Raw genomic sequence first — 72,089 nt, 5'->3', positions numbered from 1 at the left:
AGTTCGACAATCACTTGTAATATGTGAAAAATATTGGAGATAGCTCTATATTGTATACATATACATTCATTTGACGAATGTTTCTCCCTCTTAAGGCTCCACATCGAGCAAAGCTACGAAACGAGGCCCGACTAGAAAGTTGGATGCACGGACGCATTACACCTTTGAGGTGATATTGCCTACGGGCGAACCCAAGCTTCCTAAGAATGTTGCAGGCATATTCAAAAAGCAATGCGGAGTTCTCGTTAGGGATCACGTCCCGATTAGCGTTTGGGAGTGGAACAAGCGCAAAGGGGCAGCCGATAGTGACTATGTCGCCGAAAGGTACAAAGATAATCTTTGGAATGATCTCATGTCACATTTCAACCTGCCAGAATGTGAGAATGAAGACGCCGCAGACAAACTGAGGGCCAAAGTCAAGCAGTGGACTCTAAAGAAGATGGCCGAACTGTTCCGTAGCTGGAAGAAGAAGCTATGGAAAAACTATCTGAAGACAAAGAAAGTGCCAGTATTCGAGGGGTATCTAGCCAAGCAGGCGAATCACTGGAAGGCATTTCAAGAGTACAAGGAGTCAGAAGATGCCCAGGCATTATTAGAAAAGAACAAGATAAATGCCGACAAGAAGAAATATCACCACAAGCTGGGGCCAGGGGGCTATGAGACTGCCATCCCAAAGTGGGATAAGAAAGAGCATGATCTGCTAGCTAAAGGCATCGTACCTGAACCACTCCGTGATGAGTGGGAATTGAGACCAAGAAATTGGTTCCTTGCGCATGGTGGTTCGTACGATGAAGAAACAGGGGACCTCATCTGCAGTGACGGTCTTAGGATACCCAGGGAGAATTGGAAAAAGATAGTGAAAGAAATTAAGGAGGGAAAAAGAAAGTTCAGTGCAGATAGAGAGAAAGATTTGCTCACACTCGTCCTCGGCAATGACGAACATGGAGGACGAACGCGAGGCTTCGGTCCTTCTTACCCGTGGTGGCTTGGGTTTGCCAGAGACCAAGACACTTACAGAAGTCGAGCGAGAGCAAAGAAGCGGCAGCAGGATGAGGAGAATGACAAGTTCAACCAGTTGCTTGCCAGGATTAACGAGCAACAGAAGCAGATTGATGAGCTTAGAGGAGTAGCGCGCCAGGAAGATCCTACATTTGATATTACCGGCGCCCCATCTAAGCGGAAAAGCAGCGTGGCTGAATCTGAGGCCCCGCCCGACGATGCACGAAGAATGATAGAGGACGGTCCCGGCTACCCCGTGGATGGAATCAAGGAGTCAACATCATGTGAACTTTATCAGAAATCCAAGAACATATCCATGAAGGTGGCCGTCGGACAAGCTTTACCTTCTGGCCCTGATGCACGCTGGCATGGCCGTGAGATTCCAGTTGGCTTTGCTAAAGTCGGGGTGGATGAAATCATGGCGGGGTTTCATGATATGGAGCTCGACATAGCTGACCCGAAGATGAGAGGACACTCGGAGAAGTACTGGGTGGAGTCATCCTATGGGACAAGAACTACATCAAGCTTCCAGGCTCGGCCCCAAGGTCAACACCGCTTCCGAATCGTCGCAGGTCACCTACACCTCCATTACCTCCAAGCCCTCCACATGACGTCAGCCAGCACAACACGAGTCCATCTCAATCACCGCCGCCGGACTTGGGTCGTCCGTCTCCACCGCCGCCCGCTCCGGATACTAAGCGGAAGCGTGCCAGCAAGAATGCTCCGCCGATGATTTCTTAGCGATGGAGCCCCCCAAAGCGCAAACTGTCGCCCCTCACAAAGGTACTTCATGCTAATCTTCCTATCAGACCTTATGATCGTACCCCCGAGGAAAACGCCAGGATAGCAAAGGAACATCATGATGCGCAGATGAAAAAGAAGGAACCCGAGCCCCGCCCGGAATACACCGAGAAGCAAATAGCATTTGCAAAATACTTCACGACCCTTCCATCACAGTATGACTTACACCATAAGCCTGATGACTATACACGCACATTGCAGAAGGAAGTGAAAAAGAGCAGATCACGTGCAAGTGCAAGTGGGAGCAAATCAAGTTCAACTACAAGCAAAAAAAATCAAACGTTCCTCAGCTTGGACAACAGGCCAAACAATCGATCCCACCCCTTAGGGTGTTACCCGAGAATGTCCCCCCTCCGATGCAGGGGCAAGATTTGGAATTAGCAAAGAAGTGGGCGGATGAATGGGGTATCCCGGTTGAAGACATTCTGGCTTCCCAAGACGACAGGTTACCCAAGGCTCTGGTAGCCCCTAAGCCATAGTTTGTCATGGGAGCGCCTTTGGTCAGCAAAGATGATCTCCCAACAAATATGTGTTACTTGCATACATGGTACTTAAGTGAATCAAAGAATGGGAGAACGATGATCGTGGTGAGTGTCCCACGGGAGTACTACGGCCGCCCCGAAGAAATCCATATCGACTTTGATGAACTCTTCCAGATGTACAATGCCGACGCCCTCGACAAATCGCTTATGAGTTGCTATTGTGTGTAAGTTTTTCAATTCGTTGTCTACATATAACTTGTTTAGTTATTTCAATTCATTGTCTATATATAACTTGTACTCTATTATGCAGAATGAAGATTCTGGATTGTAAAAGTAGGAACATCCTAAATATTGGGTTTATTGACCCAGGTAAAATACATATAGCGACGCTAACTGATAAACCCAATGAGACGGATGAAAACCTTCTAAGGTTTCTAACAGATAAAAATTTCTGTGACCACATACTGTTTCCATACAACTTCAGGTGAGGGTCTTTACTTTGTTGTGTCCATTCACTTATAAGTGTAATTCATAAGTTACTGACACATATATATATATATATACATGTGCAGCTTCCATTGGATTCTGTTGGACATTCAAATTGATAAGGGAAGAGTTGATGCCTTCGACCCATTATCGAGACCCTTGGAACAGTTCGAAAGCCTGCAGGACATGCTCCAAGGGTAATTTCAATCATTCTTGCGCTCTATCGGTCTCTTTCGATGATTTTCTGATATATCAACTAATGAAAAACTTAGCAAATCATTATCCTTGTCGGGCAGGGTTTGGAAGCGGCTCAAGTGCGTGACTCCCGGTATCGAGCCTGAGAAGCTGACCTTTAGAGCGGCTCAGGTAAGTAGTAGTATGATATACTTCTATTTTCAATACATTTATGATGCTAGATTATTATTTTGATTATATATATTCTATTCTCGTAAAGTGCGACCAGCAGCCACGGGGGACGCATCTATGCGGATACTATGTTTGCGAGACCATTCGCACGTTTACCTCTGAGCACAAGGATCACAGATTCGACGTAAGCAATGAACATTCACACCTCTATTTTTACCCGTCATTCTTTGTTATCATGATTGATATTCATATTCATCTCCTGTTCTTATATAGCACACGGCCATGAGGACGAAGGTCCTGTTGGGGAACGTCGCATGGGAAACAAAAATTTTCCTACGCGCACGAAGACCTATCATGATGATGTCCATCTACGAGAGGGGATGAGTGATCTACGTACCCTTGTAGACCGTACAGCAGAAGCGTTAGAGAATGCGGTTGATATAGTGGAACGTCCTCACGTCCCTCGATCCGGCCCGCGAACAATCCCGCGATCAATCCCACGATCTAGTACCGAACGGACGGCACCTCCGCGTTCAGCACACGTACAGCTCGACGATGATCTCGGCCTTCTTCATCCAGCAAGAGAGACGGAGAGGTAGAAGAGTTCTCCGGCAGCGTGACGGCGCTCCGGAGGTTGGTGATGACCTTGTCTCAGCAGGGCTCCGCCCGAGCTCCGCAGAAACGCGATCTAGAGGAAAAACCGTGGAGGTATGTGGTCGGGCTGCCGTGGAAAAGTCGTCTCAAATCAGCCCTAAAACCTCCGTATATATAGGTGGGAGGGAGGGGGCCTTGCCTTGGGGCTCAAGGAGCCCCAAGGGGGTCGGCCGAGTCCAAGGGGGAGGACTCTCCCCCCCCCCCAAACCGAGTTGGACTAGGTTTGGTGGGAGGGAGTCCCCCTTCCTTCCCACCTCCTCCTTTTTTTTTCTTTCTCTCTTGATTTTCTTCTCCTTGGCGCATAGGGCACTTGTGGGCTGTCCCACCAGCCCACTAAGGGCTGGTGTGTCTCCCCCAAGGCCTATGGGCTTCCCCGGGGTGGGTTGCCCCCCCCCCCCTCGGTGAACTCCCGGAACCCATTCGTCATTCCCGATACATTCCCGGTAACTCCGAAAACCTTCCGGTAATCAAATGAGGTCATCCTATATATCAATCTTCGTTTCCGGACCATTCCGGAAACCCTCGTGACGTCCGTGATCTTATCCGGGACTCCGAACAACATTCGGTAACCGACCATATAACTCTAATACGCATAAAACAACGTCGAACCTTAAGTGTGCAGACCCTGCGGGTTCGAGAACTATGTAGACATGACCCGAGAGACTTCTCGGTCAATATCCAATAGCGGGACCTGGATGCCCATATTGGATCCTACATATTCTACAAAGATCTTATCGTTTGAACCTCAGTGCCAAGGATTCGTATAATCCCGTATGTCATTCCCTTTGTCCTTCGGTATGTTACTTGCCCGAGATTCGATCGTCAGTATCCGCATACCTATTTCAATCTCGTTTACCGGCAAGTCTCTTTACTCGTTCCGTAATACAAGATCCCGCAACTTACACTAAGTTACATTGCTTGCAAGGCTTGTGTGTGATGTTGTATTACCGAGTGGGCCCCGAGATACCTCTCCGTTACACGGAGTGACAAATCCCAATCTTGATCCATACTAACTCAACTAACACCTTCGGAGATACCTGTAGAGCACCTTTATAGTCACCCAGTTACGTTGCGACGTTTGATACACACAAAGCATTCCTCCGGTGTCAGTGAGTTATATGATCTCATGGTCATAGGAACAAATACTTGACACGCAGAAAACAGTAGCAACAAAATGACACGATCAACATGCTACGTCTATTAGTTTGGGTCTAGTCCATCACGTGATTCTCCCAATGACGTGATCCAGTTATCAAGCAACAACACCTTGTTCATAATCAGAAGACACTGACTATCATCGATCAACTGGCTAGCCAACTAGAGGCATGCTAGGGACGGTGTTTTGTCTATGTATCCACACATGTAAATGAGTCTTCATTCAATACAATTATAGCATGGATAATAAACGATTATCTTGATACAGGAATTATAATAATAACTATATTTATTATTGCCTCTAGGGCATAATTCCAACAGTATCCCACTTGCACTAGAGTCAATAATCTAGCCCTCACATCACCATGTGAATTACATTGTAATGAATCTAACACCCATACAGTTCTGGTGTCGATCATGTTTTGGCCGTGGAAGAGGTTTAGTCAGCGGGTCTGCTACATTCAGATCCGTGTGCACTTTGCATATATTTACGTCCTCCTCCTCGACGTAGTCGCGGATGAGGTTGAAGCGTCGTTTGATGTGTCTGGTCTTCTTGTGAAACCGTGGTTCCTTTGCTAAGGCAATGGCACCAGTGTTGTCACAGAACAAGGTTATTGGATTCAGTGCGCTTGGCACCACTCCAAGATCCGTCATGAACTGCTTCATCCAGACACCCTCCTTAGCCGCCTCCGAGGCAGCCATGTACTCCGCTTCACATGTAGAATCTGCTACGACGCTTTGCTTGGAACTGCACCAGCTTATTGCACCCCCATTAAGAATAAATACGTATCCGGTTTGCGACTTAGAGTCGTCCGGATCTGTGTCAAAGCTTGCATCGACGTAACCTTTTACGGCGAGCTCTTCGTCACCTCCATACACGAGAAACATCTCCTTAGTCCTTTTCAGATACTTCAGGATATTCTTGACCGCTGTCCAGTGATCCACTCCTGGATTACTCTGGAACCTACCTGCCATACTTATGGCCAGGCTAACATCCGGTCTAGTGCACAGCATCGCATACATGATAGAACCTATGGCTGAAGCATAGGGGACGGAGCGCATATGCTCTCTATCTTTATCAGTTGCTGGGCACTGAGTCTTACTCAATCTCGTACCTTGTAAAACTGGCAAGAACCCTTTCTTGGACTGTTCCATTTTGAACCTCTTCAAAACTTTATCAAGGTATGTGCTTTGTGAAAGTCCTATCAGGCGTTTTGATCTATCCCTATAGATCTTAATGCCTAGAATGTAAGCAGCTTCTCCTAGGTCCTTCATAGAGAAACTTTTATTCAAGTAACCTTTTATGCTCTCCAAAATCTCTACGTTGTTTCCAATCAGTAATATGTCATCCACATATAATATTAGAAACGCCACACAACTCCCACTCACTTTCTTGTAAATACAAGATTCTCCAACCATTTGTATAAACCCAAATGCTTTGATCACCTCATCAAAGCGTTTGTTCCAACTCCGAGATGCTTGCACCAGTCCATAAATGGATCGCTGGAGCTTGCACACCTTGTTAGGATTCTTAGGATTGACAAAACCTTCGGGTTGCATCATATACAACTCTTCCTTAAGGAAACCGTTAAGGAACGCCGTTTTGACATCCATCTGCCAGATTTCATAATCGAAAAATGCAGCTATTTTTAACATGATTCTGACGGACTTAAGCATCGCTACGGGTGAGAAAGTCTCATCATAGTCAACTCCTGGAACTTGTGAAAAACCCTTTGCCACAAGTCGAGCTTTATAAACGGTCACATTGCCGTCAGCGTCCGTCTTCTTCTTAAAAATCCATTTGTTCTGAATAGCCTTGCGGCCCTCAGGTAGTATCTCCAAAGTCCACACTTTGTTCTCATACATGGATCCTATCTCGGACTTCATGGCTTCTAGCCATTTGTTGGAATCTGGGCCCACCATTGCTTCTTCATAATTTGCAGGTTCATTGTTGTCTAACAACATGATTGATAAGACGGGATTACCGTACCACTCTGGAGCAGCACGTGATCTCGTCGACCTGCGTGGTTCAACAGAAACTTGAACTGGAGTTTCATGATCATCATCATTAACTTCCTCCTCAACCGGTGTCGCAACGACAGAGGTTTCCCCTTGCCCTGCGCCACCATCCAGAGGGATGAGAGGTTCGACAACCTCGTCAAGTTCTATCTTCCTCCCACTCAATTCTCTCGAGAGAAACTCCTTCTCGAGAAAAGCTCCGTTTTAGCAACAAACACTTTGCCCTCGGATTTGAGATAGAAGGTATACCCAACTATCTCTTTTGGGTAACCTATGAAGACGCACTTTTCCGCTTTGGGTTCCAGCTTTTCAGGCTGAAGCTTTTTGACATAAGCATCACATCCCCAAACTTTAAGAAACGACAACTTTGGCCTTTTGCCATACCACAGTTCGTATGGTGTCTTCTCAACGGATTTTGATGGTGCCCTATTTAAAGTGAATGCAGCTGTTTCTAATGCATAACCCCAAAATGATAACGGCAAATCAGTAAGAGACATCATAGATCGCACCATCTCTAACAAAGTACGATTACGACGTTCGGACACACCATTACGCTGTGGTGTTCCGGGCGGTGTCAACTGTGAAACAATTCCACATTTTCTTAAGTGATCACCAAACTCGAAACTCAGATATTCACCCCCACGATCAGACCGTAGGAGCTTGATCTTCTTGTTACGATGATTTTCCACTTCACTCTGAAATTGCTTGAACTTTTCAAATGTTTCAGACTTGTGCTTCATCAAGTAGACATAACCATACCTACTCAAATTGTCAGTGAAGGTGAGAAAATAACGATATCCGCCGCGTGCCTCCACGCTCATTGGACCACACACATCGGTATGTATGATTTCCAATAAGTCACTTGCACGCTCCATTGTTCCGGAGAACGGAGTCTTAGTCATCTTGCCCATGAGGCATGGTTCGCACGTGTCAAGTGAATCAAAGTCAAGTGACTCCAAAAGTCCATCTGCATGGAGTTTCTTCATGCGCTTTACACCAATATGACCCAAGCGGTAGTGCCACAAAAATATGGCGCTATCATTGTTTACTCTAACTCTTTTGGTCTCAATGTTATGTATATGCGTATCGCTATCAAGATTCAATATGAACAATCCTCTCACATTCGGTGCATGACCATAAAAGATGTTACTCATAGAAATAGAACAACCATTATTCTCTGACTTAAAAGAGTAACCGTCTCGCAATAAACAAGATCCAAATATAATGTTCATGCTCAACGCAGGCACTAAATAACAATGATTTAAGTTCATCACTAATCCCGACGGTAGCTGAAGTGACATTGTGCCGACGGCGATTGCATCAACCTTGGAACCATTTCCTACGCGCATCGTCACTTCATCTTTCGCCAGCCTTCGTCTATTCCGCAGTTCCTGTTTCGAGTTGCAAATATGAGCAACAGAACCGGTATCGAATACCCAGGCACTACTACGAGAGCCGGTTAAGTACACATCAATAACATGTATATCGAATATACCTGATTTTTCTTTGCCCGCCTTCTTATCTGCCAGATACTTGGGGCAATTGCGCTTCCAGTGACCCATACCCTTGCAATAGTAGCACTCCGTTTCAGGCTTAGGTCCAGCCTTGGGTTTCTTCGGCGGATTGGCAACAGGCTTGCCGCTCTTCTTCGAATTGCCCTTCTTGCCTTTGCCGTTTCTCTTGAAACTAGTGGTCTTATTCACCATCAACACTTGATGCTCTTTACGGAGTTCAGACTCTGCGACTTTCAACATCGCAAACAACTCACCGGGAGACTTGTTCATCCCTTGCATGTTGTAATTCAACACAAAGCCTTTGTAGCTTGGCGGCAGTGATTGAAGGATTCTGTCAGTGATAGCTTCTTGCGGGAGTTCAATCCCCAGCTCACCTAGACGGTTTGAGTACCCAGACATTTTGAGCACATGTTCACTGACAGATGAGTTTTCCTCCATCTTGCAAGCATAGAATTTATCGGAGGTCTCATACCTCTCGATCCGGGCGTTCTTCTGAAAGATAAACTCCAACTCCTGGAACATTTCAAATGCTCCATGACGCTCAAAGCGACGTTGAAGTCCCGGTTCTAAGCCATACAAGACTGCACATTGAACTATTGAGTAGTCCTCCTTACGTGCTAACCAAGCGTTCTTAACATCCTGATCAGCCGTAGCGGGTGGTTCATCTCCTAGCGCAGCATTAAGGACATAATCCTTCTTCCCAGCTTGTAAGATTAGCTTAAGATTACGAGCCCAGTCTACAAAGTTGCTTCCATCATCTTTCAACTTAGCTTTCTCTAGGAACGTATTAAAATTCAGGATGACTGTTGCGTGAGCCATGATCTACAACACAAATATATTCAAAGTGGACTTAGACTATGTTCAAGATAAATAGAGTTCAACTTAATCAAATTATATGCTAAACTCCCACTCAAAAAGTACATCTCTCTAGTCATTTGAGTGGTTCATGATCCACTTACACTATCCCAAGTCCGATCATCACGTGAGTTGAGTATAGTTTCAGTGGTAAGCATCCCTATGCTAATCATATCAACTATATGATTCATGATCGACCTTTCGGTCTCATGTGTTCCGAGGCCATGTCTGCACATGCTAGGCTCGTCAAGCTTAACCCGAGTGTTCCGCGTGCGCAACTGTTTTGCACCCGTTGTATGTGAACGTTGAGTCTATCACACCCGATCATCACGTGGTGTCTCGAAACGACGAACTGTAGCAACGGTGCACAGTCGGGGAGAACACAATTTCGTCTTGAAATTTTAGTGAGAGATCACCTCATAATGCTACCGTCGTTCTAAGCAAAATAAGGTGCATAAAAGGATTAACATCACATGCAATTCATAAGTGACATGATATGGCCATCATCACGTGCTTCTTTATCTCCATCACCAAAGCACCGGCACGATCTTCTTGTCACCGGCGCCACACCATGATCATCCATCAACGTGTTGCCATCGGGGTTGTCGTGCTACTCATGCTATTACTACCAAAGCTACATCCTAGCAAAATAGTAAACGCATCTGCAAGCACAAACGTTAGTATAAAGACAACCCTATGGCTCCTGCCGGTTGCCGTACCATCGACGTGCAAGTCGATATTTCTATTACAACATGATCATCTCATACATCCAATATATCACATCACATCGTTGGCCATATCACATCACAAGCATACCCTGCAAAAACAAGTTAGACGTCCTCTAATTTTGTTGTTGCATGTTTTACGTGGTGACCAAGGGCATCTAGTAGGATCGCATCTTACTTACGCAAACACCACAACGGAGATATATGAGTTGCTATTTAACCTCATCCAAGGACCTCCTCGGTCAAATCCGATTCAACTAAAGTTGGAGAAACCGTCACTTGCCAGTCATCTTTGAGCAAAGGGGGTTACTCGTAACGATGAAACCAGTCTCTCGTAAGCGTACGAGTAATGTCGGTCCAAGCCGCTTCAATCCAACAATACCGCGGAATCAAGAAAAGACTAAGGAGGGCAGCAAAACGCACATCACCGCCCACAAAAACTTTTGTGTTCTACTCGAGAAGACATCTACGCATGAACCTAGCTCATGATGCCACTGTTGGGGAACGTCGCATGGGAAACAAAAAATTTCCTACGCGCACGAAGACCTATCATGGTGATGTCCATCTACGAGAGGGGATGAGTGATCTACGTACCCTTGTAGACCGTACAGCAGAAGCGTTAGAGAACGCGGTTGATATAGTGGAACGTCCTCACGTCCCTCGATCCGTCCCGCGGACAATCCCGCGATCAGTCCCACGATCTAGTACCGAACGGACGGCACCTCCGCGTTCAGCACACGTACAGCTCGACGATGATCTCGGCCTTCTTGATCCAGCAAGAGAGACGGAGAGGTAGAAGAGTTCTCCGGCAGCGTGACGGCGCTCCAGAGGTTGGTGATGACCTTGTCTCAGCAGGGCTCCGCCCGAGCTCCGCAGAAACGCGATCTAGAGGAAAAACCGTGGAGGTATGTGGTCGGGCTGCCGTGGAAAAGTCGTCTCAAATCAGCCCTAAAACCTCTGTATATATAGGTGGGAGGGAGGGGGCCTTGCCTTGGGGCTCAAGGAGCCCCAAGGGGGTCGTCCGAGTCCAAGGGGGAGGACTCTCCCCCCCCCCCCCCAAACCGAGTTGGACTAGGTTTGGTGGGAGGGAGTCCCCCTTCCTTCCCACCTCCTCCTTTTTTTTCTTTCTCTCTTGATTTTCTTCTCCTTGGCGCATAGGGCACTTGTGGGCTGTCCCACCAGCCCACTAAGGGCTGGTGTGTCTCCCCCAAGGCCTATGGGCTTCCCCGGGGTGGGTTGCCCCCCCCCCCCCCGGTGAACTCCCGGAACCCATTCGTCATTCCCGGTACATTCCCGGTAACTCCGAAAACCTTCCGGTAATCAAATGAGGTCATCCTATATATCAATCTTTGTTTCCGGACCATTCCGGAAACCCTCGTGACGTCCGTGATCTTATCCGGGACTCCGAACAACATTCGGTAACCAACCATATAACTCTAATACGCATAAAACAACGTTGAACCTTAAGTGTGCAGACCCTGCGGGTTCGAGAACTATGTAGACATGACCCGAGAGACTTCTCGGTCAATATCCAATAGCGGGACCTGGATGCCCATATTGGATCCTACATATTCTACGAAGATATTATCGTTTGAACCTCAGTGCCAAGGATTCGTATAATCCCGTATGTCATTCCCTTTGTCCTTCGGTATGTTACTTGCCCGAGATTCGATCGTCAGTATCCGCATACCTATTTCAATCTCGTTTACCGGCAAGTCTCTTTACTCGTTCCGTAATACAAGATCCCGCAACTTACACTAAGTTACATTGCTTGCAAGGCTTGTGTGTGATGTTGTATTACCGAGTGGGCCCCGAGATACCTCTCCGTTACACGGAGTGACAAATCCCAGTCTTGATCCATACTAACTCAACTAACACCTTTGGAGATACCTGTAGAGCACCTTTATAGTCACCCAGTTACGTTGCGACGTTTGATACACACAAAGCATTCCTCCGGTGTCAGTGAGTTATATGATCTCATGGTCATAGGAACAAATACTTGACACGCAGAAAACAGTAGCAACAAAATGACACGATCAACATGCTACGTCTATTAGTTTGGGTCTAGTCCATCACGTGATTCTCCCAATGACGTGATCCATTTATCAAGCAACAACACCTTGTTCATAATCAGAAGACACTGACTATCATCGATCAACTGGCTAGCCAACTAGAGGCATGCTAGGGACGGTGTTTTGTCTATGTATCCACACATTCAATACAATTATAGCATGGATAATAAACGATTATCTTGATACAGGAATTATAATAATAACTATATTTATTATTGCCTCTAGGGCATAATTCCAACAGGTCCTACCAGAGCAACGCGCGATTGCTGTTGCAGAGGAGCTTGCGGGATTTCTGAGGACGGAAGCTATAGAAGACAAAGGACGATTTAGTGTAGCTAAGGGTCATTACTGATGTTCGTCCATGTAATCGAATAGACGGGCTATAGACCCGATAATTCAGATCTCCATATAATTGTATATATATGATCGCTTGTAAGATAAGTTAATCTTATATATGTATGCATAATTATTTCTATTTAAACTATATAAAAACTAATTCCCGAACACCAAACGAGGCATCACGTTAATCTCCCGAACACCTAAACCCTAAAACCCTAAAACCCAAAAATAAACAAAATCTAAAACTCTTTAGTCCCGGTCCGTGTAAAGAACCGGGACTAAAGGACCTGCCCCTGAGGGCGCTACGAGGCGTCCACGTGAAGCACCTTTAGTCCCGACTTGGAACAGGGCCGGGACTAAAGGTTAGGCCTTTAGTCCCGCCCCTTTAGTCCCGGTTGGTGAACCGGGACTAAAGCCCCTTACGGGCCGGGGCTATAGGCCCCGTCCCCACTAGTGAGCGGCAACCAAACCAAAGCTACGATCCAAATCAAATACACCATCACTCTCACTTCACACCTTTGGAGTGGCTAGGGATCACGTGACTGATTTGTTTTTTTCTTCGAAATGAAAAAGCTATATTTTTGAGAAGTTTGACGAAAATGAAAACGTTGGATTATGACAGACAAGGATGATTTTTTTTTATTGGCATGACATGGATGCTTGAAGGTGGTTCGAAAAGTTATGTCAGCTATGATGAACTTATCATGTGATGGATGAAAATTTGCGGAAGATGATTTGCGAGCCTGGAGCATGTCATGCAGTTTGAGAAGTTCGGCTGGCTTGGACTGGAGAGTCTGAATGATCGACGCGAGTCGGTTGATACAAAAGACGATGGGATCGGCGCCAACAACATAGGAGCACGTGATGTCGATGGTGACTTCTGGGACGTGGAAACACGTGGTGCAAACCTACTCGCTTGTGTGGCTTCGACGGGACTATGACGCGGGGTTGATTCAAGGTGGTGTACACATTGAGCTTGAAATCGACGGAGCGGAGGGTGGAGTGATCATCTACCATGGAGTCATGTTAAAGGTGAAGCTGGAGTGTGAAGGACTTCACTCGAGAAAAGCAGCGAGTGACACGTAGTTTGGACTGGAGCCCGGTTGTCCAATGGAAACGTGAGACTCGTCATTTGGTCGACGATGATCGATGATACTCTGCAGTGGGGGTTGAGCAGTGTGGGTTCGCGATCCTTGAGACTCGACCAGAACAACGGAGACTTGACGCGGTAACAGTGACGAGGCGTGCGGTATGCAGTGGACATGAAGACGGGCCAGGACTCTGGTGGTCATACATGTGGTGAGACAACAGCGAATTTGACTCGGGGTGATTATAAGATATGATGAAATTCCTTCAAGTTTCAGACAAGCAATCAAGGAAGAGCGATGATGTTGTGTTCAGTTAACTCTTATGTGTGACATCAATATGTGAGTTGTTTACTTTCACTCAGGTCAGAGATCGATGTGTGATGGCATTGACCGGATACTCTGAAAGTTCAGAGTGCAAAGTAGAGTAATAGAGTGCAAAGTAGAGTAATATGAAACTTAATTTCGTTCGATCATTGATTATGGTCAAGAAAAAAAAAGGACTACAAGTGACAGATGGAGTCATATCGAGTCTTGGAGTAGCGGGGATGCTCATGGGATAAACTCAAGTTCAATGTACATGAAAGTTCAACGCCTGAACGAATTCAAGATGATGGAGAATATTCGTCGAGGTAAAGTTTTTTAGAGTTGTGTCGAATATTGAGTACAAGGTAAGTTACAGTTGAACTGTAAGTAGTATTATGAGTCATGTTCTATTAAAACACTTGTATCCTTGATCTCTTATATATATAAGAGGATAGCCACACAATATAACCTATGGCAACATAACATAATAGTACAAGGGAAGCCAGTGATGTGTCTCGATGCCCAGGACGACCAAGGTGCGGTATTCTGACGGTGTCACGAAGAGGAGTGCGGTATTGCGATAGTGTCACGAAGAGGAGCCTCCGTAGTTAGGTCCACGGGTGAAGGCATGTTCATGTGATTGCTTGATCCTTAAATGATCAACTACATGTTTTGGATGTCGTACTCGTGTGATTGTTTGATATTCTGATCCTTGAATGATCAACTACATGTTTTGGATGTCGTACTCGTGTGATTGTTTGATATTCGGATGATCGACTACCTGCCTCCGATTTATGCTCAAAGATCACCTAATTTCCGCTTGTCAGGCAGCCATTTTGCCATTTTCAGCTACTCCAATGAGTCTTTACTTCAAAAATGAATCTTTCCAGCGAAAACGAGAAGAGCGCTTTATTATCGGAGAGAGGAATGCCATTTTTCTCTTGATCATGTCCATCCGGACCACAAATATGTCAAGTTTTGTGTATGCAAAATCTGCACTGCACTCAAAATCAGAACATTTTATTTTCTCATCTCTTCATCGCCAATGCTATTGGCGGTTACACAAGTACAGAAACGGCTGCGGATATAGAAACATACGTTTAGGCTGCAGAACTCGCACACACATCAACCAGAATGGCTCCGACTCGAATACTCAGCCGGAGATCTCGATGGCCTTCACCTCGGGCTTCTTCACCTCGGCCTTGGGTACGGTGACCGTCAGCACACCGTTCTCCAGTCCGGCCTTCACCTCCTCCACCTTGGCGTCCTCCGGCAGGCGGAAGCGCCTCACGAACTTGCCGCTGCTACGCTCCATACGGTGCCACTTGTCGTTCTTGTCCTCCTTCTCCTTAGTGCGTTCGCCGCTGACGACGAGCACGTTGCCGTCCTCCACCTCCACCTTGACCTCCTCCTTCTTCACGCCAGGAAGATCAGCCTTGAAGACGTGCGCCTCGGGCGTCTCCTTCCAGTCCATCCGGGCGTTCGCGAACGCAGCTGTCTCGCTGTTGCTGCCTGAGATCGCCGGGACGATGGAGCGGAAGGTGTCGAAGGGGTCCGCCCAGAGGTCGGCGAAGGGGTCGAACACGTTGCTACGCCTCACGATCGACATTGTAGGTGTTGCTTTCGATTTTGTACCTGAGGGAAAATTCAGTATCTCGGATCGTAGGTAGGATGCTGTCTGCTTTTGCTTGGCACTCGGTTGAGTTGGGAACTTGGGATGGAGGACGACGAGACGGACGCTGGGTAATTATAGTGTCGCCGGGTGATGCTCTTGAGGCGTCTCGAGGTCTCTCCAGTCCAGTGGACGAGCGTTCGTTGGCACTTTATTATCGCGCGCTTTCCAGCTTGGTTGTGAGCTTCCTTTTCCTTCTATTTTCAGCCCATGAATGTCCTACCGTGTTCTAGACTGCTCTCCTGCTTTGGTGTTGGTGGGTCTTTCAAATTACTTTTCGTTGTACTTCAGCTCCCGCACCCCGGCGAGTACTCTAGAATGCAGTGGGGCCTTTTCTAAGAAGACATGGCGAACCGAATATATGACTCTAATAAAAAAATTAAACATAAAGAGTTACTTACACGCTGATTAGGATTCTTTCTTCCTAACTAACCTCTCTCCTCTGATTTTCAAGGGGGTGGGGCCTCATCCCTCTTAACCTTCAATCAAAATCTACCTGCCTATAAAACCCCAATAAACTTATATACGTATAGCATTACTGCTCTAATAAACACATGCGCCAAACGAGAGTCTATCACCGGAGCTACTATTCGGGAGTGAATAACATATAACTACTAGTTTACAGGTCATGACTCCAAATAATTATCGGATTTTATTTTTTCTCAAAAAACTACAAACGCGTGGTCCGCTGTTTCAAAAAACCCAAAACCATGGTGACTAGTGATTTAACCCTTTTCCTGAAGGGTTGGGCCCACCGGTCAGGCCAGCTGGCCCAGCGCGGGGACGGCGTGGCCGTTAACGGCCTTTATGATGATGCGGTCCGGTCGGGACGAAACGAGCCAGCCGCTCGCCCTCTCTCTCACTCTCCCCCTCCTCTCTTCCTCCTCTCGCCCGCTCTCTGACCTAGGTGCGATGGCGGCGCCGCAGCGAGATGTCGGCGGCGGCGTGCCGCAGCTAGTAGGCATCACCGGCGAGGAGTGTGGTAGGCATTCAGAGATAGACAAATGGCTAGGTAGCTCGAGCTTCCCGCCGCAGCGGTCGCCGCAGCCATCACCATCGGAGATCCAGCTTGATCCGGCATACCGCGCGGCAATGGGAGTGCCGAGGTGCATCCACACGGATCCAGAGGGGGGCACAGGTATGCATCGTCGTTTGGTGGAGTTAGGTAAATAATTTCAGTTTCATTCATTCATACATTTAGTGTAGTATAGGTTTGGTGGAGTTAGGTAAATAATTTCAGTTCCATTCATTCATACATTTAGTGTAGTATACGAAGGTGAGGCTGGGAGGTGAGGGTGGGAGGTTTAGATTAATTTTTTTGTTAGCATGTTCATAATATTTCTATTTAATCTCATATAGCTTAGATGATGAGGTTTGGGAGGTGAGGATGCATTTTCTAGGCACAGACAATATGGAGAGAAAGTTTTCAGTTTCAGATATCAGTCATTTGACCTTATTACGACTGGTTGAGTTGGAGGGGTATGGACTGGATGCATATTTGACTTATGTTTAGGAAGAGGGAAAGGGCTTGGAGGGGTGGAGGTCCTGGATAGTGAGGAGAAAGTAGTGGAAATGGTGAAATTATTTGTTGATAAGAAGGTCCTCAACATCAGTGTAAGAAAAACCATTGATCCAATCCCAACAGATATTAATATGGATCACATCTTGCTTGAGGAGCAGATTCCCATTAGTAATGTTGGTGAGCCAGTTGTTTATAGTGTTTCTCCACAAGGTGTGCTTCATCCTTCTTCTAATTCATCTTTGCCACCGATAATCCCTGAGGAGCCCTATCTTAACACACAACATAGTTGTAATTTCAACAAGGGGAAAATGCAGTGGAAGAAGAAGAATAAGATGAAGATGAGATGGACAAATCTTCTTCAGATTTTGATTTTTTTCAATGGTGATTATAGAGGGCAGAAAATGTCATACAAGTCTTGGTCCAGGGATGAAGATGAGGCTAGCACAGGGACAAGCCATAAGCAAAGGGAAGAGGAAAATACTGCAGAGCACTATTTTGGTGGTAACTCAGAACCTTCTGAGTTTTGGGAGGAAGAACAAATCATTTCTGAACATGAAGAACCTTCAGTTGTACCAAAGGAAGGAGCAATGAAGCTTAAGCCTGTCAGAAAACCAGGCCCAACAAGCAACTCACATAGTGAGCCTGAACACCAGAAGTTTGAAGATTTTGTGCCAGAACCTAATGAATACTGCTTTCCAGGTGATTTTGGAATTAGTGATGAAGAAGATTTTCCAAGGTTGCCTTCTGATAGGAAGAGAAGGTTGAAGAAGAAGAAGAAGGAGAGAATATGGTATGATCCATCATTACCTGATGCACATGAGCAGTTTGCAATGCGTTTGTGCTTCCAAAATGTTGTGGAGTTTAGTGAAGCACTTAGAAATTTCCATGTAAGGACACTTAGGAATTTTGAGTATCACAGAAATGAACCAGCTAGGGTTATTGTTTGGTGCTCTGATAGAAAGCAAGGATGTGAGTTTTACATAGTGGCTTCTAAAATATCTAATGAGGCAACTTTCAGCATCAAGAAGATGAACTTGGATCACACTTGTGGAGCAAGTGGAGAGAGAACCAAGGTTACAGTCAATTGGGTTGCGAGGGTTTGTGAGGTACAATTAGAACAAACACTGGAGCTGGTGTTGAGACAATTATGACATACACAAAGAAAACATTTGGGGTTCATGTGCCTAAAAGCTTGGCATATAGGGCAAGGAGGCAAGCAGTTGAAGTTGTGCAAGGAGATCACAAACTCCAATATCACAGACTTAGGGACTATCTTCAGTGTGTGCTGGATACTAACCCAGGCAGCAGATGCATAGTGACAACGCAAGAGGACACAGAAAATCCAGCTCCTACCCCCAGGTTTCACTACATGTTCTACTGCCTGTTTGAATGCAAGGAGGGCTTCCTAAATGGATGTAGGCCATTTATAGGCCTAGATGGTTGCTTCATCAAGCTCAGCACCAGACAACAAATATTGGCAGGTACAAGGAGGGATGGGAACAACAACATCTTCCCCATAGCCTTTGGTGTTGTTAACAAGGAAGAGACAGATAGTTGGACATAGTTTCTCACACAACTGAGAACTGTTATTGGAACTGGGAACAAGTTTGGCAAATACAAAATTATGTCTGATGTGCAAAAGAGATTGTTGAATGCAATCAATGATGTATTCCCTGACTCTCCACACAGGTTTTGTCTTAGACATATATATGCCAACTTCCTATCAGCTCGTTTTAGAGGGGAGGAACTCAAGAAGCACTTAGATCAGGCTGTCAATTCCTTCACTAACCATGGTCATGATAAAGGCATGGAAAATGTAAAGAAAGAAAGTTATGAGGCTTGGCGCAGTGGTTGTCTCAGATACCACACCATACATGGGCAAGATACAAAATGGATGTTGTTTGCAAAACTGACCTAGTTGTAAACAACCTTAGTGAAGTTTTCAACAGGATGATATTGGATGTTAGGAACAAGCCAATGAGGACTATGTTGGAGGGCATAAGAACAAAGTTGATGACCAAGTTTCAGAAAATCAGAGAGAAAACACAGACTTGTAGATGGGAGATCACACCAACATACTCAAAAATCTTAGAAGAAGGCAAGAAATGGGCTCAGTACTGTGAAGCATATATGGAAGGTCCAGACATCTGGCAAGTTACTAGTAGTTCTGATAACACATATTGTGTTAACTTGAACAACCATTCCTGTGGCTGTAGGACGTGGGACATGACAGTTGTGCCTTGCAGGCATGCCATTACTGCAATGCAGAAAGTGAAGCTACATCCTGAAGACTTTGTCAATGATTTCTTCAAAAAGTCCATGTATTATGAAACGTACAAGCATATAATTTTCCCGGTTACAGGTCCTGACCACTGGCCTCATACACCTCGAGATGGCATATCTCCAAGAGTGTTTCATGCCATTGTGTAGGAGAATAGAACCAATTACTCTGAAGCTAGTTCTTCTATGGCTACAAATGTTCAGAGGCCTTCTTCTGCACCTGCACCAGCTCAGGTGCCTTCTTCTAGGGCAAATAAAAGGGTTGCTTCAACTTGCCCAGCAACAGCAGCAGCAGGAGCACTAGCTATGAGGATTAGGTCTAACACTTCTACAACAGCACCACCAACAGCAGCAGCACCATCACCAGCTAAAAAGAAAATAACCAACACTTCTTCTCCTGCTAAGAACACCAGGTCATCTACAACTTCTCCAGCAAAGAACACCAGGTCTGCAAGTGCCCACAGGGATGCTTCAATGAGAACAACTTTCATTGCACCAAGGCAGTCAACTTTAAATGTTGTCTAGGATGGGTCAAAAAGGATCAGGAAGCCAATTGGGAGGCTGAAAGGCTATTTTTATGCAAGTGGTAACTAGCATGCATGTGTTTGAACTATAGTTGAACTGCTATGGTCTGTAATAACTATACTATTTTGTGTGGTTTCAGTCGGTTAATGTCAGTGAACTACTATGTGGATTCAGACAGTTTATGTATGTTTATTCAATCAGTTTATGTGTGCTTATTCAATAAGATTATGTGTGTTTATTCAGTCAGTTTATGTGTGTTTATAACATGTTGATTCAGTCAGTTGGAGAGTAGTATAAATATAGAATCTCATACTTAGGAACAAAGCATTGGAGATCCATTACAACATACTTAAGAACATATCATTGGAGATCCATTACAACATACTTAGGAACATATCAAATATGGTTCTTACATAAGACACTAAAGTTCAAATGCAGTGCCAAACCCTAGGTTAACTTCACATTCCTCCAAAATGTACACCCTAATGATCACTTGAGAGTTGAGACAGTTAGGCCACATCCTTATATAGGCCTTGGATGTACTTCACCACCATTTCACACCACTTCATGACTCAAGGATGGCCTTGATTTTCTCTAACTTTTCCTTGCTGTCATGCCCATCTTTCAACAGCTCACCAACAACTTGCTCAAGCTTTGCCTACTCCTTCTTAAGAAGACCTCTGTCCAGTTCAACATCCTTCATAGCCTTTTTGGTGTTCTTGATAATGTCAGCTTGGCTTTACAAAATGCACCAATGCTCCTTTGCAAGTTTAAGCTTTTCCATCTGCACCTCCAACATAGCTTTCGCCTCCACCTCCTCCTCCTTCTTCTCAAAGTCCTCTTCCATCTGCACTTCAACATCATCCATTTGCTTCTGGTTCATCTTTCTATCTACCTTACTATCCTGCCAATCAAACATTTTTTATACATCTTCAACAAGTTTGAAGTACTCCATGGAAAGCTTGTCATTTTCAGTCTTGAACTTTGCCAACTCCTTCTCAAACTTCTCCGTGTCAAGTACCCTTCCACAGTTCTGCTCATGGAACATTTTCCATAGCTTGTCCAAACACCTCTGAAGAACAGGAGGCCAAGGCCCATCAACACACTCTACAACACCACAATTCACACCATTTTCCACCATTTGTAAATAATATTAGTTATTACAATGCCATCATTAACTTCAAATTTTGTCTCCTACTTATAGCGTCGTAGGTACTGATCTGCTTTTGCTTGGCACTCGGTTGAGTTGGGATGGAGGGCGATGGAAGGTGAGCTCCTACTTAGAGCATCTCCAGCAGGCGCCCAAAAACTGCTCCGCGTGCTAAAAGATCCGTTTTTTGGGCGTCGGACTGCTCCAGCAGAAGCTGCAAAACACTGCGCGCGCTAAAAACATTTTGGGCGCGCGTTCAAAAACGCTATCGCGCGCAGCATATTTGGTGCACCGGCTTGCGCGCGCAGCAAACTCTGAGGTGCTGCAGATGGGACCGCTGGATCGGACTGGATTGGGCGCCGCACTAGCGTGCGTCTGTTGGAGATGTTCCGGTCCCCGCGCTTCAAAACTACTACAGTGGCGCGCTAAAAAAATATTGGACGCGGATTTTTTACGCTGCGGTTGGAGATGCTCTTATAGCGTCGTAGGTACTCATCTCGAAGCATCCCGAGGACTCTCCAATCGACCAGCGTTTGCTTCTCTTTCGCTTTCCAGCTAGGCTGTGAGCCATTCGTTCTTTCCTGTTCCCAGCCCTTGAAGGGTCTACCGTCTTCCAGGGGACTCACCTACCTGCCGTTAGGGCGCCTTCTCCCTTTTTTTTGTTAAATAATATTTTTATGGGATTTTGTTGTTAATAATTGTACAATTCCAGCACGCGGCGACTAGTCCAGATTCTAGAGTGGGTCGTGGGGTCGTTTCAGAATAGCATGATTAAAGTATAGTGGTTATATAATATTGTCACGTCATATGTTGTTAAAGTTATGACCAGTGCTCTGTGCCGGCGCGTCGGCCGAAACTTTCGGCCGACCGCGAGCGGGTCGCACGATCCGTCAACTGCCGCGCGTCCGCACCGTTAGATCTTCATGCAATATTTTTTTCCCGATGCAACAAAATTTCGACGCGATGCAGCAATTTTTTCAGCTGTTGCAACAAAAATAAAATTTGTAGCAAAAAAATATCTACGTGATCATAGCAAAAAAACGAAGCTGATGGTGCGTGGTAGCAAAAGTCAAACACCGGTTGTAACAAATATCTACTGAACGTGTATACAACTTTTTTAGTGAACGGTTACAACAAAAAGTGATGTCGGTTGTAGCAAAAATTAACACGGTTGTAGCAAAAGTAAAAAAACACCGATTGTAACGAAAAATCCGACGAACTGAAGTTGCAACCAAATGTATATGCAGTTTTTTTACTGAACAAATGTAGCAAAAAACACTTGTGGCAAATATGACGATGGTTGCAACAATTTAGACGAAAAAATGTTGCATGGCTAATCAGCGGGGTCACGCGGGTCGTGTGCGGCCGGCCGAACGATTCGGCCGGCGCACCGGCCAGAAACGTTTTCCTAAAGTTATAGCCTAAGGGCATGTTTGGTTCCCAGCCACACTTTGCCAAGCCAAAATTTGACAGCCACAGTTTAGTTAGCATATGTTTGGTTTTTGACACACTTTGGCTTGTCACACTTTATTGTCTCTCTGGCCCATTTGTCATAGAGTCAAAAAAATTGCCAACTTTTGCCAAAGTTTGGCATTCGTTTTTTCAGCCACTCTTTGTGGCTTGCCACACTTTGACGGCTTGCCACACTTTGGCTTGGCAAAATTAGTCTCCAACCAAACAGACCCTAAATAAATTATGTTATATTGATACATGATCCACCTTTATCTCTCACCAAGTCTTTAAAAGCATGTGTTATAGTTAGCTATTAGTTTGTAGCTCATGTTTCTTCTTGCTTAACAAACTAAACGAAAATATGGTATTTAAAGTCTTATAGTTCACTTTTTTTTGAAAAGGAGGTTAAAACCACGGGCCTCTGCATCAATCGATACATATAATTTTTTAATTATTATTTAACATAGGTCTAACAAGAACATACATTAAGTCATTCGGTCGAAGCCACCACTCACACCTATAAAATTTAATAATTTATTATTATTTAACATAGGTCTAACAAAAACATACATTAAGTCATCCGGTCAAAGCCACCACTCACACCTATAAAACTTAATAATGTGGAGTGCTCTCACTTTCCATATCTAAAATCGGTGTCGTCGCTGATCCATCCACATAACGTATCAGAACCACAGCCGGTGCAACAGACCTAAAGCATAGACCACATACACACGTTTTAGACGTCGTCATCATCATCGAACCGATGATCCATCTTCAGGAGAGAGATCTGCATCATCCTTGCCAGTCCGTCCATCCGTCGACACCACCACGACGCCCAACGGCGTCACCGCTCCGCGCTCATCCGTCTAGACGCGAAGATTCTGAAAGAACTGTCGTGCGTAGCACCTGCCGACCAGGCATGACATAACATAGCACTTGTCGGCGAGGCATGTCTTGACATCTCCATCGAAAGCTGCGTGCAAGACAAAGTTGCTCCACCTCCTTCCTCTATCTTCCAACTCTGCTCCACAAACGATGCTCCCAAGAGAGAAAATGAGACCGCAGTACCGCCATCGTCCGATCTGGAAGACCAGATCCTAGGGTTTCCCGAGTAGCAGCACGACCGGGTCGAGTCGAAAGTAGTTACACGACGATGCCTTCATCAAGGTAACGACGCAGAACGCCGCCATCGGCTCGGTTTTCACCGACAACTATTGTTGGAAATATGCCCTAGAGGCAATGATAAATAGTTATTATTATATTTCTTGTTTAAAGATAATCGTTTATTATCCATGCTATAATTGTATTGAATGAAAACATAGATACATGTGTGGATACATAGACAAAACAATGTCCCTAGCAAGCCTCTAGTTGGCTAGCTAGTTGATCAAGGATAGTCAAGGTTTTCTGACTATGTGCAAGTGTTGTTGCTTGATAACTGGACCACATCATTAGAGAATCATGTGATGGACTAGACCCAAACTATGAACGTAGCATATTGATCGTGTCATTTTATTGCTATTGTTTTCTGCGTGTCAAGTATTTATTCCTATGACCATGAGATCATATAACTCACTGGCACCGGAGGAATACCTTGTGTGCATCAAACGTCGCAACGTAACTGGGTGACTATAAAGGTGCTCTACAGGTATCTCCGAAGGTGTTAGTTGAGTTAGTATGGATCAAGACTGGGATTTGTCACTCCGTGTAACGGAGAGGTATCTCGGGGCCCACTCGGTAATACAACATCACACACAAGCCTTGCAAGCAATGTAACTTAGTGTAAGTTGCGGGATCTTGTATTACGGAACGAGTAAAGAGACTTGCCGGTAAACGAGATTGAAATAGGTATGCGGATACTGACGATCGAATCTCGGGCAAGTAACATACCGAAGGACAAAGGGAATGACATACGGGATTATACGAATCCTTGGCACTGAGGTTCAAACGATAATATCTTCGTAGAATATGTAGGATCCAATATGGGCATCCAGGTCCCGCTATTGGATATTGACCGAGAAGTCTCTCGGGTCATGTCTACATAGTTCTCGAACCCGCAGGGTCTGCACACTTAAGGTTCAACGTTGTTTTATGCGTATTAGAGTTATATGGTTGGTTACCGAATGTTGTTCGGAGTCCCGGATAAGATCACGGACGTCACGAGGGTTTCCGGAATGGTCCGGAAACAAAGATTGATATATAGGATGACCTCATTTGATTACCGGAAGGTTTTCGGAATTACCGGGAATGTACCGGGAATGACGAATGGGTTCCGGGAGTTCACCGGGGGGGGCAACCCACCCCGGGGAAGCCCATAGGCCTTGGGGGAGACACACCAGCCCTTAGTGGGCTGGTGGGACAGCCCACAAGTGCCCTATGCGCCAAGGAGAAGAAAATCAAGAGAGAAAGAAAAAAAAAAGGAGGAGGTGGGAAGGAAGGGGGACTCCCTCCCACCAAACCTAGTCCAACTCGGTTTGGGGGGGGGAGTCCTCCCCCTTGGACTCGGCCGACCCCCTTGGGGCTCCTTGAGCCCCAAGGCAAGGCCCCCTCCCTCCCACCTATATATACAGAGGTTTTAGGGCTGATTTGAGACGACTTTTCCACGGCAGCCCGACCACATACCTCCACGGTTTTTCCTCTAGATCGCGTTTCTGCGGAGCTCGGGCGGAGCCCTGCTGAGACAAGGTCATCACCAACCTCCGGAGCGCCGTCACGCTGCCGGAGAACTCTTCTACCTCTCCGTCTCTCTTGCTGGATCAAGAAGGCCGAGATCATCGTCGAGCTGTACGTGTGCTGAACGCGGAGGTGCCGTCCGTTCGGTACTAGATCGTGGGACTGATCGCGGGATTGTCATTCCGTGTGACATTCCAAAGGTGCTCTGCATGTATCTCCAAAGGTGTCTGTTGAGTTAGTATGGATCAAGACTGGGATTTGTCATTCCGTGTGACGGAGAGGTATCTCGGGGCCCATTCGGTAATACAACATCACACACAAGCCTTGCAAGCAATGTGACTAAGTGTAAGTCATGGGATCTTGTATTACGGAACGATTAAAGAGACTTGCCGGTAACGAGATTGAAATAGGTATGCGGATACCGACGATCGAATCTCGGGCAAGTAACATACCGAAGGACAAAGGGAATGACATACGAGATTATATGAATCCTTGACACTGAGGTTCAACCGATAAGTTTTTCGGAGAATATGTAGGATCCAATATGGGCATCCAGGTCCCGCTACTAGATATTGACCGAGGAGGGCCTCGGGGCATGTCTACATAGTTCTCAAACCCGCGGGTCTGCACACTTAAGGTTCGGCGATGTTTTAGTATAGTTGAGTTATATGTGTGGTTACGAATGTTGTTCTGAGTCCCGGATGAGATCACGGACGTCACGAGGGTTTCCGGAATGGTCCGGAAACGAAGATTGATATATAGGATGGTTTCATTTGGTCATCGAAAAGTTTCAGTCAATTCCGACAGTGTACCGGGAGTGACGAATGGGTTCTGGGAGTTCACCGTGAGGGGTCCACCCACTCGGAAGTGAGCCCAAGGCACTAGGGTGGCGTCACAAGTCCTTAGTGGGCTGGTGGAGTCAGCCCAAGGGGTCCATGACGCCACATAAGAAAATACCAAAGGAAAATAAAAGAAAAAGGGAAAGAGGGAGGTGGGAAGGAAGGGGAGGACTCCTTCTTCCCAAACCGAATTGGAGGAGTCCTCCTCCTCCCTTGGCCGGCGCACCCTTGAGGCCTTGTGACTCAAGCTCAAGGCTAGCCCTCCCCCTCCCTCCTATATATATTGGTGGTTTAGGGCTGATTTGAGACACAACTTTGCCACGTGCAACTCAAACCTATACCATGTAGTTTTACCTCTAGATCGGATTTCTGCGAAACTCGGATGGAGCCCTGCAGGAATAGATCATCACCACTTTACGGTTTAGTATTTCGCCTGCAGAGCCTCCAGCCGCAAAGCACGGCTCTGCAGCATTTATTTTCCCGATTTATGTACATTGTGTTCTGTGTATGTATCAAAGCTCTTGATTCCACTTGATCCATTTTCAATTCAATTAAAGATGCTCACATAAATGAACGCCTCATAGTCGACAAGAACATCTAGTCCCACTGAACGAACATCACCGGAAAATCTAAAATAAATCCAAAAAAATACGAGCATCAATGCCAAGTATAGAACTTGGGCTCTGGTGGGTTGATTCCAAACCTAACCATCTAAGCTAGGCTCAGTTGGCCACACTTACATAGAGTTGAACATCAGTTAGCAGATCAAGGCTATGAATGGAGCTTGGTTTGCTACCAGACAGGGTGACACTCCAACATCGGCGCGTGAAGAAATCACGCACTGGATTCATGATTATCTTCGGGCTTAAAATAGAACAAAAGACCAAAAACGCGACGCCCACGGCACAATATCCCCAAGGGCACATTAATAATGAAGCTTTGTCTAAAAAACCACATAAATAATGAAGCTGCTAACAACATAGTTCGTGAATCGAGATACGGGATAGAATCGCAAAGCTCAGAGCACTGAACCTTGGTCTCTGAAGAGCGAATCCTGAGATAAACGAATCGACAGTTCCTGATATGTATGCTTGCTGCTCCCTGCTCAGGATGAGCGACGCCAGCCTTCCTAAATCTCACTGTCCCACAGCTCCTCGTGGGTCTTGTAAACGCTCTGTGGATTAACGGCGAAGTTGCCTCTGAGCAGCCTAGCCTGAATATCACGAGATAAAAATCGTCAGATCGCTCAATCTGCTATAGCTATATGAAACAGTCTTAAAGTATTGCTAAGGTTACTTGGTGCATACATGATGATTGATGAATACCTGCTTAATTTCCGAGAACTTTGCAAGCACGTCATCTGGAATTGACCAATCATGAACATCAAGGTTTTGCTTTATCCTTTCCTGATTCGTGCTCTTTGGTAGCACGCTGTGACCCGTCTGAATGTTCCAGCGCAGAGCCACTTGTGCAGGTGTCTTGCCGAGTTTCTCGGATATTGAGATGATTATTGGTTCTTTAAGGACGTTACCGTTCATCCAAGTAGTACCAGGTGAACCTAGAGGCGAGTAAGCCTGCAAAACGTATACAGATGAAAAAAGAACAACAACAAAATATTCAGCAAAAGCAATCCAGCTTCTTGAGTACTCCCTCCGTTCCTAAATATAAGTCTTTTTACAGGTTTTCATAGGGGACTACATATGGATGTATATAGACATACTTTAGAATATAGATTCACTAATTTTGCTCCGTATGTAGTCCCGTAGTGAAATATCTAAAAAGACTTATATTTAAGAACGGAGGGAGTACTAAATAAGGCACAAGGCGCATCAAAAAAATAGATAATCACACTAATATAGAAATAGCTGAGGTAATCAGACTTACACTAAGATGAACACCAGCTGACTGACAAAAGTTGTGGAGCTTAGTTTGCTGCCAGCAAGGATGGCATTCCACCTGATCAACAGCTGGAGGTACACGAGCTACGGCAAGCAAGTCACCCAACTTCTTTGATGAAAAGTTACTCACACCAATCGCGCGAGCTTTGCCAGCATCATGTAACTTCTCCATTGCCCCCCAAGTAGCAGGTATGTCAGGTGTAACGAAGTTTTCAGGGTTGTTGTTTGTTCCCTTCTTGACTCTAAACGGCCAATGGATCTACAAAATACACTGACTTCTGTCAGAGATTGTGATCAAATTATTTGTAAAAAATCATGCCAAACAGTTTCAACACGTGCCCATCTAACGCTAAGCTGAAGGTACCAGAAAAACAACACAAAAGATAAAAGTCATTGAACAATACATAATATTTTCTGCAATGTATTCAAGAAGCCAAGAAACAAACAGCAGAACTGATCTTGAAACAAAAGATAATTTGACACGAGAAATCAGTAACACCCATGTTAATTCATACGTACCAAATAAGATGGAAAAACGTCCACTGGTGTAATATCACTATATGAATAGACAGAACTAAGGGAATAGGAACACATTTATTCAATAAATGACACAGAACCATATGACTAGTTTCAAGATTATATACCATGGAAATAGCACAACAATAGACTAGCACGGATACATAATTTTGTCAGTAAGTATGATTAACATTTAAGTATGATATAGACCAGACAAGTGATCCTTTCCTGCTGAGGAGACCTAATAAAATAGAATAAAACGGTAATACACAAAAGTAGCGATATCAGTACAAGCAAAGCGAGATGTTAATATATATAGAGGCCATAATCATAAATAGGAGATGCTCACAAGATAAAGATCCAAGTAATCAAGCTGTAAATCATTCAGGCTTTCATTTAGTGCCTCTGGCACATCTTCAGGAGCATGATGATCATTCCTGAAACCACAAGACATCCAAGATCAGTAGGACGTGAACAATTAAAAACTTCAAACAGACATGTATATACTTGATCTGAGCTGCAGAGACATAACTACTAAGAAACCACCAGAGATTTGGGCTTACCATAGCTTCGAGGTGATAAACAGATCGTCACGCTTCACTACGCCCTCTTCAAATAGCTTCTTCAGCGCCAAACCAATCTGGATAATGTAAACAATGGATATATATCACGATCTGTATAAAAGAAGGAGCTCTGCTTTTGCATTGAGAATGTGGACAACTGTACATCAGCTTAGACAGCTTCCAGAAAATATAAAAGGAAAAGCAACAACTCTATAACCCTCCAAATCAGAACTTCCAAACACACTTGCTCCTGGCAATCCGGAGCATATCAATGTCGTCCTTCAAGAGGGAAATCAGTCTTCACATTTGCCAATTTATCCTGAAAAATTCTATTGTTTCTATCTTCCCAGATATGCCACACTGCATATATGCGAAGTCCAATTGCTTCTTGCCATTCTCCTTAGGTGCCCTGGAAAAGACCTTCCCACCACCCTCTCGGCAAAATGGTCTGCAAACTTGCAGTGGCAATTCCCGGAGATGAGCAGGATATCTTCCTCCAAAGCTCCTTCACAAACAAGCAGTGCAAAAAAAGATCGCCCACGGATTTGGGTGAAGGTCGCACATCATGCATGTAGGAGAATGGGGCCAGTCCATAACCTGTTCTGAATCATGAGCCATATGTGAAACTTAACCCTGATCTCAGCTTTAGTGCACCAAATCCTCTGAAGCTCTGGCTGCAAAATGCGACCCTGAAACTGGGCCTAATCGTTTACATAAATACTTCTTCTATTGGCCCTCCTGAGCAGAGCAATGGAGCAGCCATCTTGAGGGAAAACCCATGCAACCAAGAATGATGCCAAAACTGGGTCTTAGCGCAATCGCCAAGCATAATCTTAGTGCAAGCTCTGAACAAATTCCGTGTCACCATCATCACACGGCGCTGATGTACCGATCGCCACTCGATCCACGGCCATCTCAGTGATATCAGGCTTCCATTACTCCAACTGTTCTGCAACATGAATCGAGACGATACCGCAGGCAGCACATGTCTTAACGTAAGAGGGGGCAAACGTTGCCTTGTCAGGCCTGTGGATGACATGTCAATCTAGCCAACCGAGCTTCAAAAATAGTCCTGACTATATGAACCCTTTATTTCAAATCCTAAGCAGGTTCACTATGAGACCATGTCACATCAGTACCAGTATTCTGCGCATAGGTGGACAGAAGAAATTCCTAGTAGTATAACGATATGGTGCTCGGATGATGGATGGATATCGCTTGCTAATTGCAGTGAATGTATCACTACGCTTTCCTAGTTGTATTGCAAGGTTATCAGATCATGCACACATTAAGGAGAGAAAAAAGACAGGGCTGAAAAAGGAAAAGGTTTTATAGGATTATTATCTTGTGCTCAGTTGATAGTTAATACCTCCTTTTCGTTGCCGTAGACTCTGGCGCAATCGATGTGCCGGTACCCCGCCTGCATCGCAGAAGAGAAGAAGGATCTGGTGTGAATCAGGAAACAAGACTGTACGAAGAGAGGGGGGGAAACATGCCGTCCATCTGGATGGCGAGGCGAGTGGGGATCAGGAGGGGTTTGCGCGGCGGACCTTGACGGCGGCGTAGACGGCGTCGCCGACGACGCCGGGGTCGGCCTGCCAGGTGCCGAGCCCCACCGAGGGGATCTTGGCTCCGGTGTTGAGCAGGAAGTGCCTCGCCATCGCCGCCTCCCTCTCCCTCTCTCTCTCTCCCGGACGGGCACGGCACCAGAAAGGGATTGGGGAAGAACGTAGGTGGGGAAGGGGGCAGGAGACGGCTGTGGCCGGCGGGCAGGGGCAAACGGTGGCTCGCTCCAAGTGTGTCCTGGCTGGGTTTCCTGTTCCCGCGGCCGTGACAAGACCGGCCTATTTTTGGCCTCTACGGATGGAAGCGAAATGGAGAAACCTTTTTTGTCCACGTCGAACATATACACATCCGTTTTCTCACTAATAAAACGATAAAAACGCAGATATTGAGCAAGTTGGAAGGAAAATCAGACCATTCCAAAATCACCGTTGCAGCATGTCGTCACAACATCACCTCGGCCGTCGAAGCATTGTCGTTACGGCATCTTTGTGGCCGTCCATACTCAAGACGGAAGTTAGTTAGAAGCATTGCCGTTGTGCCATCACAATTGTCATCGTAACATGCTTCGTAGCATCACCACGGTTGTTGAAGCATTGTCGCAGTCGTGGAAGCATGTCATCGTGTTAACGTCGCGACCTTAGTACCATCATCGGAGTAGTCGGGATTCCGTCGCAACATCGCCGAGGCCATCGCAGCACGCCTCGTAGCATCGCCGCAGTCGTCGAAGCACACCACGGATGCTCCAAGCATGTCATCGTAGCAACTATGCCACTGTGCTGGTTGTAGCATCATCAAAGCAGTCGGCATGTCGTCGAGCATCATCACGCCTGTTGAAGTCCATCGAGCATTCGTCACGTCATCGTTGCGGCCACTCGCCAACGTCGACATGTTTGTTGAAGCAGTCGGATGCAGCATCGACCAACGTCGCAACACTGTCCATGGTCTCACAATGGCAATGACGCCCATAACAACCAGAACACCCTCACAACACCATCGTCTCGGCTTTATTATGTATCAAATGATTCATTCTTAGCTGCCACATAATCTTTCCTTTGTGGGAGTTATCAGATAGTCTAACCCAAGTTCTACAAATCTCAATCCAAACACATACCCAGGTCATCCTGGACGTTCGGGTATTTTGGTTATTTCGGTTCGGGTAGTTCGGTTTATGTGTAATTCGGGTATTCGAAAATGGAAATCAAAATTGTTTCTGTCAACAAAATACCCGAACCCAAATTACCCAAAATTTCGGTTCGGGTAATTCGGGTAGCCAAAATATCCAAAATATTCGGAGCATACATCAACTTTTGATATGAATAACTTAGATATTATGGGTATTTTAGTTAGTATGGATAACAAGTTAGTGTAATAATAGCATGAAAATTTTGGACAATATAAATAACTTGGGTAGTATGGGTATTTCGGGTTTTCCAGACTAGAAACCGAACCCTAACCCGAAAATCGAATAGTCAAGAAATGAAAACCGAGCCCTTACCCGATACCCGAATTACCCGACAATTCGGGTAATTCGGTTCGGTTCGGGTTCGGGTACCCAAACGCCCAGGATGACACCCAGACGACTATTCAACACTAATTTCTTAACCGGGCAATTCGCAAAAAATAAGGGTCAGGAAGCTTCATGCTCTACATCTTTAGTACACCTCATGCCTCTTATTTCTTTCTCTTTCTCCTCACATTGGTTCTTTCTTCCCCTATCTGCCTGCTTGCGAGTGTTCGCTCGCTAATATCAAGAAACGGGTGCTCATTCGATAGTTTTCATGTGTCATTGTTCTCTTCTCTGCAGCACAAATAAATAAAGGACCCGAATAACTGACACTTGATTCCCAGGGAGGGGGGGGGGCTGATCAAACGAACGGGTCCCCAGGGGCAACAGGCCAGGGCGAACCCCCATTGGCCCAAATGGATTACGTTTTTCTTAACATGAAAAAAATATATTCTTTCATAGAAAATAGAGTACACATAAAATATGAAAAATGAAATGTTACGTTACAATAATGTGCATGATAATCTACAATTTTACAAATGGTATGAATTCCACCATGTAGATGTTTCACTGTAAAAGAACATGTTAGTTACAAAAATGCCATGATAATCTATAATTTTATAAATGGTATGAATTCCACCCTGTAGATGTTTCACTATAAAAATCATGTTTTGGAGAGTTTTTTTTTCTTTATTTTTTTCAAGGACTGAAACAAAATGCCATGACATTTTATTTTTTCTTTATTTGGTGCACCGTGCAAAAAATATATTTAAAAGGGGCATATCAATGACAAAAGTGCCATGCCAATAAAAATAAAAATTGACATCCTCCTAATGATAAAACCGGCATCCTGTTAAGCAATAATAAAGAAATGTCAGTCTAAAAAATGTCATCCTCCTAATAATTAAAATGTCATGCCAACAATAATAATAAATGACATGCACTATATAATAAAATTGTCATCCTCCAAATAATAAAAAAAATCACTCTCTATATAATTAGACTGCCATGCTCATGATTAAAAAATGCCATCTGAACAAAGAATGAAAATGTCATGTTCCCAACAGTAGAACTTTCATCAAATTAATAATAATAAAACATACATCTTTGCAATATAAATATTCGATGTTATTAATAATAAAATGGCATGCTCTGAATAGTAAAATGACATCCTCTTAATGATAAAAAATGCCATGTTATTACTTATTAAAATGCTAACATCTTATTGACAAAAAACACTGCCATGGTACCTACAATAGTAAAAAGGAAAAAAATTGCGCCTATAAAATGCACACGGAAAGTCGTAGAAAATGCCATCTGGAAAATTGATTTTGTTCTTCCAAACATGTAAAAAGCTGGATTTTTTTAAAAAAAAAGAAGTTGAATTTCGTCGGTTCGCAATCCTCTACTTAGTGTAGTGCTAATCCCGCGACCCACTACGAAGGAGTTGTCGGTTCGAACCCAATCCAGCATGGTAACGGTGGAGGGGTCATCCACCGGGGTTGGATCCCCAACGAATGTTCGCTAGATAGTATTTTCATAAAACTACCAGCGCAGTAATAAAGGGCGTGGCGGCCACATGAGATCCTGCACGAACCTTTGTTTTGAAAAAATTACTACGTATTCCTTCTGTTTCTAAATATAAATCTTTAAAAGATTTCATTGATGATCTACATACAAAGCAAAATGAATAAATTTACACTTTAAAATATATTTATATACGTTTGTACATATTTTTAATGAATTTTTTTCAAAGGATTTATAATTAGAAACGGAAGGAGTACACGAGGATGCGAGCCAGGATCGGACGCCACGAGCAACCGCAACGACCTCACATCACATGGGGTCATCATGGGGATATGTCGCTCCCTCCGCGTCATGTGTCTGTCCCTCGGCCACGTACCCCACCGTAGCCGCTCACGACGACAACTTCCACGAACCAGTCCAACCGCGACGTGGCCGGTGATCCACGCTGCTGTGCTGACTTGTCCCGACCACCGAGGAACCTGCCGCCGTGGACGCGGAAAAGTCCCCGGGATCCGCGTCGGGCCGATCCAGCCGTACGCCTGCCCCTCGCCGCGAAGCGACGCGCCGCCCCACGCCACCGAGACGACGCGCTCGGCATCGCCGGAGTCACCACCCCTCCTCCACTTCTTTATCTTGGAAAGAGGAAGCTGGTCGGTGCGTGTCGTGTCGGCAGCGCGTGCTCTGCTCTGCCCTGCCCTGCCCTGCTCGCCGGTATTAATACCCCAGATCCCACTGCAACCTCCACCCATCCCTCCTACCACGCTCAATCCCCGAGCTCCATCACCACAGCCCACTCGAGTTCTTCTTCTTCAAGCTTTTAGCTAGGTTGACTCCGCGATCACCGAAGCAGCCTTGGGCCATGTCGAGCGGCGGGCAGAGGCAGCAGCAGGCGAAGAAGCCGTCGCCGGCTGCGGCGGGGGCGGACGAGATCGAGATCAAGAAGGTGTTCTCCCGCTTCGACACGGACGGGGACGGCAGGATCTCGCCCTCGGAGCTGGCGGCCGTGTCGCGCGCCATCGCGCCGCCGGCCACCGAGTCCGCGGGGGGGCGGGAGGTGGCGTCCATGATGGACGAGCTCGACACCGACCGCGACGGCTACGTGGACCTCGGCGAGTTCGCCGCCTTCCACGGCCGCGGCCGCGGGGAGCGCGAGCTGGACGCCGAGCTGCGCGACGCCTTCGACGTCTACGACATCAACGGCGACGGCCGCATCTCCGTCGCCGAGCTCAGCAAGGTCCTGTCCCGGATCGGCGAGGGATGCACCACCCAGGACTGCGAGAAGATGATCGCCTCCGTCGACGTCGACGGCGACGGCTGCGTCGGCTTCGAGGAGTTCAAGAAGATGATGGCCGGCGACGGCGCCGCACGGCCCCTAGACGGCGGCGTCCCTGACGACGACGGCAAAGCCAAGACGGAGTGATGCCTTCTTGCTTGTAAATTTGCAGTAATGTGAGGGGGGCGAGCGAATGCGAGGTGTATGTTAAATTGTTAATCGTAAGTACTACTAGTACCTGTCTTGTGTCGGGCATGCTGTTCTTGGTCTGAAGATGGTAAAAATCGGGAATAAGGATCAATATTTTCTCCCGGTATGGGTATCTATCTGGATATTACTCCGTACAACATTTTCACATGAGAATGGATTTATCAGTTCGGTGCGACGTTGGTGTTGAAGGGTGTACCCAATGCATCGTCCACATTATTTATGTTTCCACTCGAGAATACATGTATTTTATTTTTATTTCGAAGGTGTTTGAATGTTTCTAAACATTATTTATATTTGCACTCGACAATACATGTATTGTGATTTTGAAGATGTTGAATGATTTGAACGTATGCTTTAGAATGAGTTTCGTTAATAGTAGTCGTAAATAATTTTACAGCCACCAAATACTAGAAGGTACTTCTTTAGGGCTTGTTCGGTTAATCTTCATCACAAGGGGACTGAGGTAGAATTTGACTTACAGAGGATTTTATCCTTCCCAATCCACTCTAATTCCCTTCAAACCCGTTGCAACCGAACAAGGCCTTAGTGATCTATAAACGTTCTTATAATTTTTTAAAGAGGTAGTGATATCTATAGCTATACCTACTACCTAATATTTATACACACATACATAGAGAGAGAAAAAAAAAAGGATTATCAATATTTATATTTGGACCCATACTTATTGCATTCTGAAGATGTAGGATATTTCTCAACATATGCTTTAAAACATGGTGATGCTATTCATTAATATTAGTAAATAAATTTGTAAGCACTCAATACTTGAAACCAATAAATTGAACTCAAGGATATATGATTTAAATTGTGATATCGATGCTATCAAGAAGGTATTTAATAACCAGTTGTCCCCAAAATATATATTGTACTCCCTCCGTTTTTAAATATAAGACCTTTTAAAGATTGCACTATAAACTACATACGGATGTATATAGACATATTTTAGAGTGTACATTCACTCATTTTGCTCCGTATGTAGTCTTCTAGTGAAATCTCTAAAAGGTCTTATATTTTGGAACGGAGGGAGTACTATACATTTATTTACAATCATGATACACAATTTAATGAGCAATATTAATGGTGAATATTTGAAATAAGTACTAATGTATGATTATGTAGGAGGCATTTAATAACCAATCATATATCTTTGTACTCTTCTAACAATATTAATTGTCATTAGCTGAGTATATAGAAGGAAAAGAAGAGAACATTAATGTGGAAAGTTATAATGGATCCTTCAATATTTTCTTTCCGATCAGAGAATCTCCTAGATTTGATCATGCCTCTATATAATACCACCATAAGGACGGAATGTGAGAAATATCAACCATAAGGAAAGTCATAGTAGAAAGGAAAAAATAGCAACCCACTTCTAATGGCATTAATCAAGAGCAAAACAAGTGCTCTATGCTTGGTAGTTTTTCTAATGTCTGCAACTTTATTATCATGTCATGCAACCGGGAGAAACAAAGGTACGCTATTTTGTATATGTGCATAGAATTTAGTAAAATATACATACACCTTTTATTATTTTAAACAGTATTGAGTAAATCATGCAATTTATATTATATATCCAAGGCATGATCTGAACATGTTGCTATATTTCGTCATGCGCAGATACAAATGCATGGAGAACTTTGTGTGGAGATTTTAAAATATGCGAGAACCCAACGGTAAACAATGTTAATATTTGCAGACTTAATTGTGAATGGTCAGGTTACGATTTCGATGGTAGCTACTGCGATCTTGGTAACTGTTGTTGCGCATTGACAAAGCCAAGGAAATGATGGGCACACTATGCATTGTGATTTGTCAAAAGTTTGAGCTTGTAAGATATGATGAATTTCAATAAAATATACATGTTACTTTTTGTTCGATTTTGCAAATCCATGATTGCAGCGATGAAGACGTTGTTCGAGTTCCTTTGATGTCAAAAACAGTTTTGCTATACCTTTGTCACCTGAGAAATTCGTAACACTCAGTTGACGTGAAGCATCGTCGATCCAACTTGAGATCTAAGCAGAATTTCATAATTTTTTAAATTATGACAGTAAATACTAGATTTTATTGCACTGTATGAACAAACTAGTACAACATGCTAAATATTTTTTGGCCTATATGAATTAGCTGAGACTAAATTTATCACTAGCTCGGCCCACTGAGTATCTTTTAGATCTATACATAGATGAATTTGTGACATGCAAAAAGAGGGGGGGAATGAATATTTACTTTCAAATTCTTGAATATTTGAAATACATAAGCGTCTCTTATGAAAAATGTAAATGATATTATATAGCCACGGGCATTTATTTTGCAATACATGTAATTTTTCAAGTTAATATGAAATAGTCTTCACAAGAATGAGAACAAAGCGAAGACTCCGTCTGCCTTATTCTTATAGGGGATGAGAGACTCGAACCTAGACCAATGACAACAACCTTTGTGTTATCTACCACTACACCCAGAAGATCTTCTAAAAAGAAGTCTTACAATATGCCACAAAATAATGGTACGATTTAACTAGAACACTTCACTATTAGTATGAATATTTTATTTAATACATGTTTGCAAATCTCTCAAACCATGTGAGCCTTTCTGGATAAAGGTGGGATCTCGAAGGATCGTGAGGCTTTATCCAAATTGATAGCACACAATATATTTTACAAACAGGACGGGAAGAAACTAGAAAATAAAGACAAGTTCCTAGAAACTGCAGGAAGGACCCTAAACTGAAAAAGTAAAAAAGCAATCTGTTCCGCACGCAAGAGAGAGAGAGAGAGATGGAGGGAGGGGAGGGAGGGAGAGAGAGAGGGAGGGGAGGAAGGGAGGGAGACATGTATGAACGAGTTGAGAAAACCAAGATAAACCATTTTACTGTTGACCAATGAAAATGAGCTCCAACATATTGTTCACTTGTTCTTGGGTACAACTCCCTAAACACATCAACGAAAGATATATCTCCATACCCCATCATAATAAAGGGTAGGATGATCTTTTTTTCAAAATACGCCAGCCACGTCGAGCATGCCGATATCTGTCTTTGTGCACATACGTAAATGGCCTGGTGTGTGCCTTTTCTCCTTGCTCCAACCCTTAAGTTTTACTTCAAGTTCTAGTAACCAACCGAAACAGGTTACTTGATGTGCTCACTCATTTCCCTTTTCGCTTCTTACGTCACAAATGTAAATTCATGAACTTTCAGGCCAGGTTTTATGTATTTTTTTGACACTATATTTTTTCCTATTTCATACTGGGTTTTTGTTTTATTTTTTCCCTTTTTCTTTTCAGTTTTTCCCTTTTTTCAAATCACTGAACTTTCTAAAATAAGAATATCAAATTTGTAAAGTTATTTTAAACTTTTTGGATCTTTTCCAATTTCTCAAACTTCCTTTGCAAATTTTTTGGTCAACTTTTTTGAAAATCTGCAAAATTATTCACATGTGTGAACATTTTTCTTCAAAATTGAAAAACTTTTATCAAATCTGTGAATGTCTGGGTCAGCCCAACAGGCGCTTAACCGGAGTGATGGCATCACCTAATTGGGCCAAGGCCTAAGCAATTTTTTTATCTTTATTCTTTGATTCATGTTTCTACTTTCTCATTTTATTTTTATTTGAAAAACTTGTTCAAAATTGTGAAATGTTATTTCGAATACCAAGAAATGTTCTTGTTTCCATATTGTTTACAATTTTAAAAATGTTCTGGACTTCTAAAAATGTAACTATTTTTGAATTTTTTGTTCACCAATTTGAATAATGTTTGTGTTTAATTTTTTTTGATAATTTCTTTAAAATAGTTAAGTTATTTGCAATTTCTTTTAGAAAATGTCATGACTTGATGGGAATTAGTAAACAACCTTCGAATATGTGTTAAAAATTGTGAAATTTTTGTACAGAATTTGAAATTCTAAAATTGTTGAAAAATTCAAAAAAATGGTTAGGACATAAGAAAATGTTCATGTTGATTGATAATGACCTAACTAGTCCAATCCACAACATTGTTTTTGCTAGATAGTAAATTTTACATGCGATGTTATTCCAATACAAAGTAGAGAGCATGGACCGTTGTCAACTTATTACTGATAGTAACCTGCAACACATATTTTACGACAAAATACCGATAATAGTTAATGCTAAGGGTTTAACTTATAATCTAGAAGTTTCTTTGACAATGATTACATAATCATATACCAGAAACTATTATTTGATATTTGCTAGATTGCACTCGCACACACACACGCGACATCCACACTAGATATTTTATGCATTTGTAATAAAAAAGCAGGCTTGCTTTAGAAAATAGAGTAAATATTTAGCAGGACACAAATGCAGTTTACAGTGAGATAGGAAATGTAAAACAAAGACCAATATAAGTAAAATCAAGCAATGATATTTCGTTGTTAACTATACTAATAAGAAAATTGTACTCATTAAAAATATAACATGATATAAGTTGTACATAATTATAGAAGTTTAGTGTAAACTATATTTATCTAAATTGCCTATGCCCTAAAGTTTTTTCTTTTTTGTTTCTTATAATGTGAGGAGAAATGCCAACGAAGTATCGTTCCTAACAATTTCTTACTTAGTGCATGAGAAATACCATTTTTTGGGGTCACTCGGTAAAAGTACATGTGGTCACGGGTGGAGATCCTGGTAGGGCAAGGGTGGGCGCCCATCCTACCTTGATTCCCTGTCAAAAGTTCTTAGGTATATGTATGTACACAACAGAGTTATGCATAGATCGACCAGTACTTTTTCTTTTTGAAGATCGATCCATATGATGCAAAGACTTCTTACTTGGGTCGTATTGCTAGGTGAGGAGCACTGTATTGTTGTTGGGACATGAGTAGCACAAGAAGATCGATGCAATGCATGAAGCCCGCCAACCGGAGGGGTTTGTTCCTTTGTCAACAACTTGGTCCAGTCACAACTCACGATTGTCGCTAGCGGCGGCTAGCACCCAGCAGGAGCAGCACGCGGTGCCGGCGACGAGCAAGAGTAGTGTGCGGGGTTCGACGGACCGTCGACACCCACAGGTTACATCGTTACAATACCCTAGACACAACCTAACACCAGCGGCTACCAGCAGGCAATGGTGGTGGCCGGAGCCAAGAAAATGGGGGCGGTCGATGGTGAGCAAGCCTTGGTGGATGGCGTTGCGTCTGTGCTGACTTGCTGGTGAAATTAAACAAGAAGGGAAAAGGGCTAGCACATGAATATTATTTTTAAAATTTCATAGTATTTTCAGAGAATAGTTTGACAATTAACACAGTCATTTTCGTGGTATTGTCATGTTTATGTGTTAATGTGTATGGACGGTGGTTTTCCATCAAAGTCCGCCCTACCTTAATTTATTTTCGTCCTCCGACACTGCTTGTGGTCATGCCTCATTGAAACATCACAATGTCATGACCATCTTGTACTAAGTGTTCTCCTAACATGTGTTCATGACTAGAAGCAAAAGCTGTTTTGTATCGCAAGAACTATCAAAGGCAACTCTTCTCCTACCTACAGACACCAAATCATTAGATTAAGTGTCTCACTAACACCAAGAAATATTGAGACTGAAACGAAAACAAAGGGCACGGCTTACCTATGTTAGCAAGAGAGGTGACTTATTTTTGTAAAAAATGTTAATCTTATTTTTGTTTCTACATTTTTGCAATATTCATGAGATTAAATAAATATTCATGCATTTAGAAAATTATTGGTGTATATACTTTATCACCCTGTTTTACAAAGAATATGCTCATGTGTGTCCATAGCAAATGTGATATGGGTGAAGCACGTGGCGACCCACTTGGGCCCATTTGCGCGAGAGAATACAAACAATTATCTTTTTATGTCTTTTCGTCTTAATTTTTGCGACAACCTATTTTTGCCCCGTTTATATATTTTTAGATTTCCCACCATTTCAATTTATGTTTCTTTTCCATTTCCATTTCATTTTTTATTTATTGGACTAATTAATTAATTGTTTTTCTTTTTTCACTATTTGCTTTTGGTTTTTCTTCTTTTCCTAGTTATATTTTTTAAAAGTACTTGAATAATTTTTGAAATTTCATGAACTTTCTTTCCAAAATGCATGAACCCTTTGAAATGTTTCATGTACGTTTAAAAAAAATACGTGAACTGTGATTTCATTATATGAAGAGTTCTTTTAATCGACGACTACTTTTAGTTATTACGTGATTTTTTCCTGAAAAGTATGACAATACCATTTAATATACATGATCATATTTTGTATTTTAAACATTTGAAATTACATGAATATTTTTTAAATTACTAAACCTATTTAAAACTAGATGAACACATTTTTCAAACATATAAAATTTTCAAAACTACAACAACATTTATTAAAAAAATGTGAACATTTGTGTAATTAATATACAAGAGTAATTCACTACTGCAACTAAATAGATTCTAGTTGACAACCCCAATTTGTTCTAAATTTCGTAGCTTGTGACTAGGGATCCACTTTTTCTCCTTTTTCATCTCAATAGAAAGAAATTGGAAGTTTTATTTGTTAGGAATGTATGTTTAAAGATAGAAGAATAAACAAGTATTATTCCATTTCATAACTGATTTGTTCTCTTCTTATTTCATTTCTTTTTTATTTATACCTTCTTTATCTCCAGTTTTATCTTGTTAATCGATCATGTCTACGATCTCAAACTCAAAATTTGATTGCATTCCATACTTCACAAGCTGCGACTAGTTCACGACTCCATATGCAACCTGCTTGGATAACTTCATTACTTTCGCAAGCAAGATAGCACTCTTCATTACAAGCTTGTACAAAAACTTCTGAAGCCACTCTACTAGCTGCTGCACTAGGCGCATTTTCCCCAAAGATGTCCCCAAAGATTTCGGTCAGAGCTGGCTTATGTCAATATGAATAGTACCATCTAAAGCTACTGGTATAACACCTCCGATACCTAGACCTACATGAAAAAGATACCGCGAGCAGGATTTTAAAAATCATCGCACAACAAATCAAGAAAACCTAAATTCATTTCAAATGCACTTGAGGAAACTGTAGTAAAACATGGCATGTTCACATTTTTGCTTTTCCAACGATATGTACATATCTAAGAAATCGTTGTTCCGTCACACTATATTTAAAACACAATTTATGTTTTTTGAAGAAAAATATGACATTACTCATTTTCCCATAATTGGATTTCTTTTTCAGATTACTTCTAGATTTAGGTGTTTTCTAGTCTTGTCTACATAAGAGACATAATTTATAGTCTATCTCTTTCTATATATGAAAATTCAAGAAATTCGCATTAAAACCTTCATAAATTACGCATGAACGTTTAAAGAAATAGTTTGTTTAAAAGAAATTTTTGTATACAATGGAGGAAAACAAAAAAGTAACAAAAAAATCAAAAACATGTCGTAATGAAAAAATAGAGAAAATACGTACAAAAAACCAGCAAGATAAATAGAAAATAAACTATAGAACCAAAGCTTTGGGGAAAACCTATGGGGTACGGATACGTCTCAAACATATCAATAATTTATGAAGTATTCATGCCATGATTGTCTATGTTTATAACACTTTTATATGGTTTTGATGCACTTTATATGATTTACTTAGAACTAACCCGGACTGATGTTGTTTTCAGCAGAATTACCGTGGTGTTGTTTTTTTTGTGAAGAAAATGAAAGTTCTCAGAATCGCCCGAAACTTTTGTATATTTTCTCTCGAGGAAATAAGCAATATTTGAGTGAAGAACCACCCGAGGGGAGCCACGCCGTGACCCCCCTCCCTAGGCCATGGCGTGATGGCTTGTGGGGCCCACGTTGCTGCTTTTGACGTGATTCCAACACTAAAATATCCTATATATACTAAAAACTCCAGAAATAAAGAGAGGACTTCCGCTCACTACCGTGACTCTCTGTATCGGCGAAAAACCAATCAGGAGACGTTCTAGTACCCGACCAGAGAGGGAAAATCATCTTCGATAGCCATCTTCATAACCCCGACGGAGGCCATGACGAGGAGGGAGTAGTTCACCCTCGGGGCTGAGATTTTATACCAGTAGCTATGTGTTTAATCTCTCTCTAGTGTTCTTGAGATGTCACGATCTTGATGTATCACAGGCTTTGTTATTATAGTTGAATCATATGGTATTTGTCCCTTGCTATTATTGTGATGAATTGAATCTTTCACTTTAAGATATCGTTATGTGGATTGAATAATTAGGTTTGAGAATACATTGGGGTATTCAAGTGAATCACTTGATATATGTGATGACCCACAAGTATAGGGGATCAATCGTAGTCCTTTCGATAAGTAAGAGTGTCGAACCCAACGAGGATCAGAAGGCTCTGATAAACGGTTTTCAGCAAGGTAATAACTGCAAGCACTGAAAGTAGCGGTAACAAGTGATGGTGTAGTGAGGTGAAACGTAGCAGGTGAAAAGTAACAAGTAACAAGAGTAGCAACGGTGCAGCAAAGTGGCACAATCCCTTTTGTAGCAAGGAACAAGCGTGAACAAAGTCTTATAAGAGGAAAAAGGCTTCCGAGGACACACGGGAATTTCTGTCATGCTAGTTTCATCATGTTCATATGATTCGCGTTCGTTACTTTGATAGTTTGATATGTGGGTGGACCGGCGCTTGGGTAACTACTAGGAAAAGGCTTGCTAATGGCGCACCTATTTTTGCTACTAATGGCGCACTATAGGTGCGTCACTAGCATCACGCCATTAGATTTTTTTACTAATGGCGCACCACAAGTGCGCCATTAGTATCTGGTATACTAATGGCGCACCAGGTAGTGCGCCATTAGTATTGCTCACGGTGCGCCATTAGTATGCCTCCCAGGTGCGCCATTAGTATGCCTCCCAGGTGCGTCATTAGTATTCCTCTCAGGTGCGCCATTAGTATGCCTCCCTAGTGCGCCATTAGTATGCCTCCGAGGTGCGCCATTAGTATGCCTCCCAGGTGTGCCATTAGTATAGCCCATGGTGCTCCATTAGTATCTGGTATTCTAGCATATATATGTTTTTTTTCAAAACCACAAATTCAACAACACATAACATATATATCAAATATATAATACATAATATGTGCCCAATAGTTTTACTGATCCACAACACATAACATATATGCAAAGTTGCATAACAAATTTCATGATCCATATATCAAAACTCCATAGCATCCATACATCCAAAATTTCATAGCATCCATATATACATATAGTTCCATAGCATCCATACATACATAGCTCCATAACAAATATAGTTCCATAGCATCCATTCATTATTTACATACAATTTTTTGAGCTACAATATTATTTTGTTTGCATTAATATGTTACCATTATTATTTTAGATGACAAAAAAGACAACTATGGCTCCAAAGGTTTGCTTTATGTCTTCACGCCACATAAGTAAACGAAGTAGAAGGGGCGCACGTTTAGGAGCTCCAGCGCGCGGTCCTTTTGAACTTCCCCTCGCAAAAGAAGCATGAATCAAAAGCGTTAGAGAAAGAAAACAGATGATTCAGAATTACAAATTTTGATACATATTGACTTCTAACATAACAACACCAGCAATGTTTGTTACAAAATTTAGGAGGTATCAAGATACTTAAATTGTCAACTAGTGACGACTACACACACACACAGAGATATATACACATAAGCTCCAAAGAATACAACTAAGATTTTCAAGAGAACATTCACATACAAGAATAAGCACATGATGTTTGGTTCCAAATTATAAATATAAGCTGCCGATGTTGCGTTGAATCCAAAGTAATCCCAGCTACATAGGTCACACGCTCGCTCTAATGAGATGTGATACCAAATGTTTAAGCCTGAAGGAAAGAATCAATGGTATAGGAACAAACTTTCCAGTCATGGAGATGATACTACGATCATAGTGTTCACCCTTGATTGCAAACAAAATCTAACTAGTAAACGCACACAATCAGCAGCCCCTATGTATAACTCCATAAAAGTATTAGAACAGATGCATCAGAACTGAATTACCTGTGAGCAACAGCAGGAATGAGCCTTCAGGCTGCGCGAGGAAGGAGACCGTCTTGGCAACCTTCTCCAAGCACTCCTGACTCTGCACCAGCAACGAATCGCCATTCCTCTCCACAATTCAGTCAAACCTGTAAATTCTACTCGGGAGCTAAGCAAATGAAAGGGTTAACAATCCCACTGCATTACGCCAAAAGAAACAATGTTGAGTAAAGAGATGAAAACAAACTAAAACTGCAAGACAATGAAACTACAGGAATGATTAGCTGTAGAGATACTGGAAAAGGCAGTCCAATGGTATGGAACATGGTAAAATCAGGAGAGAAAAATAAATAAAAGAAGATATGTATCGTACTTTCTAAGCGCATCGTTCGGTATCTACTCTATACTCTACAAGCAAAGTTCAATGCCAACGGTTTTATTAATTTGAATGGAGGGTTGTAGCAAAACCATCAGTTTAACATGTGATAGAAATGTGATACAAGTGATAAATTCGTAGCTCGAGAAACCAAGTTATGAACATCCAAGTGTCAGCAAACAGAACAAGCACCAATCCATGAAGCGATATGTTATCCAATATGGTCGACATGCCAAACCAGCACTGCTCAAAGGCCATATCACACACAGCTCAAGTGAGAGACATGAAAACTTAATTGTATCTGAACAGGAGGCATCAACGATAGCCGTAGTGAGAATATTATGTCTATCCTACTAACATGAGAATATTATGTCTTTAAGTCTCACAATAACCATATGTCTAGAGGCAAGGTTTTAAATAGCGTTCGCTACACCAGCTATTGCGTCCACTATTGCGATAGCGCACCTCTAACGCTATGTCTTTTGCGTTGCGTTTGTATATAGCGGCTTTGGTATAATGCGTCCGCTATTGCTATTAATCATTTTCTGCCACGCGAGTGACTTTAATATCAATAATGAACTTACCAAACATATTCCCACTGGATTTCTCCAACTACAATTTGTTTATGTATTCAAATGATATATAAATGTTGGGACGGTAGATAGGTTCATATTTGGACGTGGGAAAACAGTCCCTGATTAAGAGTAGTAAAAAGGAGAAACATGAATAGTATTATGGAATTATATGGCATTGAATTGCACGATGACGATCTGTGTCAAGACTCGGTGTATTTTAAACAGCAATACAATTAAACACAGAATTCCCAAGCCTTATATATTTAGCACAGGCGCATGCATTGGCTAATATCTAACTTACATAATTTAGATGTTATGCGAGTGCTACAATGCGACAACAAAAATAAATTCAATATTATTTTGCCAAGTGGCGAAATACTATTGGAGAAAAGATTACCAAATATAACTGTTAGGACTGAATGTAAGGGAACCGTGTCTTCCCTCCCATCTCTGACGAAATGTTGGCCCCTTCTAAGGACAAGGGTAAAATAGAACATCAAGGTCCAGGACGGACACCATCTCTCTCACCTGAAAATTTCACATGGCAACCATAAACACCAAGATTTTCCAAACAAGGAAAATGACAAGTACAAAATGCAGATGCACTAAACTAATAGGACATTCACCTTTCGACAAAATGGACAGCTCAAAGTTTTAGCCGCAAAGAAAAACAGAAGCAGAGGGACTGTTATTTTTTTCATAGGAAAGTTGTGAATCCCAACTGAAAGAAAGCACGTACCCTTCAAACTCGTATACCTCAATAGGTGTTTTTGGTCGACGACACTGATCTATCTTTGAGGTCTCCTTCACCTTTAGACCTTAAATAAGAAACAAAAGTATTTGTGTGTACAACTCCTTTAAACTGAAACGTAATATGCACTGAACAAGTACAAATGGAGAATTAGAGAAATTCACCTAGAAATTCCAGAGAATATTGGTCTGAGGGTATTTTGCCAGCGGAGACTAGTGATACCGAGTATCTGCACATCACAGGGATGTAGAAATGAGAGGCCGACCACAAGATATAAGTACAGCTCAATGTGAGACGTAAGATTCAAAATGTACATGAATTTCCAATTCGCACTTCTGCGCGTGACTTGCCGTGCTAATGTCATTGCTAATTACAGTTGGAGGAGGATTGGATTTGGAGGGGACGAACCCCAGGATGAAGGCGCATCTACTCAGGCTCCTGCTCGAAAATGGCCAGGCTCGTCAATGGAGGACGAGGACGAAGGTATGGCCGCAGTGAAGGAAAGGGGAGGGGAGCAGCACCTACGCGACAGTCGGCCCACCTCAGCCCGGAGACGACGACGTGCGGGCCGGAGACGAGGATCATGGACTCCGCCTCGGCATCCTGCGGCTCCGGTGCGGGGGTTTGGCGCGGGGTCAGGGCTAGCTAGGTTACGTAGAGGACCACCGGAGGCATGCCGGCGGTGAAGACGATGCCTCGCCCCAAAACCTAGCCGCGGGGGATGGATAGAGTGCGAGCGTTGGAGGCGGGGAGGGACGGATATAGATGGACGGATCGACGAGAGAAAATTGGATTTTTGCCACTTTCAATACGTGGTTTTTCAAAATTGCCACTTTCAACGTTGACTTTGCAAAATTGCCACTCTGTTCGTTGGCTTGTTGATTACCATACCACTTCTCTCCTTTTAGTGATTTCCTTTTATATTTGTAAGCACAAGAAAAGACCAAACTGCCCCTGACTGTATATACTCACATCTTATCTGTATGGCTTATTTGTATGAGCAGGGACGAACAAGCTGCAGAGTGCAGGCCGACCATGTCGCTGCCCGCCCGACGGACCGCCGTGGTCGCTCGCCCCGCCCGACCACCATAGTTGCCGCTCGCCCCGCCCGACCACCGCCGTCGCTACCTCCGCTCGACCGCCGTGGTCGCTCGCCCCGCCCGACCACCGTCGTTTGCCGCTCGCTCCACCCGACCACCGCCGTCGCTACCTCCGCTCCACCGCCGTCACCGCCCGCCAGTGTGCTCGCGTCGCTCGTCCTGGTCGCCTGACCACTCGACTGGGATGAGGGGCAGGAAGGAGCGCCCCAGGAGGATGAGGAGGTTCATCACGCGGCGTCCAGGCGATCAGCGGCGCAAGACGTCCAGCTGGCAGCACGCGGCGTCCAGGCGATCGGCGGCGCAAGACGGCGAGAAGAGTCGCTCGAGCGCGACGTCGAAGGACTCGTAGTATGGCAGTTAGCTATATTATTGGCAACCAGCGCAAGCCTTGCCGTTGTAGCGCTGATTCGTTGCCAGATGCAGTTGTAGCATTGATTCGTTGCCAGATGCAGTTGTAGCGTTGATTCGTTGCCAGGTACGTACATGTACATAACTAAGGGGCAAGTTGGTCTTTGCACTAGCCAATTAATGTAAAAAATAATTTAAATGGGGCTAATCGCATGCTAATCAAGGATGCAACAACTTAAGTGGCAATTGTGCGAATCAAATCTCTAGAATGGCAATTGTGCGAAGCCCAACGAATAAAGTGGCCAAAATCCAATTTTCTCGATCGACGATGCGGCACGAGGTGAGCTCCGCAGCTGGCTGCGCACAGGCCATGGCCGCCGGATCTCGCCGGAATAAGGTCTGCGGCGGCGGCGGCTAACCCTAGGGCGCAGGAGACCAGAGAGGAGATGTGGGTGTGAGGGAGAGTGGAATGGGAGGAGATAGGGTTTGGGTTGGCTGCAGGTGGGGTTTTCCTTTTCCATTTTCGTTTTTTCTTCTTTTTTGTGGATAGATGGCTGGATGGAGATGGATGTGGGATGGAGAGATGGATGGATGGATGGATGGACGCCACGTCACCGATCCGAATGACAACTAATACCACCAATGAGAATAGATCACATGTAATTTTATTTTCTTTTGTTTTTCTCTTAATTTTTCACATGAAAAATTAAAAAAAGATCTTTTATTCTACACAGAGGGTGCATATTGTAATGGCAAACAATGTTTTGAAAGGGATTATGACCTTCTTGATAGAGATGGTCAAAGTTTTCTAGGGTTTGGACCCTCTTAGACACCTCATGACCTTTTTGTAAATTTTAGTCCTAGATCAATGACCAATAAAATCGTCATCGTTATTTTTTGTCATAAATGAGCTTATTTCTTGTATTGGGGTCGGCGGCGGCGGTGGAGCGGGGGAGGGTGCGGGGGATCGTCGGCGACGGTGGAGGGGGGAGGGTGCGGGGGGTCGTCGTCGGTGGTGGAGCTGGGGAGGGTGCGGGGGGTCGTCGACGGCGGTGGAGCTGGCCGGGGAGGGTGCGGGGGGTCGTCGGCGGCGGTGGAGCGGGGGAGGGTGCGGGGGGTCTTCGACGGCGATGGAACGAGCCGGGGAGGGTGCGGGGGGTCGTCGACGACGGTGGAGCGGGGGAGGGTGCGGTGGGTGCTCGGCGGCGGTGGAGCGGGGGAGGATGCGGGGGGACACTATTGGGACACTATGATGCAAATGAGGTGAGGAGGAGGAGGCACGTGCACCCGAGACAAGCTTGGAGGAGGAGGTGGAGAGAATGAAAGTGGGGAAAGTGAGTGTAGTAGGTGGTTGTCCAAAATATCTAGCTATGATGCAAGAATATGAACCATGATCAATGAAAAAAGACAGAATTTGTTATGCTATTTCTCTGCGGTTGTAGTTGTAAGCCAGGTATTTCTACATGTTAGAACATGCTTGGATACAGAAAATTCGAAGAAAACTTGCATAAACCGGCCTACTTCTGCATAGGGAAAATGATTTTATATGATATATTGACATTACAAATATTAAATACGTAGAAAAATAAACATCATATGGCCCATACATATTTCTGTTAGAGATTAGCTTCTGGCACATTGCCCATAAATAGCAAAGATCAATCTGATGTAATTCAAAAGACGACCTGAAATAGATAAAAAAACATCATATTGTTTATAGGCAAGGAGAATTGTTTTTTAGCAGATTTCTCCATTTCTAGGTCTTCATGAAAGAGCCAGGAAAATGTGCAGGATAGGTGGAGCATAAGAGGTGTCAAAATATGGAGAAGCTGCTGCTGAAAGAGGTCTGCATTTGCACATGAGGAAGATGCTAGGGGACGATGAGGACTCACCGCATCCTTCAATCCTCTAGGTTCAGAACAATTGGACATACAACTCAAGTGAACTAGCAGCAAGGGAACACAAATTTTCACCTCATCATCTTCCACCTCCTGCCAATCCTCATCGTCCCGTCCTTCATCCTGCAAAATGGCAAAGCATTACTTGTAAAAAGTTCTTTCCATCTCCAGCACAAATGGGGTGCCCGAGATCCTATAGCCAAGAACTCTAAATCCCCACCAGTTGGGCACAAGAAACTTGCCAAGAACGGCATAAAGAACACCCAGACGCGCCAAATCTCACAAGACGAGCGAGATTTTGCAGAAAAGATCGCCGAGCAATCATCACCCAAGGTACTGGGAACTCACCGTATCCTTGTCGACGGGACGCGGCGAAGGTCCTGGCGGCTGAGGCGGGGGCGCCGAGGTGGGAGGCGCCGAAGCATCGAGAGATGGCTACAAGTAATGGAGCGGAGGGTGCGGTCGATGTTCTTGTGCGCGGTGCGGACGACGTGGGTGTGGAGCTGGATGGGGCGCATGGCAGCGTCGAGCGCGGAGAGGCGGCTGTCGAAGGGATTCCTGCAGCAGCGCTCCTCCTCCATGACCCTCCATCCCGCTGCCCGAGGACGGATGCTCCTCCTCCTCCTGGAGAGCTTGGGCCGAAGAGGCGGGGCGGATCTGGGGGACGGGATCCAGGGCTGCGCGCAGGCACAGCGGAGCGGGGGGGGGGGGGGTGTTGGGGGACGGGATCCGGGGCAGGCACTGCCGGTTAGCAATGGCGCACCCCGGAGCGGTGCGCCATTAGATTTTTTTGATAGCAATAGCGCATCCCCATGCAATGCGCCATTAGTAAATATTTTTTATATAGCAATGGCGCATTTCACAGAGGTGCGCCATTAGTACTCTTTTTTTTGGATAGCAATGGCGCACCCCAAAGAGGTGCGCCATTAGTAATATTACTTTTTTTGGATAGCAATGGCGCTCGGGGAGGAAGGAGGGGGTGGGTGGTGCGCTCGGCCGATTCTGTTCGGGGGAACCGAGCGAGGAGACAGGGGAGGGTGCGGGGGGTCGTCGGCGGTGGTGGAGCGGGGGAGGGTGCGGGGGGTCGTCGGCGGCGGTGGAGCAGGGGAGGGTGCGGGAGGTCGTCGGCGGCGGTGGAGCGGGGGAGGGTGCGGGGGGTCGGCGGCGGCGGCGGTGGAGCGGGGAAGGGAGCGGGGGGGTCGTCGGGGGGTGGTGGAGTGGGCCGGGGAGGGTGCGGGGGGTCGGCGGCGGCGGTGGAGCGAGGGAGGGTGCGGGGGGTCGTCGGCGGCGGTGGAGCGGGGGAGGGTGCGGGGGGTCTCGGCGGCGGTGGAGCGGGGGAGGGTGCGGGGGTGCTCGGCGGCGAGGGTGGTGGTGCGCCATTAGTAGTGTTGCAAAAAAAAATATAGTAGTGGCGCACCACCTACATATGCGCCATTAGTAACCCTGGTTACTAATGGCGCACCTCCTCTGGTGCGCCATTAGTAGTTCTGCAAAAAAAAAGTAGTGGCGCACCACCAAGAGATGTGCCATTAGTAACACTGGTTACTAATGGCGCACTAGCTGTGGTGCGCCATTAGTAGTTTGCAAAAAAAAAACAAAAAAAAAATTATAGTAGTGGCGCACTACTAACAGATGCGCCATTAGTAAGCAAGTTACTAATGGCGCACCAATGGTGCGCCATTAGTAGTTTTGCAAAAAAAAAAAAAAATATAGTAGTGGCGCACCGAGAGTGTGGTGCGCCATTATATCCACCACACCAATGGCACACCTCACATGGTGCGCCATTACTATATAGTAGTGGTGCACTGCTTGTGTGGTGCGCCATTAGTATCTATATCATCTATAGCCCTTTTTCTAGTAGTGGTACTGCCCTTACTTGGACAAGCATCCCACTTATGATTAACCCCTCTCGCAAGCATCCGCAACTACGAAAGAAGAATTAAGACAACGTCTAACCATAGGATTAAACTAGTGGATCCAAATTAGCCCCTTACGAAGCAATGCATAGACTGGGGTTTAAGCTTGTGTCACTCTAGCAACCCATCATCTAATTACTACTCCCCAATGCCTTCCTCTAGGCCCAAATATGGTGAAGTGTTATGTAGTCGACGTTCACATAACACCACTAGAGGAAAAGACAACATACAACATATCAAAATACCGAACGAATACCAAATTCACATGACTATTAATAGCAAGACTTATCCCATGTCCTCAGGAACAAAAGTAACTACTCACAAAGCATGGATATATTCATGACCAGAGAAGTAATGAATTTCATAATGGATCTGAACATATAATCTTCCACCAAGTAAACCAACTAGCATCAACTACAAAAAGTAATCAACACTACTAGCAACCTTACGTGTACCAATAGGCGTCGCGAGACGGCGATTGGTTACAAGAGATAGACTAGGGTTTGGATAGGACATGGTGCTGATGAAGATGTTGATGGAGATGACTCCCCTCCGACGAGAGGAGTGTTGGTGATGACGATGGCGATGATTTCCCCCTTCGGGAGGGAAGTTTCCCCGGCAGGATCGTCCTGCCGGAGCTCTAGATTGGTTCTGCTCAAGTTCCGCCACGTGGCGGCGGCGCCTCCTCAAAAAAGCTCCGCCGTGATTTTTTCCCGTACGAAACCCTTCATATAGCAGAAGAGGGGGTCGGTGGGCCACCAGGGTGCCCACAAGCCCTGTAGTCGCGGCCAGGGGGCAGGCCGCGGCTACCAGGCTTGTGGGCCCCTGGCAGCTCCCCTCTGGCACTTATTTCGCCCACTATTTTTTATATATTCCCAAAAAATTCCACGTTGATTTTGAGGGCATTTGGAGTTGCGCAGAATAGAGGACTCAGACTTGCTCCTTTTCCAGTCCAGAATTCCAGCTGCCGGTATTCTCCCTCTTCAAATAAACCTTGCAAAATAAGAGAGAAAAGGCATAAGTATGGTACCACAAAGTATAATAACAGTCCATAAAGCGATAAATATCAACATGAAAGCATGATGCAAAATGGACGTATCAACTCCCCCAAGCTTAGACGTCGTTTGTCCTCAAGCGAAAACCAAGATCCATATACATGTCCACATGTTTAGGGATGAAGGTGTCGATAAAACATAATACGAACATGAGGGCATCATGATCACACATAGAACAACAATACATCATAAAGATTCTTATGGGAAAGTAACAATTCCTTCACAAAGCAAAGTATGAATCAAAAACCTTACCGAGAAGTAGCCACCAATAGTCCATAGTCATTGAAGCAATTGCAATTTATCATAACATCAGAAAGAGTCAAATAAGAGCTTGTAAAGCAAATCTACGTACTCAATCATCTCTTTTGTTTTCCACAATTGTTACAACTCACGTGGTACTCATGGTATCAAAGTTTCAGTTGGACACATAGAAAGATAGGGGCTTATAATTTTGCCTCCCAACCATTTACCTGAAGGGTAAAGTCAACAATAATAAAGCATAAATACTCATCTCCAAGTTGATATATGAATATAGATCTTTCCCCAGCATATGACGTTCACCAAGATGAAGACAGAATAGGGAATTGGTGTTGATCACCGTGACTTTCACAAGGACAAAAGTAAAGGTACAAGATAGGCCCTTCGCAGAGGGAAGCAGAGGTTGTCATGCGCTTTTAAGGTTTGGATATACGACCTCTTAGTGTAAAGGAACGTCACTTTATATTGCCCCGTGTGATAAAGAACTTTATTATGCAGTCTGTCGCTTTTATGTCTTCCTCATCACAGGTTCGTACAAAGCTTATTTTCCACACACTAATAAATCATGCATACTTTAGATAGCAACTTTTTATTGCTTGCACCGATGACAACTTACTTGAAGGATCTTACGCAATCCATAGGTAGGTATGGTGGACTCTCATGGCAAAACTGGGTTGAAGGTTTATGGATGCACAAGTAGTATTTATACTTAGTACGAAAGTTTTGGCTAATATGAGGTGGAAGCAATCGTCACATGCTAAGGGATCTCTAGACATATAACATTGTTTGGAATCAAGCAAACATAATTCATTATGTTGTCTTCCTTGTCCAACATATACTTCTAAGCATGTAATAGTTTGGTGAGTGCTCACAATTGTAAAAAGTGTGTAAGATGATATATTTATATGTGAACCTCTCTTTCCTTATTACTTCTTATTAATTGCAACAATACTGGGGTCTATGTTGGTCTATTCTCAACAAGTTTCAATCATCATACTTGTTATATGTGAAGCTATCACTTTCCATAAGATCATCTCATGATCTTTCATGCTATCGTTGTTTTCATACTTTTGATAACGGCACAAAACAAAGCCCTTGACTAAGATACTCTTTATTATATAGCTCGCAAGCTCGAATACATCGGGGGAGACACAAGGCAAAAGACTCAAACTAAACGCTAAAGACTTATCCCACTAAGTGAAGAAATAAAAACTGAAAAGGAAAGAACTAAAACAAAGGTAAAAGCAAAAGACATAAAGGTGATACGATACGAGGGCAACTCCCCCAAGCTTGGCATAAGCCAAGGGAGTTGCCCATACCAATGCTTAGTTATCTTCCTTTGGTGGTGATGGTGGTGGAGTTGCAACATGAGTATGATCCTCCGTCTTCCAAGGCATAGGTGCTACATCATGGCAGGATGAACGAGTCACCGGAATCCTCAAATCTGCAGCCAACCGTATTGATTTAAATCTATACTCATACTCACAGTTTTGGTTCTGCAGGTCATAGATCTGGCCCTCGAGTTGATCAAACCTGTCATAGAGCCTGGAGAGGTGCTTTCCAATGTCATTGGCATCCATCTTGTGCTTGTTGGTGAACTCCGTGATTATCATGTGGTTGGCGTTGAGTCCACACTCCACCATCCCTTGGCACTTGAAGACTTGTTGCTCCATTGCTTCGAGCCTCGTCTCCATGCTTCCGGTATTCTTAGGCCCCTCAATATCATGGATGTGCAACATCCCCTCACACATCTCAATAGATTGAGGGTGTTGCAACACTTCCGTGAGGTAGGGATTGATGACCTTCTCGAAGATCTTGTCCTTAGGAGCTTTTGGGAAAGTCATGACGATCTAGATCTGCAACAGAAACAGGCTCAAAAGGAAAAACAGAGGAAAACTGTGCGATACGGAGATCAAAACCCTCGGGCATATATATAATGATTTTTTTCTGGACCACAAGGAGTGCTCCGCAAGAAAACGGAGTCCGGGAGGCACACGAGGTGCCCACAAGCCTTGTAGCCGCGGCCAGGGGGAGGTCGCGGCTACCAAGCTTGTGGCCTCCTCGTGCGCTCTCCGGACTGCTTTTTATTTTTCTATTTTTCCATAAATTCCAAAACGGAGAAAATTTCCTATTGGAAAAGTTTTGGAGTCCAATTACTTACCGAAGCACATACCTCTTCGTTTTCAGAGTCTGAAACAGGCTGATAAACATCCCTTATGTACTCCTCTGGAGTTATGATATTGATGATATTGGTCTCAACATTTATGGGAGTACCAGAGATATAATGCTTGATTCTTTGCCCATTTACCACTCTAGGAAAATTACCTTCCGTGTTATTGATTTTGATGGCACCGGAACGATATATTTCATCGACAACGTAGGGACCTTCCCATTTAGAGAGAAGCTTGCATGCGAAGAATCTTAAGCGAGAATTGTATAGCAGGACATAATCACCTACATTGAACTCACGTTTTTGTATTCTTTTATCGTGCCATCTCTTAACCTTTTCCTTGAACAACTTGGCATTCTCATATGCCTGGGCCCTCCATTCATCTAATGAGCTGATATCAAACTACCGCTTCTCACCGGCAAGTTTGAAATCGAAGTTGAGCTCTTTGATTTCCAATAAGCTTTGTGTTCTAGCTCAAGAGGTAAATGACAGGCCTTACCGTAAACCATTTTATACGGCGACATGCCCATGGGATTCTTATAAGCAGTCCTATAAGCCCATAGTGCATCGTCAAGTTTGCTAGACCAATTCTTTCGAGATCTATTGACAGTCTTTTGTAAGATCAATTTGATCTCCCTATTACTCAACTCCACTTGACCACTAGACTGAGGATGATAAGGATATGCAACTCTATGGTTGACATCATACTTAGCGAGCATCTTGCGCAAAACACCATGAATGAAGTGTGAACCGCCATCAGTCATCAGATATCTAGGGACTCCAAATCTTGGGAAAATGACTTCTTTAAGCATCTTAATAGAGGTGTGGTGATCAGCATTTCTAGTGGGGATAGCTTCTACCCACTTAGTGACGTAATCAACAGCAACTAAGATGTGAGTATACCCATTGGAACTCAGGAAGGGTCCCATGTAATCAAAGCCCCAGACATCAAATGGTTCAATGACAAGTGAATAGTTCATATGCATTTCCTGACGTTTACTGATGTTCCCTATTCTTTGGCATTCGTCACAAGACAAGACAAACTTACGGGCATCCTTGAAGTGAGTGGGCCAATAGAAACCTGATTGCAATACCTTATGAGCAGTTCTATCTCCAGCATGGTGTCCTCCGTAGGCCTCAGAATGACACTTCTGTAGGATCTGTCCCTGTTCATGTTCAGGCACACAACGTCTAATAACACCATCTACTCCTTCCTTATAAAGGCGAGAATCATCCCAAAAGTAGTGTCTCAAATCAAAGAAGAATTTCTTCTTTTGCTGGTAGGTGAAACTGGGTGGTATGTATTTGGCTACGATATAGTTTGCGTAATCAGCATACCACGGTGCACTATGTGAAGTACGGATGACATTCAATTGCTCATCAGGAAAGCTTTCATCAATAGGTCGTGGGTCATCAAGGACATTCTCTAGCCTACTCAAGTTATCTGCTACAGGGTTATCAGCACCCTTTTGGTCAACAACGTGCAAATCAAATTCCTGTAGCAGGAGAACCCATCTGATTAGCCTAGGTTTAGTGTCCTTCTTCTCCATAAGGTACTTAATAGCAGCATGATCAGAATGAATAATGACTTTTGAGTCAACTATATAAGATCTGAACTTTTCACATGCAAATGCGACCGCTAAAAATTCCTTCTCCGTAGTGGCATAGTTTCTTTGGGCACTTTCTAGAGTTTTACTAGCGTAGTGAATAACATTCAACTTCTTGTCAACTCTTTGTCCTAAAACAGCACCAACATCGTAATCACTAGCATCGCACATGATTTCAAAGGGCAAGTTCCAATCAGGTGGTTGAACAATAGGTGCAGTTATCAAGGCCTTCTTAAGTATTTCGAAAGCTTCCTCACAATCCTCATCAAAAACAAAAGGAACATCATTCTGCAAGAGGTTGGTAAGAGGCCTAGAAATCTTAGAGAAGTCCTTAACGAACCTTCTATAGAAACCAACATGACCTAGGAAACTTCGTATACCTCTGATATCTGTGGGGCAAGGCATTCTCTCAATTGCATCAACCTTAGCCTTATCAACTTCAATGCCTTTCTCAGAGATTTTGTGTCCTAAGAAGATGCCTTCATTAACCATAAAGTGGCACTTCTCCCAGTTCAAGACGAGGTTGGTATCTTTGCATCTCTGTAAGACTCGATCAAGGTTGCTGAGGCAATCGTCAAAGGAAGAACCATAAACGGAGAAATCATCCATGAAAACCTCAACAATCTTTTCACAAAAGTTAGAGAATATTGCCATCATACATCTTTGAAAGGTGGCAGGTGCATTGCATAAGCCAAAAGGCATACGTCTATAAGCAAAGGTACCGAAGGGGCAGGTGAAAGTGGTTTTGTCCTGATCAGATTGTGCAACAGGTATTTGTGAGAAACCTGAATAACCGTCTAGAAAGCAGAAGTGTGTGTGTTTATATAGCCTTTCTAGCATTTGGTCGATAAACGGCAAAGGATAATGGTCTTTCCTGGTTGCCTTGTTCAGTTTCCTGAAGTCTATCACCATCCTATAGCCAGTAATAATCCTTTGTGGGATTAGTTCATTCTTATCATTAGGAATGACGGTGATACCTCCCTTCTTAGGTACGCAATGTACTGGACTTACCCAATCACTATGAGCAACATGATAAATGATTCCTGCTTCCAGAAGCTTTAATATTTCTTTTCTCACGACCTCTTTCATCCTAGGATTTAATCTCCGTTGATGATCATCAACTGGCTTAGAATCAGGATCGGTTTTAATCTTGTGCTGACATAGAGTGGGACTAATACCCTTAAGATCATCCAGAGTATATCCAATAGCAGCAGGTGCTTCCTCAAAGATTTTAATAACTTCTTCTCTTCGTGATTCGAGAGGCGAGCACTAATAATAATAGGATATATCTCCTTCTCATCAAGATAGGCATACTTAAGTGTATATGGTAACTGTTTTAGCTCGAACACAGGATCACCCTTTGGTGGAGGAGGATCCCCAAGGAGTTCAACACGCAGATTATTCTTAATAATAGGAATTGTTCTAAAACAATTCTATCTATCTCATCTCTTTCATCCATATGCATATCATTTTCATGCTCAAGCAGATATTGCTCTAAAGGATCCGTAGGAGGTACGACAATAGAGGCAAGAGCAATGATTTCATCCCTACCAGATGACTCTTTTTCATGGGGTTGTCTTCCAAACTTGGAGAAGTTAAATTCATGAGACACACCCTCGAAACTAATAGTGACAGTCTGTTTAACGCAATCAATATGAGCATTGACAGTGTTGAGAAAGGGTCTACCAAATATGATGGGACAAAAGCTATCTTGTGCAGTAGCAAGGACGAGGAAATCAGTAGGATACTTCGTCTTACCACACAGGACTTCTACGTCTCTCACAATTCCCATAGGGCAGATAGTGTCTCTATTAGCTAGCGTAATAGTGACATCAATGGGTTCTAACTCAGCAGGTGCAATCTCATCTTTGATTTCATTATATAGGGACCGGGGTATTGCACTAACACTAGCACCCATATCACATAAACTATGATAACAGTGATCTCCTATCTTGACAGAAACAACGGGCAGGCCAACTACAGGTTCGTATTTGTCTTTCGCGTGAGGTTTAGCAATTCTAGCGGAGTCCTCACAGAATTTGATAACATGCCCGTCTATGTCTTCGGCTAAGAGATCTTTGATAATAGCAACACTAGGTTCAACTCTAATTTCCTCACGGGGTGCAAGTGGTCTAATGTAACCCCTACGTATCACAGTTGGAGCTTTAGAATAATCCTTTTTCCTAGCAGGGTAAGGTGGTTTCTCAGTGTAGGCACAAGGAACAATAGGATCATTATAGGCAATGACTTTCTCTTCAACTAGATTGGGTTTAACTATGTTGACTTCTACAGGAGGATGATACTTACCACTTCTCTTTGGGAAGATCAATATGAGCAGCAAAAGATTCACATAGAGAAGCTACTATCTCAGAGTCAAGTCCATACTTAGCGCTAAAATCTCTAGAAGTGTTTATTTCAACAAAAGATTTAACGCAATCAAATTGGAAATTCGTAACTGACTTCTTACCTTCTTCAAGCTCCCAATCTTCAGAGTTATGTTTAATTCTTTCCAATAAATTCCACTTGTGGTCAACATCCTTCTTCATAAAAGAATCGGTACAAGAAGTGTCAAGCATGGTACGATCTTCATGAGAAAGCCGAGCATAAAAGTTTTGAGTGATAATTTCTCTCGAGAGCTCATGATTGGGGCATGAACATAGCATTGATTTAAGCCTGCCCCAAGCTTGAGCTATGCTTTCCGTGTCACGAGGCCAAAATTTATAAATATAATTCCGATCACGATGTACTAAATGCATAGGATAAAACTTTTGATGAAATTCCAATTTCAACCGATTGTAGTCCCATGATCCACTATCATCACATAGCCTATACCATGTCAACGCCTTATCCTTCAAAGATAAAGGAAGAACTTTCTTCTTTACCTCATCCTCGGGCAAACCTGCAAGCTTAAATAAACCATAAATTTCATCTACATAGATTAGATGCAAGTCTGGATGTGATGATCCATCTCCTGTAAAAGGATTAGCCAGCAGTTTCTCAAGCATAGCCGAAGGAATTTCATAAAAGATATTTTCAGTACGTACCTTAGGTTGAGGAGAAACTCCTCATGCTTCCGTTCGTGGTGAAGATACCCTGAACAAATTCCTCAAAGGAACAGTTTCCATAGTGACAAGTGACAATAAATTTCAGCACAGTATATAAATGTTTCCTTACCAAATTCCACTTACCAAAGGCGCTTCACTCCCCGGCAACGGCGCCAGAAAAGAGTCTTGATGACCCAGAAGTACAGGGGATCTTTCTCATGTGAAGTAATAACTGCAAGCACTGAAAGTAGCGGTAACAAGTGATGGTGTAGTGAGGTGAAACGTAGCAGGTGAGAAGTAACAAGTAACAAGAGTAGCAACGGTGCAGCAAAGTGGCCCAATCCCTTTTGTAGCAAGGGACAAGCCTGAACAAAGTCTTATAGGAGGAAAAACGCTTCCGAGGACACACGGGAATTTCTGTCATGCTAGTTTCATCATGTTCATATGATTCGCGTTCGTTACTTTGATAGTTTGCTATGTGGGTGGACCGGCGCTTGGGTACTGCCCTTACTTGGACAAGCATCCCACTTATGATTAACCCCTCTCGCAAGCATCCGCAACTACGAAAGAAGAATTAAGACAACGTCTAACCATAGCATTAAACTAGTGGATCCAAATCAGCCCCTTGCGAAGCAACGCATAGACTCGGGTTTAAGCTTCTGTCACTCTAGCAACCCATCATCTACTTACTACTCCCCAATGCCTTCCTCTAGGCCCAAATATGGTGAAGTGTTATGTAGTCGACGTTCACATAACACCACTAGAGGAAAAGACAACATACATCATATCAAAATACCGAACGAATACCAAATTCACATAACTATTAATAGCAAGACTTATCCCATGTCCCCAGGAACAAAAGTAACTACTCACAAAGCATGGAAATATTCATGACTAGAGAAGTAATGAATATCATAATGGATCTGAACATATAATTTTCCACCAAGTAAACCAACTAGCATCAACTACAAAGAGTAATCAACACTACTAGCAACCTTACGGGTACCAATCGGCGTCGCGAGACGGCGATTGGTTACAAGAGATAGACTAGGGTTTGGATAGGAGATGGTGCTGATGAAGATGTTGATGGAGATGACTCCCCTCCGACGAGAGGAGTGTTGGTGATGACGATGGCGATGATTTCCCCCTCCGGGAGGGAAGTTTCCCCGGCAGGATCGTCCTGCCGGAGCTCTAGATTGGTTCTGCTCAAGTTCCGCCTCATGGCGGCGGCGCCTCCTCGAAAAAGCTTCGCCCAGATTTTTTCCCGGATAAAACCCTTCATATAGCAGAAGAGGGGGGCAGGTGGGCCACCAGGGTGCCCACAAGCCCTGTAGTCGCGGCCAGGGGGCAGGCCGCGGCTACCAGGCTTGTGGGCCCCTGGCAGCTCCCCTCTGGCACTTATTTCGCCCACTATTTTTTATATATTCCCAAAAAATTCCACGTTGATTTTCAGGGCATTTGGAGTTGCGCAGAATAGAGGACTCAGACTTGCTCCTTTTCCAGTCCAGAATTCCAGCTGCCGGTATTCTCCCTCTTCAAATAAACCTTGCAAAATAAGAGAGAAAAAGCATAAGTATGGTACCACAAAGTATAATAATAGTCCATAAAGCGATAAATATCAACATGAAAGCATGATGCAAAATGGACATATCAATATGTTATGGCAGCAATTTGCGAATTCGAGTGACCTTGGGAATCTATGCATAGGGGTTAATTGCACGTTTTCATACTATGTTCTCCGATAGAATTCTTGGGTGCTCTTTGAAGTTCTTTGTGTTGGATTGAATATGAAGAATCTGAAACTGTTTGATGCCTATCGTATAATTAGCACATAGATACTTGAAGTGATATTGGAGTATCTAGGTGACATTAGGGTTGATTGATATGTATCATGGGTGTTATTCTAGTACGAACTCTAGGGCTGTTTGTGACACTTATAGGAATAGCTCAAAAGATTGATAAAAAAGAATAACTTTGAGGTGGTTCTACTACCTACACCAATTTCATCTTATTGTTCTCCACTACATAGGAACTTTGGAGTGATTTTTTGTTGCATGTTGAGGGATGATCATAAGATTCTATTATGTTAGCATTGTTGAGAGATTGCACTAGTGATAGTATGAACCCTAGGCCTTATTACCAAGCATTATTATACATCATTTTGTTTCCTGATTTACAGTTGCTACCTTGCTGTTTTTATATTTTTAGATTACAAAACATATATCTACTATCCATACTACACTTGTATCACCATCTCTTCGTCAAACTATTGCACCTATACAATTTGCTATTGTATTGGGTGTGTTGGGGACACAAGAGGATTTTTGTATTTTATTGCAGGGGTTGTTTGAGAGAGACCATCTTTATCCTACACCTCCCACGGATTCATAAACCTTAGGTCATCCACTTGAGGGAAAATTGCTACTGTCATACAAAACTATGCGCTTGGAGGCCCAACATAGTCTACAAGAATAAATTTGTGTAGTAGAATCAAGCTCTTTTGTGGCACCGTTGCCGGGGAGGTGAGTGCTTGAAGGTATATATTTAGATCTTGCAATTAAATCTTTTAATTTCTTGTTTGTTTTCTAGTTTGGGTTTATAAAATAAAACAAAAAAATGGAATTTAGGTTGTCTCTTTTGCTCCATATTTATAATGTCTTTCATGAAAATGATGGTTCGGAAAATTATGCTCAATTGCTATAGGAAGAATTTATGAAAATGCTTAATGTGAAATTCTTAAATGATGAGCATGATAGAAATATTGTTGGTATGAATTCTTTGAATATCCATGGTGCTAATGATATGCAAAGCCACTAGCTTGGGGATGCCATGTTTGATGAAGATGCTATTTCTAGTCCCCCAAGTTTTGGTGAGAAAAAATATTATGATGAAACCATGACTCCTATGTATGATGATTATTGTGATGACACATATGCTATAAATAGTAATGATAACCATGAAACATGTCATCATGATTTTAATTTTCATTTGGATTATGTCAATCAAGGGTCGCATGATAGTTATTTTGTTGAGTTGGATACCACTACTATGAATGATAAAAATTTTGCTCCTTCATGATGCTACTAAAAATTATTATGAGGGAGGAACATATGCTTGTAGGAATGGCAATAATATCAATTTTCCTCCCTATGTGTTCAACGTTTTGAAGTCACACTTGTTTTGCCTTCCTATGCTAGTTGATTCTTGCTCCCATAAATTGTTTGATGGCAAAATACCTATGCATAGGAAGTGAGTTAGACTTAAATGTTCTTTTCGTGTGATTCATGATGCTCTCTTGCATATTTCAACTATTATTCCTATACGAGCATCATTAAAATTATCATCCATAACTAAAAGGCATTAAAGAAGCGCTTGTTGGGTGACAAGCCAATATTTTTAATTTCTGATTTTTTGTGTTCACATGATTAAGATACCGTGTAATCATATTTTATAGCTTTTATTTAAATCAAGTGCCAAGTAAAGCCTTTGCGATAGTGTGGATACTTGCTTGTTTGATTTTGTGCAAAAACAGAAACTTTTACGTCCAGTGCAGAATTTCTCTGTTTTTACTAGAGCATCAAACAATTCTGAAATTTTTACACAGTTTGTGTATGAAAATGCGTTGTTCTTTCCTAATTTTTAAGAATTTTAGAGTCATGGAATTATGGTTTTAATTCAGATCTTCACATATTGTTCTGTTTTTGTCAGATTCTGTTTTACGTGCATAGTTTGCTTGTTTTAGTGTTTCCATAGCTTATATTGAGTGGTATAAATTATGGGAATGATAGAATACAGTAGGTATCATGTGAGAACAATTATTAATCTTGTCTTGACAGGACCTAAGTGAATGATCTATATTCATCATACTAACCCATCACACGAAGTTCCGTTAACTTTGGTGTGATTGAAGTTTCCAAGTTTTGGGTGAGATACCAATATGAGGAGAATAAGGAGCAGCAAGAACCTAATATTGGTGATTCCCAAGGCACCCCAAATTAATGTCCAAGGAATCCTCAAGCGTCTAAGCTTGGGGATACCCCGGAAGGCATCCCCTCTTTCATCTTCAACACTATGGGTATATCTCACACGAAACTATATTTTTATTCATCACATGATATGTGTTTTGCTTGGAGCATCATTTTATTTTGTTGTTCTCTTTTATATGTTATTTATAATCTTGTTTTCAATAAAAAGTTCGAAGAATTGCCTTTAGAATGCTTGAATTGCATGTGTGATGTGTGCTGTACAAAAACAGAAACTTTTGCTACAATATTTGAATTATAAGATTTACCGGAACGGGGAAAGTTTCTGAAATGTTTACACAGTACTGCAATACAAATTATTTATCACTTCCTAAATTTTTAGAATTTTTGGAGATACAGAAGTATATTTTCCAAATTAATTGCTACATGCTGTCATGTTTAGACAGATTGTTGTCATAGTTTTGTTATCTACTTATCATATAGTTTCAATAGCCTATATTGGTAGATATAAATTATGGAAATGATAGTTTATAGTACCTAATGTTTGAAAATTATTATGCAACTTGTCTTGGCAGTAGATGAAGTGTTGATTTATTTTTATGTTTACTAACCTATCTCACGAGTTCTTTTCAAGTTTTGCGTGGATGAAGTTTTTGGGACTTAGGTGAAACGTGAATGTGAGAGGATTGAAAGTGATACAAAAGCTCAATCTTGAGTATGCCCAAGGCACCCCAAGTAAATATTACAAGATGTACCAAGCATATAAGCTTGGGGATGCTACGCATCCCACCTCTCTTCGTCAACAACTATCGGTTAGCCTATGTTGAGCCCAAATTTTTATTTCTCCACATGATATGTGCTATTCTTGGAGTGTATTTTTGTTTTTGTTTGCTGCTTGAATGAAATACTCAGATCTGGAAATCTTTATTGAGAGAGAGTCATCACATAGCTACTTAATTGTTTGACTACTCATTGATCTTCACTTGTATCTTTTGAGAGTAGTTTGATTGTTTGCTCTCGTGCTTCACTTATATCCTCAGAGTAAATTGTGAATGAATGAAATATCATAATATGAAATTATCTACGTGCTTTATGCTTAGTAGTAACTTCACATCTGGTTAGAAAGCAAAATCTATTAAAGTTTGACAATCACAATATTGGTCATACAAGCAATTCATGAATGATTAGTGTAAGAAAGAGAACTTTTACATACAAATATATTATCTTGAACATCTTTTATAATTGTGAGTACCCATTAATAATTTTCAAACTTGATCAAATAGTCGAAGTTGTACAATTAAGACAACGTAATGTTATGTTTGGGTACATTTGCACAGAAGTTATATTGTTATGGATCGTCCAACGTGTGGTGCTTGTTTAGAATCTTTTGCTAGCCAAAACTTCATACTAAGTAGAGTTACTACTTGTGCATCCAAATCCTCGAGCCAAGTTTTTTCCATCAGAGTCCATCGTACCTACCTATATATGGTATTTCACTGCCATTCCAAGTCAATTTACATGTGCCACCTCTAATCATTTAAATAAACATCCGATTTATGTGCTTGTATCACTCATGGAGCGATGGGGCGGTCAGTATCTTCCATGCTAAGAGAGTTATTCTCAAGATGAGTGTTTATTTACTTGTCATTGCACGAGGGAGGCTCGTAAAAAGGATTCCTAGTCCTGCATAATACAAAAATAAATAAAGAAGAACTCCCCCAAGAAAGTTGATTATTTGGATGGAACCCATGGATACGGCTAGCCATGGAATACGATTGAATGGTTGAGGGGAGTAAAATTTCAATTCTTTTTGGGAACCTCCAATAATGTGATTAGCATGGAAGATATTGAAAACTCCTGCTGTAATGTTGACATGAAAGGGACACCACCCAAATTACATATTCATCTCCGTTTTAAACAATGAGTCTCGCACCTATGCAAATCCATGCTTCCCTGTACAAAGGGACAATCTATTTACTTTCATGTTACTTACTTTTCATGTTGAGATAACTTCTTATTCCAACCTCGGTCTATTAGTTGGAAAGCACTATGTGGTGGGGAAGGATCCAAACATATATATCTAGTCAAATATATTTGATCATGATTCGTTATTGTTGACAATTATCTTTATGATAAGTATGTTGGGAGGCGAAACTTTAAGCCCCAATCTTTATTTGTATTTGATGGATGTTGTTTGTTCTAAAATATGCCTTGAGTATTAGCAATCATATAAGACTATATGATAATTGAGTATGTGGAGCTCTTACTTAGACTTGATGATGCATTTGAAGTTGTTTGGTGACTAAGAACATACGATGTCGAGTTTCAAGAAATGCATCATTTGAACCATGATATTTGAATTAATTGCTACTCAACCATGACGATTTTTATGAAAAAGCTGCTGGTTACGATGCTATAAAAAGTGATTGGAATTATCATTGATCGAACTTATATACTATGCTAGCATTCACACTTCATAAATTATTTCTTTTACCATTTACCTACTCGAGAACGAATAGGAATTAAGCTTGGGAATGTTGATACATCTCTAATGTATCAATAATTTATGAAGTATTCATGCCATGATTGCCTATGTTTACAACATTTTTTTTTATGTTTTTGATGCATTTTATATAATTTTTTAGAACTAACTCAAACTGCCATGGTGTTATTTTTTGTGCAGAAAATGGAAGTTCTCAGAATCGTCCGAAACTTCTATTATTATTTTTCTCAAGGAAATAAGCAATATTGGAGCGAACAACCATCGGAGGGGAGCCACAAGTGGGCCACAAGCCAACATGCCGCAACCCCCCTAGGCCGTGACGTGATGGCTTATAGGTCCCACGTGGCTCCGTTTGGCGTGATTCCAGTGCTGAAAATCATATATATATATACTAGAAACTCCAGAAATAAAGAGAGAACTTTCTCTCCGCCACCGAAACTCTCTGTATCGACAAAAAAATCAATTTGGAGACATTCCAGTACCCTCCCGAAGAGGGGAAATAATCTCCGGCGGCCATCTTCAGCATCCCATCGGAGGCCGTGACGAGGAGGGACTAGTTCACCCTCGGGGCTGAGGTTTTGTACCAGTAGCTATGTGTTTAAGCTCTCTCTCTCTCTCTCTTTCTCTCTCTCGTGTTCTTGAGATGTCACGATCTTGATGTATCACGAGCTTTGTTCATATAGTTGGATCATATGGTGTTTGTCCCTTGCTATTGTTGTGATGAATTGAATCTTTCACTTTAAGATCTCGTTATGTATGTCTTGCATGCGGATACCCGTAGTGACATTGGGGTATTCAAATTATTTACTTGATATATGTTATGGCATCAATTTCCGGTTTTCGGTGTCCTTGCTAATCTAGGCATAGGCGTGGATTGCACGTTTTCATACTATGTTCTCCGATAGAAATCTTGGGGTGCTCCTTGAAGTTTTTTGTGTTGGATTGAATATGAAGAATCTGAAACTATTTGATGCATGTCGTATAATTAGCCCAGGGATACTTGAAGTGATATTGGAGTATCTAGGTGACATTAGGGTTGATTGATATGTATCATGGGTGTTATTCTAGTACAAAATCTAGGTCCGTTTGTGACACTTATAGGAATAGCTCAAAAGATTGATAAGAAAAAATAACTTTGAGTTGGTTCTACTACCTACACCAATTTCATCTTATTGTTCTCTGATTCTATTATGTTAGCATTGTTGAGAGATTGCACTAGTAAAAGTATGAACCTTAGGCCTTATTATCAAGCATTTTTACAATGTTTTGCTCGCTTTTTTACACTTGACACCTTGTTGTTTTTATATTTTCATATTACAAAACATATATCTACTATCTAGACAACACTTGTATCACCATCTCTTCGTCGAACTAGTGCACCTATAAAATTTGCCATTGTATTGGGTGTGTTGGAGACACAAGAGATTTTTTGTATTTGATTGCAGGGTTGTTTGAGAGAGATCTTCTTCATCCTACACCTCAGACGGATTGATAAACCTTAGGTCTTTCACTTGAGAGAAAATTGCTACTGTCATACAAAACTGTGTGCTTGGAGGTCCAACATAGTCTAAAAGAATAAAATTATGTAGTAGACATCACGTACCGGGTCATTAAGAGAGTATCACTGGGCTTGGTTTTACGGATTGTAGAAGAGTAAAACTGATTATTAGTATTTTTCAATTCACAAATATCTTATATTTATGATTTGTTTTCTTAAACAAAACAAAACCTAAGGTAATTTTTAATTATTGTAAGATATCCATTTAGTGCATTTTTCATTATCTCGACTAATTTGCTTTCCAAAATATGATCATGAACCTCAATAAAAATACTTTAAAAATGTTCATAAATTATGAAAATGTTTATTTATTTAATAGAGATATTAAATAAATTCAAATACCAGGTTTGTTAAATATTAATGAAGTTGAAAACCTCAAGAATATGAAAAATGTTCATAAAAAATTTGGTTTCTCTATTTTATTTCTAATTTTAAAAGATTCCTAAATCAAAAGAAGTCTCCATGAATTTCAAAATTTTCATGAAATTAAGACCATTCCTACATTACAAAAGGTTCTCAATTTTTCATAAAAACCATGAATTTAAAATCTTCTTGGATTTGAAAAATTCAATTACTATAAGGAATTTCTCAATATTGTAGAGTTTTCCTTATTTTTAAAATTATTCCTGGATTTGTAAAATATTTATGAATTTCAAAAAAATAAGCACAAAAATGGTGGAAAAACTACCAGAGAAAATGCCAAAAAGAGCCGACTAATACTGCTTCATGAGCATTGGCTGGGGAGCGGGACGTAAGAATTTGTGAAGATTGTAATTTGAAAAATAATGAACATTTTTGAAAAATCGTAAATGTTTTATAGATCTTGAAATATTCAGGATTTATGTTGTTTTAAAAAATGTTGCACATTAAAAAAAATCCTATTTTTTCTAATTCATGAACAATTTTTAATTGGTTGTTAACATTTCTTATAATCATGAGGATTAATTAAACTCTTGAAAGTCTTTAAACCTAGGTGATTTTTTTGTATTAAATGACATATACATCTGTTGGGGGTATTATCTGTTGGGTAACCCGCCCTAGTTGGGCCGGTTCACCCAAGCTGGCGACTCATCTCTAAGTGGTTCCGGCCTTGGCCCAGCGGGGCTGGGAGTCACATGACGATTCGGGACCTTCTGGAAAAGTTCATTGTTGGGAAGATCTCCAAGTCTTGGAAAGATTGCGACTTAGAGATAGGAAGAATCACGATTTGTGTAAAGGAAAGGACTCTTGTAAACCCTAAGGGCTCGACCTGTATATAAGGGCGGGTCTCAGGGAAGGAGACGGTAGGTTAGAAATCATCAAGTGCCATGTTAGGCGAGTTACGCCCCCTTGTAATCGAAACACCATCAATACAAACACCAAGCAGGACGTAGGCCTTTACCTCCTCACGAGGGGCCGAACCTGGGTAAACCTCTGTCTCGCTCTCGCATAACCTCTTTGAGTCGCCACCAAGGTGCGATGGCTCCAACACTAAGTCCTTTCACGAGGACATCTCCGTGAAAAAACCACGACAGTTGGCGCCCACCGTGGGGCATGCGCACGGTGGAGTTGAGTTCTGAAAGGGAGCCCTACCAGGGTCCGGGAGCTACGCAACGGGGCTCATGACTCGGAACCGCCGCGGGAAGTACTACATCAGTAACTTGCTATGGGGGCCCGAGGCCGATTCGATCGAATCCGGCTACAAAATCCCCTTCGGCAAGATCAACGTCTTCGTCAGCATGGTTGGATCGCCTATGCCTGAGCCGGACATCTCCTCCAACATCGTCGAGCCGGCCAGGTACGTCCGCCCTGTCGCGACGCCAAACCTAACCCGTCCGGTCTTTGTTGGGTTCACGCAGGGATCTGAGGAACCAGAACAATCGGCGACCCAGGAGACCACGCTGGTCGAATCATCCATGGGCGATTCAGATTCAATTCAGTCTCTACATGGGGGCTGCCTTGGGGGCTTGTCACTAGCCATGGACCCCGAGGTTCTTGACCGGACCCGCCGTCAGATCGCCGTTTACATGGCTGGGGCGACTCAGCCCTCGCCAAACCCGGCAGGCGAAGATGGGGCTGGCGAAACGTCTAGAAGCCCGGACGCGATCTTGCTGGAGTTAGCGGCGGAGATAACAAGGCTCATGGCGACCCCCATAACGTCAGAAACCAGGACGCGATAAACACGGAGCTAACAAAACTAAGAGATGGGGTGGCAAAGGCTCAACGGGACGCTGAGGTGGAAGCCGCCAGGATCGAGACCCGGCAGGCTCAAATTACCGCTGAGGTAGCTCGCTTGAATACTGAAAATTGGCGGCTCGAAAGGCATCAGCGCGCATCTGACGCCGTCCATCAGCGGAGGCATCAGGGTCGTTTACCCCCTGATGTCAACCCGACCCGCCTATTCGACACTCCACGAACTCCCGGGACAGGAGACGCCCCGGGGGGAGGGCCGTGCCAGCCACCAAACCCACCGTTTCAGCCAGTTGTGGATCGCGTTCCCCGATTCCAGACACCTCGAGGTCACTTTTCCAACCCGGTGGACAACGTCCTTGCCGCAACTCGCCATTTAGAATCCCTTCCGATTCATGGCAACACTCCAGCTGAGATAGAAGCAAGGAACGCCATTGAGATGTTGAAGACGGCGGTGGTTCAAAACACCCAGTTCTCACACAACCTAGATCGGCTGCACTCCACTCCCTAGGCAAGCCGCACGAGGAGTCGACCAGAGGACCATCCCGCCATAACCAGCGGAGCGCGACCCTTTCCCCAGGTCAACTCGCCTGATCACCAAGACCCGCCAGGTCGGGATCACCCGGACACCCAAGTCGCCCGAGCGCCTCTTGTTGGAAGCGGCAGACAAGTGGGGGTGCCATGCTTGGCCCCCGCCCTTCGCAACGAGCGAATGCCCAAGGATTTTAAAGGACCAAGAAAGGTGCCTAACTACACTCTGGACCTTGAGCCGGCGTCATGGGTCGAGAGTTACGAAATCGCCATGGACATGCTCGATGTAAGCGAAGCAGTCTGCGCCAGATACTTCACAATGATGCTCGAAGGGACGGCGCGTACTTGGTTAAAGAACTTGCCCCCCAACTCCATCCAGTCTTGGGCCGAATTAAAAGAGCGTTTCGTCAAAAATTTCCGAGGGACCTGCAAGCGCCCGATGACAATAGTCGATTTACAGCACTGTGTTCAATGCCCGGATGAGTCGGCCCACCGCTGGACGCGGCGGGTCGCGGAAATCATTCATTCGTCGGATGGTATCACGGCGGCTCAGGCTATGCTAATCCTGGAGCAGAACTGCCACTATGAGCCCTTGGTGCAGAAGTTGGGACGACTCAAGTGAAAGGTTCAAGATATGGGGGAGCTAATGGACACCCTCACTAGGTACGCTAAGGCAGATGACACCAAAGATCCAGGAGAAGATGGTGGTAAGGCCAACTCGCCTAGGAAAGGCGAGTCATCCAAGAACCACACCCGGTTCCAGGGACGCGCTCGCCATAATCATGGAGCGAATGGCAAAAGAAGGCAGCAGGAAGAGTCTTCGGACTTAGTCGCCAACACCAACGCCAACAATACCAACCAGCGCCAGAAGAAGAATAGGGGTTACAGTGGCAAAAAGCCACACAGCTATAATGAGTTACTCAAGGGCCCCTGCCCGCACCACGCCATGGCAGACGGGCCAGCGACTCATTCCTGGGAGGACTGTTACGTGATGCGGGAGTTTCGGGCGGAGGCGATCAAAAAAGGGCAAGACGGCTACCCGGACCAACGGCAGGAACAGTTTGGCGCGTCTAATCAACGCCAGAACCCCTTCGGCGGCTTCCCCGAACCCGGGGCACAGGGCGGCCCGCAGCCAAGCAGTGGCCAGTATCCGGTGCACCACCAACGGCGATATAACCCGCCGGGAGTCTTTCAACAACCACCCCCACAGGG

At 43.4% G+C, this 72,089-nt stretch overlaps 3 protein-coding genes and 2 long non-coding RNA genes across 6 annotated transcripts; 2 read left to right on the top strand and 3 right to left on the bottom strand.

Moving 5' to 3' along the window:
• Positions 1-14,843: 14,843 nt before the first annotated feature.
• LOC123442569 (16.9 kDa class I heat shock protein 1-like) lies at positions 14,844-15,592 on the bottom strand. The gene has a single exon (XM_045118648.1). It carries the CDS (start codon positions 15,465-15,467, stop codon positions 15,012-15,014), a length of 456 nt encoding a protein of 151 aa, XP_044974583.1. The 5' UTR covers positions 15,468-15,592; the 3' UTR covers positions 14,844-15,011.
• An 11,028-nt stretch (positions 15,593-26,620) lies between these two features.
• Positions 26,621-30,828, bottom strand: LOC123442567 (aldo-keto reductase family 4 member C10-like). Of its 2 annotated transcripts, none has more exons than XM_045118645.1 (7): positions 30,499-30,828; positions 30,318-30,368; positions 28,949-29,025; positions 28,735-28,822; positions 27,856-28,128; positions 27,279-27,545; positions 26,621-27,184 (listed from the first exon to the last, which is right to left on the bottom strand). In XM_045118645.1, exons 1-7 carry the CDS (start codon positions 30,607-30,609, stop codon positions 27,101-27,103), a joined length of 951 nt encoding a protein of 316 aa, XP_044974580.1. In that variant the 5' UTR covers positions 30,610-30,828; the 3' UTR covers positions 26,621-27,100. The 2 variants fall into 2 exon arrangements, with proteins under 2 accessions (XP_044974580.1, XP_044974581.1); XM_045118646.1 differs by having other exon boundaries at positions 27,297-27,545.
• Positions 30,829-34,204: 3,376 nt separating this feature from the next.
• Positions 34,205-35,142, top strand: LOC123442566 (probable calcium-binding protein CML16). The gene has a single exon (XM_045118644.1). It carries the CDS (start codon positions 34,405-34,407, stop codon positions 34,963-34,965), a length of 561 nt encoding a protein of 186 aa, XP_044974579.1. The 5' UTR covers positions 34,205-34,404; the 3' UTR covers positions 34,966-35,142.
• A 940-nt stretch (positions 35,143-36,082) lies between these two features.
• Positions 36,083-36,917, top strand: LOC123442565. The gene is made up of 2 exons (XR_006630483.1): positions 36,083-36,518; positions 36,664-36,917. It is a non-coding gene; the product is annotated as an uncharacterized LOC123442565 (long non-coding RNA).
• A 7,456-nt stretch (positions 36,918-44,373) lies between these two features.
• On the bottom strand, positions 44,374-45,298 carry LOC123442564. Its single transcript, XR_006630482.1, has 2 exons — positions 45,057-45,298; positions 44,374-44,881 (listed from the first exon to the last, which is right to left on the bottom strand). It is a non-coding gene; the product is annotated as an uncharacterized LOC123442564 (long non-coding RNA).
• Between the last annotated feature and the right edge of the window lie 26,791 nt (positions 45,299-72,089).

The sequence above is a fragment of the Hordeum vulgare genome, chromosome 3H, assembly GCF_904849725.1.
Source record: "Hordeum vulgare subsp. vulgare chromosome 3H, MorexV3_pseudomolecules_assembly, whole genome shotgun sequence".
Classification (NCBI taxonomy): Eukaryota; Viridiplantae; Streptophyta; class Magnoliopsida; order Poales; family Poaceae; genus Hordeum; species Hordeum vulgare.
This window is presented reverse-complemented; position numbering and strand designations above follow the sequence as displayed.

Coding starts and splice junctions, on each gene's coding strand:
- LOC123442569 (XM_045118648.1), bottom strand. CDS start 15,467: ATGTCGATCGTGAGGCGTAGCAACGTGTTCGACCCCTTCGCCGACCTC.
- LOC123442567 (XM_045118645.1), bottom strand. CDS start 30,609: ATGGCGAGGCACTTCCTGCTCAACACCGGAGCCAAGATCCCCTCGGTG. Junction 29,026..30,317: donor TCTACGGCAACGAAAAGGAG/GTATTAACTATC, acceptor TACATTATCCAG/ATTGGTTTGGCGCTGAAGAA. Junction 28,129..28,734: donor ATTACTTGGATCTTTATCTT/GTGAGCATCTCC, acceptor TGTATTTTGTAG/ATCCATTGGCCGTTTAGAGT.
- LOC123442566 (XM_045118644.1), top strand. CDS start 34,405: ATGTCGAGCGGCGGGCAGAGGCAGCAGCAGGCGAAGAAGCCGTCGCCG.